Source organism: Nicotiana tabacum, chromosome 6 (assembly GCF_000715075.1).
Source record: "Nicotiana tabacum cultivar K326 chromosome 6, ASM71507v2, whole genome shotgun sequence".
Classification (NCBI taxonomy): Eukaryota; Viridiplantae; Streptophyta; class Magnoliopsida; order Solanales; family Solanaceae; genus Nicotiana; species Nicotiana tabacum.
This window is the reverse complement of record NC_134085.1, coordinates 112,619,827-112,691,915: the sequence shown is the minus strand read 5'-3', so window position 1 is coordinate 112,691,915 and position 72,089 is coordinate 112,619,827. Positions and strand designations below refer to the sequence as shown.

The 72,089-nt window shown below is 38.5% G+C and overlaps 2 protein-coding genes across 5 annotated transcripts; one reads left to right on the top strand and one right to left on the bottom strand.

Annotated features, from left to right (window-relative positions):
* Positions 1-44,129: 44,129 nt before the first annotated feature.
* On the top strand, positions 44,130-48,086 carry LOC107807219 (peptide methionine sulfoxide reductase A1-like). Its single transcript, NM_001325803.1, is given in 2 exon segments — positions 44,130-44,651; positions 47,835-48,086. Coding segments are annotated over 2 exon segments (774 nt in total).
* A 1,228-nt stretch (positions 48,087-49,314) lies between these two features.
* LOC107807216 (histone-lysine N-methyltransferase, H3 lysine-9 specific SUVH5-like) lies at positions 49,315-63,841 on the bottom strand. 4 transcript variants are annotated; one of them, XM_075255167.1, is made up of 4 exons: positions 63,685-63,841; positions 61,685-61,776; positions 52,136-54,226; positions 49,315-50,625 (listed from the first exon to the last, which is right to left on the bottom strand). In XM_075255167.1, exon 3 carries the CDS (start codon positions 54,224-54,226, stop codon positions 52,148-52,150), a length of 2,079 nt encoding a protein of 692 aa, XP_075111268.1. In that variant the 5' UTR covers positions 61,685-61,776; positions 63,685-63,841; the 3' UTR covers positions 49,315-50,625; positions 52,136-52,147. The 4 variants fall into 4 exon arrangements, with proteins under 4 accessions (XP_075111268.1, XP_075111269.1, XP_016487041.2 ...); XM_075255168.1 differs by lacking the exons at positions 61,685-61,776; positions 63,685-63,841 and adding an exon at positions 54,643-55,586; XM_016631555.2 differs by lacking the exons at positions 61,685-61,776; positions 63,685-63,841 and adding an exon at positions 55,595-55,915 and having other exon boundaries at positions 49,316-50,625.
* Positions 63,842-72,089: the final 8,248 nt, after the last annotated feature.

Genomic DNA, 72,089 nt, shown 5'->3' with positions numbered 1-72,089 from the left:
TAGTCACGAGTTTGAAAATTAGTCAGAGAAGGAGACTCAACATATAAATAGGGTGCATAAACATTATACATGTGAGGCTAGGCCTGTTGGCAAGAAGAAATAGCACACAACAGTAGCACAAAGATTCAGTAGATAGCAACGTTCGAAGCATGATAGTCCAGTAGGTCAAGTAGTGAAGAAAACATAGAATATCAAAAGCATGCCAAGGTCTCACAGTAGCAGGTGAGGAAAACCCCTTTAGAAAAATTAGGCTTTCGAGCATATTTGAGTTTTAGAGAAGATAGAAACCTAGCAATCAGAAGAATCACACAAAGGGAGTAAAATATTTCGAAATAAAGAACTTCAAATCGAGTCATGCACTTAAACGAATAGTCTCAGACCCAAAACCCTCAGATTTTCAACAATATGAAAGTTTTAAAAGAGAATAAGCAAACAAATCAGACAAAATTCAGGCAAACAAACATTCATTTAGTAAACAGTTAAAAGAAACTAGGGGTTTTAACATGCAAACTCAGGTAGAAGAACGATATAAGCAAACATAGCCAAACATGTCAAAGAATCTGAGAAACATTTTGAAATAACTTAACAGAAACCCTAATCGAAAAGATAAGGGGTTTTGAAAGCAGAGTTTTAAAAGAAAATTTGAGAAAACACTTAGAAGTTCAGAGCAAGCATAGATCTGAAACAGATCTAAAAAGAAATCGAAGAAACCTTAAAGGCTAAGGTTTCAGAAGAACCCCAAGTGGTGAGAAAGGCTTTGAAAACCAACGATCTAAGCATGAGAGTCAAGAGTCTGACTCGAATAGCCATGGCTGGCCGCAGAAAAAGTCAGAGACGACTGGAGAACAGTCATGAAGTGCAATCGAACAAGCCCGGACCAAGCTCTTTCGATAGCCTCGAGACCATAATAATCGAGCACGTAGAAGCCATGGGAGGTGGATATAGGTCTCCGATGATTTTGAGACCATAATAATCGAGCACGTAGAAACCCAATATTTATAGCACATAATTAACTATTTAAAAATACCAGACCTAATATTTATGAATATAAACGTAATTAATCTTAAAAGAGGCTAATGTTGTAATTATATACAATTTAACTTTAAAAATACTAAATGACTTTGTAAAAATATGCAAAAATTATATTACCTATATTTTAGCATAAATATGAGAATCCAATAAATGAATCACCAAAATGATAATTTTGGGAATAATTATTGGGTTTTATGGATGAAATAGGGCAATAAATCGATGTAAAAATATTAAAAATTAAGGAAAAATAATAAAACATTTGGAAATACTTATATATGCATACATATGCTATTTTGAAAGTATTTTGCATAATAAAATATACAAAAAAATTGGGTATCAATAGCTGTCTCTCTTTACCCGGGAAGGATGAAAGAGTTATCGGGTAAAGATATGATGGTCAATTTTGATCGAACGCAACGGTTCGAGGAGGTTTAGGCCGCGCCCTAGCTTCGAGCTGCCTACATATCCCTGGTCTTACAGGAATCATGCCATATGTAGTTCCGCATCCATCGGCGGAGTATGCCGATGGAGATTTTTCAAGAACGGACGCAATATCTAGGGTCAGGTGTGTGGTAGGTTTTTGGAAATGTTTAGGTTTGATATGGCTGCGGGAACTGGAGCGGGACCACTCCTGCTGAGATGGCCATTGCTTGCCGGTTTACCTGCGAATAAGCAATACAAGCATATATTGTGCATAAATTTAAACATGATGCAATTTTCCGTCGGACCGTGAGGATTGTCTTCGAACGATTAGAATGACGTCCTTAGACCATGATGTCCTGGGCCATGAAGCGTGTAATAAAGGATTCGCGGGCCATTAAATGATGTTCTCGGGCTATGAGGATAATGCCTCCGAACCATAATGCCTTTGAATAATGATATGCAAAAGATTAAAAGGGGTCCTCAGGCCATGACATGTCGTTCTCGGGCTATGAAAATGGTGCCTCCGAACAATGATGCCTTTGGATAATTTGGCAATCTTTCAGCCTATGAGATGCAGTAGGTGGCGATCTTTCAGCCATGCAAATGTAGAGGTGACGATCTTTCAGCCATGTGAATGTAGAGGTGGTGATCTTTTAGCCATGCGAATGTAGAGGTGGCGATCTTTCAGCCATGCGAATGTAGAGGTGGCGATCTTTCAGCCATGAAAATGTAGAGGTGGCGATCTTTCAGCCATGCAAATGTAGAGGTGGCGATCTTTCAGCCATGCCAAATGTAGAGGTGGCAATCTTTCAGCCATGCAAATGTAGAGGTGGCGATCTTTCAGCCATGCAAATATAGAGGTGGTAATCTTTCAGCCATGTAAAATGAAAAGGTGGCGATCTTTCAGCCATGCAAAATGAAGATAAGGAGGCAATCTTTTAGCCATGCAAATGTAGAGGTGGCGATCTTTCAGCCATGCAAATGTAGAGGTGATGATTTTTCAGCCATGCAAATGTAGAGGTGGCGATCTTTCAGCCATGCAAATGTAGAGGTGATGATATTTCAGCCATGCAGAATAAAGAGGTGGCGATTCTTCAGCCATGCAGAATGAAGATAAGGAGGCTATCTTTCAGCCATGCAAATGTAGATGGAGACAGTGTTTAGTCTCAGAAGGCAGAATGGTAGCCTTATCCAATGCAGATGGAGACGACATTTAGTCTCGGAAGGCAGAATGGTAGCCTTATGCGAGAAATAAGGTAGCAAATGGTAACAGAGCTTTCTTAGCTGATAGTAGGTTGCCATATTGTGACTACTGGGGACATTGTGCCACACGGAATATCACCGGCGTGCGTGGATAGCAAATGGTGGTAAGTGCAATAATTTTGAGAATTGTATTCCTGAACAGTGTTTGTCTCGTGAGTGTATAGCATGTCTGATGCTTTCGTAATCTAAGTGCCTTCATCCAAAGAAAAATCGTGAGTTTTGTAAAGGGGGAAGTTTAGTTCGTATCCTTGTAAAGGGGAAAAATCTTGACGTGGTTCAAGACATTGCAACCTCTCTTGCTACGGAATTTTGAGGGTCCTCCTCAAAATTCTGCCCCAGTTTAATGGGTTGATGTTTCTGACTGTTGCTTGCGATGATTGGCTGAAATCACTTCGGAATTTTGAGGGTCCTTCTCAAAATTCTGCCCCAGTTTCCAATTGCGGGGGGAAATGAAAATTTTATTGAATTGTGACCGAACCCATAGGGCTACCTACGTATCCCCTCTTAAACGGGAATAAGGTCAGGCGTAGTTCAATTTACATTATATAGGAAAGCATAAAGATTACACATAGTAACTCTTAACTGCATCTGAGTTGATAGGCTGTCACGACCCGAATCAGAGGGCCGCGCGGGCAGCCGGTGCCTTACTCAACCGAGTACCAACGTAACATATCTTTCTTAATGAGTAAATGAGCTAGAAAACCCGTCATGAGATAACAAGAATAAAACATAAGGGAATACTCAACATATGAAGACCCAACATGATATACAAACTAATATATGTGACATACGGGCCTATAAGGCCGACATGACCATTAGTAAACTCGAAATATAGGCCGACAAGGCCATATGATTATCCATACACCTGGCATCTGTCTACAAGCCTCTAAGAGTACATAAAATCATAAAGGTCGGGACAGGGCCCCGCCATACCAATCAATACATATCCAAAGCATACTGACCAAATAGGCAACTCCGGAGCAAGTGGAGTGAACCAACACCTTCGCTGAGCTGATAGCCTACTAGGAGGACTGTCAACCTATCAATCGGGACCTGCGGGAATGAAACGCAGTGTCCCCAGGAAAAAGGGACGTCAGTACGAATAAAGTACCGAATATGTTAGGCAGGAAAACATAAACAAGAACAGTAATGTAAAGAGAGAGATAGAGGAGATACAACCTGTAACATTTGAGTGCCTCTAGGGGCTATGATATGAAATGCATAATACATATATATACATAAAAATTTTAAAAGCATTCGCCTCTGTGGGCATCATCATCATCATATCGTACCCGACCTCAAAGAGGACTCGGTAAAAGCGTACCCGACCATCATAAGGTTTGGTAAAATCATACCCGGCCACGTGGAGCTCGGTAAAATCCAACTGATTAGTGGTTGCACAATATGTGCCGTACCCGGCCGACTATAGCGCGACTCGGTAGAGTAAAATAGATACATATACATAATGCATGCTCGACTCATGGAATCACATTCTAAACCTTTTGGAGTGACTTAAGAACATTATAGACATCCCTACCATCAATATGAACCTTAGTAGGATTTAAGGATCATAAACACTTGTTTAGAATAATTTTATAAGGAAAGAACAACATGGACAACCTTAGTTGCTAGGAGTAGAGTCATTATGAAATAGCGTATCGTTTATGTTCATTTCATTTTAGATCATGCCAAAAGAAAGAAGAAAGTGCCTTAACATACCTTAAACCCGTTGAGTCCTTAATCACTTCCAAGCCACTCTTCAAACAAGTCAACTCAATCTATCATAGTACAAGGAGATTCAAAATCAGTGCTGAGCAAAGGCTAAGTCTATAACTTAAGCTAGTAGCTCGTTTACGTAAATTTTGGCAGCATCTCCCTTGTAACAAGGGCCTCCTCCAATACCATATACAAACAAAAATGACCAGAGCAATCCATCAATATATAATTATCAATATCAAGACACCATATAACAACAACAAGTCACAACTACATTACGACGAGCGGCAAGCTCCGATTGGAATCCGTATACCCCTTATCAATCCTTATAGACTTCTTACTTCAACATACAAGTATAATTAACTTGATAATGAAGTCAGTAATCAATGATTCCAGCCTTATACCATATATTTATAACAACGAAAATAATCCACAACTTCAACTATCCCCAACTAGCAACTTTATTCACTAGTTCATGTCTAGCCCATCCATTTAACTTAATCAATATCAAGATAACCTTAGGCACAATAAAGAACACAATATACATACCTCCTACAGTAACTTCAAGTCAAAATCCAAGTTATATTCATTTTACAACAACCCTTAATAGCAATACAACACCATACAAGTGACTTAAGCTAATCCAAGTATTATCTTGTAGTTTATCATCCTAAAAACTTAACCAACATACAAGCAAGATTAAGCACAATTAGTAGGCTGTTATACTCACCTTAGAAAGCAGCAACAACTTGGAATTTCATCCAAATACAGCCCACAACAATCCTCAATGACAACACAACCTCAAAGAGGTGTTGTTCTTCACTAGAACTAAGTTTTGATGTTGAAATATGGTGTAATCACTTTGGAATCACTTCAAACCCTTGTGGTATATGTTTAGGAGGGTTAGGAGAAGTTTGGAGACGAATATTAGTTGAAAAATGAGCAAAAATAGGCGTCCAAATCGTTTATAAATTGAAGTAGGTCAACCACCGCCTAAGTGGGTCCCATTGGGAGCTGCTTGCGCGGTCTCGCGAAAACACGAATATCTCTCTACTACGATGTCGTATTGACGAACGGTTTAATGAGTTAGAAACTAGACTCGTAGATATTCAATTTGGTAGGTAGAAAACCCCATGATTCCAAGTATATTTGGAGAAATTCTCAAATACATTTGACCTAAATTTCAGCAAATTTATGAATGTAACTTGTGATGACCTTTGCCAACTCTTGTTCCACAACTTGCTTGCCTTCAAAATGTAGAAAATGAATATCATACGACTAAAATAACTCATAGAATAACCTCCTTATCATGTAAGAACCCTAGTCTCACCCCAAAGTACATGTTATAACATTCCAAATTTGTCGACTTTTGACGAAACCTATTTTCTTCAATTGGTTTAGCTTCTAAGATTTCCAACCCTCTTGGTACTCGTTATTCATGATCTTAAATATTTGTAACCTCCAAGGTAACATGATTAACTTACTTTATTTTCCTCCAAATATAATCTCATTTCCGAGCTTACATCAATGACTTACGACGTACTCTCACGTATGAAAACTTGGGGTGTAACATCATTCCCCCCTTTGGAACATTCGTCCTCGAATGTTGACTGATGCGCTTATTAGTTTCATAAACTATGGCTCTTACGAATACTTTAATGCTCATCTTTCCATCTAAGCAACTGTTTTGTGAATAAATCCAAATGCTTGGGCATTCCCCCCTTTTAGGCCTCTTTGTCACACCATGACATATGGTTGGAATTCTTCCAACATCTTAACATTTGATACCTTATGTCATGCAGTATGTACGACTGTGTCCTTGTATGAGCGCCTAGCGACTCGTCTTCTCTTTTTCCTCCATCTTTTAGCCAATCTCTAAGCCTCACTTTATGAACATATACAGAATTATGACAAGCTGTCCCTCTAGGCATCTATAGGTGTACTGATGTCTTTCGCTTGGTACTTTATCAAACTTAAGACTATTTCTATCTCTTGTTTCATAGCCTTGTATATCTATCCTTATGAATTTACTACATCTAAGTAGGTTATACTATACCATAAAACTTACTTCGATTTATTATTACCGAGGTTGGCTACCCAACTCCAGGTTACTCTCTCGCTGCTTATCCTATATGTATAAATCTAAGTCCTTTAGTGCTTCCTCATTATTATTCATCTAAGAATAACAAACAAATCTCATCTCAAACTTTGGAACTTGTACCCATCTATTGTTTATTCACCTTAATGTTGATCTATAATCTATCACTGATAACTTGCAACCTCTTACGTAATATACTGTCACTAGGGCTCACATCTTATCGGGGAACATATGAAGTGATTTTCCTGATCCACCTAGGGATAATACTATACTTCAATAACCGTATTTCATTGCATCCCAACGCGATTCATCTTATGGGGGTATTCTAATCCCGTGCAATTAATGAAATCCCTTTCTCGTTAAATCGTTACTCAATCAAAGGCCTAAGCATCATCCTTTTATCTATCACAATTAGATCCTTATTCTACTGCTAGGGCAGCATTCCATCTCTTCCAAATTCACCTAGTCTCAGACTCCTCTGTGTTCATTCAGGTTGTACCGAGCTTTTTATTACATATGGAAATCATCAGCTCCCTTGTTTTGATGGGTTTAATCCCGAGGACATACATATTCTCGTCACCTTCTCAGTCACCTTTTCATATCCTTACTCCTATCAACCTAAAACCTTGTTGCTCTACAATACTTTACCTTAGGACCTACACCGATCTATTTATACTACTCACAACCTTCCTTTAACTTGCTAGCACCATAAATTTCCTTTCGTACCTTCTCAGTTGTCCTTAAATGTAAGCAATTACTTTTGTTGGTCGTTCTATCACTTGTTGCATGAATACTTGGCTTGTCATTTTGCCCACGAATACTATAATTTCCTGTACCTCATATGATCTCAAACATCACCTTTGATGGCCTTTTTTACCATTCATTAGCCATTATAGGTGCCACTTTCTTATGGAGTGTATACAATATTGTAGTGAGACTGTTGTTACATGATAATTTACTCTTTAGCTCACTATGCTTAGGTGGAAACCTTCTTCCTTATTTCCTCAGCTAGTCTTTCATTGTAGTACTTAGGGAGACCTTCTGGCTCTTGTAAAGTTGCGAGCTTGATATATCGTACACCCGAAGGTAATTTTCGTTATTCTTACTCGCCTATAATAATCCTTAGTTACATAAATTTATGCCTTTGTGCTCGTAGGGTTACTTCTAAGCTCAAATTTTTATTGTCTCCTTAGTGGCACTCTCTCTTATTTTCATAAACCTTAAAAATGGTACCTTTAACTGCCTCAACTCCTATCTGAATTTTTTTTCAAATGATTGTGATCTCGTATCTGCGAGACTGAATTCACTATGCTGCGATTCACTACATTTATCTTGCATGATCTATTGATTTATCTGTGACCTCTTGTCTAGCCATAACTGGGCTCTTCCTGAATCAACTACTAATTACTCGTTGGTCCATTCTCATATATATATTCTGCATATATGTCCATTCTCATATATATATATATATATATATATTCTGCATAATCCCTCTTGGGATATATCCTTTGTCTTAACTTATCTCTCGCCACTAGCTCCTGATGTATCAAGTGTCCATTCACACTTATTTATCAATAACATCCTGGCCGGAAACTTTTACTGCCTCTCTCCGGTGTCGTGCTTGTATAATATTCTGGAGTCGCAACATATCTGCAGGAACTGAATAAATGCAACATCATCCCTTTCTCCTTTTTACCACATTCTTTCTTTACCATTCCATAGTTAACTGAACCGCTTAACTCCGACTTAATATCATATCACACCATATTCCCCCCTTTAGTGGAATACTAAGATTTAGTACTACGACGATCTACCTATAGTTGTTTTAACTTTTCATATTTGGCATCTTTTCACATTATCAATGAACCCTAATCACCTTATGGTAACCTTCTGTACCAGGGATAACTAAATTTCTTATGCACGAAGGTGACACCTACTGTAACTGGCACACTTAGTCCCTTAAGATTAACTCTGCTCAGAGTGCTTACTTTAGGTAAGCGACTTCCTAAATGACCTTTAAAGGTTATTCGTATGTTGTCTATTCTATTATTGTTGGAGCATGATATTTGAAATTCTCACGATGTCGACCATTATCAAATCCTCCGGTCCCTAATTCATGTTCGGTTTTATCTTGTTCACCAGCCCATACTGATTTTTATTACTCTGGGGTCTAACCTTTCCTCCTGGTAATCACGTTGAAGTCACCGTCTCATTTCTCGAAATAAGAATATGACTTTATGTCTTATACTCTTTTATTGCCTTAAGGCTTGTCACCTCTTGTATTTTCCTTCACTTTGACTATAGACTCTGTCATCGTGTCATATTTTGATTTACTGTTATCACCCCTATATCACATCTTACTCATGATGCTTTATTTATTTTCTTCTTATTCTCCGGATAATACTCTTTTTGTCTATCACTTTATTCTGAAAACTTCAATAAAACGTTCTTTCCCTATAAGCTCCCCTAGCTTCATCTCACTGGCTCTTGGGAATGCCTAACATTCTTTTTTTTTACTCGGGGCTAGAGTCATACTAAGGTAAATATTTGTCCCTTCTAGGATCCCACTGCCTATCTTCTGAAATTTCTGAATATTCCAGTATTCGTATCTGATTGTACTACTCTAGAGTTCACCATCTGGGTGTCTTAGAAGGAGATCTATTACCACATTTGCACCATCTTTCGGAAACGTTAGTTAATTATAACAACCTATCCACAATTTTTGGGTTACTCTAACTCCAACTAGATCCTGATATCCCATCTTTCTCTTAAATAATATTTGTTAGCTCCCATAGAACATAACTGAGATGGGTGTGGCCAATTGTACTTACCTCTGTCATTGATGAAGGTACCAAAATGCTTATATTTCTCTGCCTGATTTGAAAATATTGATAATCTTCATTATCTGGGTACCTCGTACCCCTCTTCACCTTACTTCTTTTACTTGTTAAAACTTGTATCTAGCTTCTGAATTCCTCATAGATTTTCACCATATTCGTGAATAGATATCCGTGCCTTAAGGCTCCTTATTAAGAAGCATACACATCTTAGTACACACATGATCTGTTGAAGACCTCACATTTACTAATCATAAGCATGATGTGAAATCGAGTTCCTCTGACTCAACTCTTCCACATCCACATGCAATCTCTTACCAACAGTCTTTGTGGATGTAGTTATCGTTGTATTACGACTAAAGTCGAATTTAGGAGTTTGAATTCTTACAACTGAGCTCTACTACACGATCTAGAGTAAGAAGAAAGAGTGACAGACCTAAATGCCCCGTAGCATCCTTCTTATAAGTGTGGTGCACTACACACGCATAAACAAGACTCTACTAGACACGGCTTGTAGAATCCCTAGGACAGAACTGCTCTGATACCACTTCTGTCACGACCCGAATCAGAGGGCCGTGACGGGCACTCGGTGCCTTACTCAACCGAGTACCAACGTAACATATCTTTCTTAACATGTTATCATGAGTAAATGAGCCAGAAAACCCGTCATGAGATAACAAGAATAAAACATAAGGTAATACTCAACATATGAAGACCCAACATGATATACAAACTAATATATGTGACATACGGGCCTATAAGGCCGACATGACCATTAGTAAACTCGAAATATAGGCCGACAAGGCCATATGATTATCCATACACCTGGCATCTGTCTACAAGCCTCTAAGAGTACATAAAATCATAAAGGTCGGGACAGGGCCCCGCCATACCAATCAATACATATCCAAAGCATACTGACCAAATAGGCAACTCCGGAGCAAGTGGAGTGAACCAACACCTTCGCTGAGCTGATAGCCTACTAGGAGGACTGTCAACTTATCAATCGGGACTTGCGAGAATGAAATGCAGTGTCCCCAGGCAAAAGGGACGTTAGTACGAATAAAGTACCGAGTATATTAGGCAGGAAAGCATAAACAAGAACAGTAATGTAAAGAGAGAGATAGAGGAGATACAACCTGTAACATCTGAGTGCCTCTAGGGGCTATGATATGAAATGCATAATACATATATATACATAAATTTTTTTAAAACATTCGCCTCTATGGGCATCATCATCATCATATTGTACCCGGCCTCAAAGAGGACTCGATAAAAGCGTACCCGACCATCATAAGGTTCGGTAGAATCGTACCCGGCCACGTGGAGCTCGGTAAAACCCAACTGATCAGTGGTTGCACAATATGTGCCGTACCCGGCCGACTATAGCGCGGCTCGGTAGAGTAAAATAGATACATATACATAATGCATGCTCGACTCATACACACTTGTGGACATTATGGACATCCCTACCATCAATATGAACCTTAGTAGGATTTAAGGATCATACACACTTGTTTAGAATAATTTTATAAGGAAAGAACAACATGGACAACCTTAGTTGCTAGGAGTAGAGTCATTATGAAATAGCGTATCGTTTATGTTCATTTCATTTTAGATCATGCCAAAAGAAAGAAGAAAGTGCCTTAACATACCTTAAACCCGTTGAGTCCTTAATCACTTCCAAGCCACTCTTCAAACAAGTCAACTCAATCTATCATAGTATAAGGAGATTCAAAATCAGTGCTGAGCAAAGGCTAAGTCTATAACTTAAGCTAGTAGCTCGTTTACGTAAATTTTGGCAGCATTTCCCTTGTAACAAGGGCATCCTCCAATACCATATACAAACAACAATGACCAGATCAATCCATCAATACATAATTATCAATATCAAGACACCATATAATAACAACAATTCACAATTACATTACGATGAGCGGCAAGCTCCGATTGGAATCCGTATACCCCTTATCAATCCTTATAGACTTCTTACTTCAACATAAAAGTATCATTAACTTGATAATGAAGTCATTAATCAATGATTCCAGCCTTATACCATATATTTATAACAACGAAAATAATCCACAACTTCAACTATCCCCAACTAGCAACTTTATTCACTAGTTCATGTCTAGCCCATCCATTTAACTTAATCAATATCAAGATATTTTCATGAATTAAACAAAATTAAACATGCACAGACAAATGCAAACAATTAGTGAAAAAAAATGCTACAAAAATCCACGAAATTGCAAACACTGGGAAAAAATATTTGTTTGAATTTATGGGAGTAATTCATACAGGGAAAAAATCACGTGCTCACAGCTGCCCCTTTTTGCTCGGAAACACGAAGAGTTTTCGTGCAAAGATAAAGTGAGAGGATAGGAGCGATTTTTGCCCGTTTGAATACTTCGTGGGAAGCATTTTTGAAAAATTTGACCGCACTCTGCTTTCGAGGTTGCCTACATATCCTTGGCTATGAAGGAATCAGGTCAGTGTAGTTCGGGAAGTTTTGGTAGCTGGGACTACCATGAAGCTGTGATTTCACTGTCGCCGCTGCTGCTGCTACTGCTTACTAACCTCCTTATTACACCATGACAAAATGAAAGAAACTAGACTAAACTATGATCTACGAATTACAAGAATCCTAACTATATCTTCAAACTTGATATTGCGGTTCTTGTTGCCTTGTTGACATGTATTCTCCCGGTGAAGTCCCTTTGTTGCCGACTTGAATTGTAATCTGAGATGCTTTCCCTTTTCTCCAGGTGGATGCCTGATTGCTGAACTTTGAACTGTATTCCCGTGCTCTCTAGGTGGGCGCCTGATTGCTGAACTTGAAATATATTCTCGTGCTCTCCAGGCGGGCTCCTGATTGCTGAACTTGAATTGTATTCCCGTGCTCTCCAGGTGGGCTCCTGATTGCTGAACTTGAATTGTATTCCCGTGCTCTCCAGGCGGGCTCCTGACTGTTGAACTTGAATTGTATTCCCGTGCTCTCCAAGTGGGCTCCTGATTGCTGAACTTGAATTGTATTCCCGTGCTCTCCAGGTGGGCGCCTGACTGCTGAACTTGAATCATATTCCCGTGCTCTCCAGTTGGGCGCCTGACTGCTGAACTTGAACTTCTTCTCCCTGTTCTCCAAGTGGGTACCTGATTTTAACAAAAATAGACAAAACAAAGAAAATTTTTCTGCCCCAGTTTGGTAGCTGGGCACATATGTGAGTGTTAAACTGACTCATATTACCAAATATTACTAAGAATTTGAAAGCTAGGTCCCGTTATCCAGGAGGGTCCTGACAGCTCCTAGTTAAACGACAGTTTTAAATCTAAATTATATCTCCTAAAGGTATTACTTTTGCTACATCTTGTTATCTAAGCCCATCTTTAAACTACACCCCATTATCTAGGAGGGTCCTGACAACTCTTAATTAAACGACAATTTTAAATCTAATTTATATCTTTTGAAGATAAGAAAGTATTAAAGCTACATCCCATTATCCAGGAGGGTCCAGAAAATCAAAAGTCAAGTTTTATTTGAAGAGTGACTATTTTACGGCTAAATTATATTACCCTACACCAGAACTTACGCTAAATTTTGATACCCAATGGAAATTTTAAAGCTAGGTCCCATTATTCAGGAGGGTCCTGACAGCTCTTAATTGAATACTATCTCAAACATGCAAACTTTGAAGCCAATTTATATTCCTTAGGGTTACATTTATGCTAGATTATGCTACTCATGATTGTTTTGAATTTTAAACTAGGTCCCATTTTCCAGGAGGGGCCTGAAAATCAAAATCAAACCTGTCTGGTGCTTGCTTTTCCCTTAAGGATGGTTTCCCCGAATAATCGAAAACTTTCTGCCCCTGTTTCAATCAAAGAAAAATCTTGTCAGTTTAAAATGTGGTGGTTAGTTTGTGGCATTCTTGCTGAAAGTGGCCTCCCCACTGTCGTGCTTTGTTTTGACTGACTTCCCCTGAACTGGCCAAGAACTGTTTGACTTTTTGACTGACTTTCAAACCCCCATGACCTTGGATGACCCGAGTGTTCTATACCCAAGCCGTTGTGTTACATCTCTGACCCATCTGTTTGAACCTCTGCATTTCCCACAAAATTACTAAACCGTTTAACCGATGGAACTTCCACTGACCTTTTATAACCCATTTCACATCGTACTATTTCTAGCAATGCCTTGACCGCCATGTGCCTTGTGCAACTTCGAAAGTTGGAAGTAAGCTTTGAAATCCCTTTTTATTTGCTTAAACAAAACTGACATTGGAACATCTTAGAGAAATAAACCCAAAAGAAATGAAATGCAATGACTTTGAGAGTGAAGGGTAAGAAAAATCCAAAACTGGAAGACTATCTAAAGGGAAAAAAGAAAAGAGATTTATCTGAGTGGAGCAGCTGGCACCAATGATCATGACATGTATTTCGGATTAGTCGGCCCAGTCTGTCCAACCAACCAACTTTCAGTTGTCGTACTTTGTGCCCCGAGACCTTCGAAACCTAATTTCTTTGCCAGAACCTTGACCTTGTTCGGCCTGCGGTGCCCTGAAGGGTTTTCACCAACAAGCCTCTCTCATTTGTTTATCTCTCAACTCACTTTTTCCTTACGGTGCCCGTGAGGGTTTTCACTAATAAGACTCTCTCATTTTTGATTTCTCTCAGCTCCTGTCGCCTTATGGTGCCCGTGAGGGTTTTCACCAATAAGACTTTCTCATTTTTTCATTTTCTTGCTTGGGCCAGAGTGTTGCCCCTGATATGAATCACTTCTACTTGCTCAACTTGGCATTTCTCGAAGACTGATCAGAAGGTCTTTATTTGGACCATAATGTGGGTTTTGGATAGGGTTAGGAAGAAAGGGTATCAAGGCTCAAAACAATTCAAATGGGTTCCAAATTACAACTTTCGGAATCAGGTTTCTTACATCAACCACAACTTCTGCCCCGATTTCTTTGCTTGGGGACTTTTGGGATTTTTATTTTGATAGGACCGAACTGTGAGGCTGCCTACGTATCCTTAAAAGGAATCAGGTCGAACGTAGTTCATTCCATAGAAATTACTTTGTTGTTGTGATTCTTCTTTTCTGTTCTTCCTCTCTCTCTTCTTTCTTTTCTTTCTTCCTTTTTCCCTTTTTGTTGTTTTGTTGTTGTTTTTTTTCTTTTTCTTTTCTTTTTTCTTTCTTTTTCTTTCCTTTTTTTTCACTCTTTTTCTTTTCTCTTTTTCCTTTACTTATCTTTCGCACTTGCGCTTCTGATCTTTGCTACTGATTCCGAAAGAGGGATATGAAAGGAAATAAATAAGGCTCAAAGGGGTAACATAGGATAAAGTGTTTAGATAGCAGAACAAAATGCCTTCGTCATTCCAATCTTCAAAATATGCCAAGTACAAACAAATACAATTTAACCCAAAGAAAATCATACATAATATCTCTTGACCGCATATTGATAGCCATTTCTACACACTTGCCTTCTATATCTGTTAAATAGAAAACACCATTTGACAACACTCTAGTTACGATGAATGGCCCCTGCCAGTTTGGAGCGAACTTGCCTTTGGCCTCAGCCTGATGTGGAAGGATACGTCTCAACACTTGCTGACCCACTTCAAACTTCCGTGGACGCACCTTCTTATTATATGCTCTTGCCGTTCTCTGTTGATACAATTGGCCATGACACACAGCTGCCAATCTTTTCTCATCAATCAAACTCAATTGTTCCAGGCGGGTTTTGACCCACTCATCATCATCGATATCAGCCTCCGCGACAATTCGAAAGGATGGGATTTCCACTTCTACGAGTATCACTGCTTCGGTGCCGTACACCAGCAAATAAGGAGTTGCCCCTACTGAAGTACGAACAGTAGTGCGGTAACCCAGAAATGCAAAAGGCAGCTTTTCATGCCACTATCTAGAACCTTCCACCATTTTTCGAAGTATCTTCTTTACATTCTTGTTGGCCGCTTCAACTGCTCCGTTTGCCTTGGGGCGGTAAGGGGTGGAATTGCGATGTGTAATCTTGAACTGCTGACATACCTCTTTCATCAGATGACTATTGAGATTAGCCTCATTGTCTGTAATGATCACCTTTGGTATCCCAAAGCAATAAATGATTTTTGAGTGCACAAAATCAACCACCGCTTTCTTGGTTACAGACTTGAACGTTTTAGCCTCCACCCACTTGGTGAAATAGTCGATGGCCACTAGAATGAACCTGTGCCCATTTGATGTTGCCGGCTCAATTGGCCCAATGACATCCATGCCCCACGCGACAAAAGGCCACGATGCAGACATTGTGTGCAATTTCGATGGTGGAGAATGGATCAAATCTCCATGCACTTGGCACTGATGACATTTGCGCACGAAACTGATACAATCTTGCTCCATAGTGAGCCAATAATAACCTGCTCGGAGAATCTTCTTTGCCAGCACGTACCCACTCATGTGTGGTCCACAGACTCCAGAATGTACTTCGGTCATGATAGTTGTGGCCTGTACAGCATCTATGCATCTCAGCAATCCAAGATCTGGAGTCCTTTTGTATAAAACCCCTCCGCTGAAGAAAAAACCGCTTGCCAACCGCCTAATTGTTCTCTTTTGATCACTTGTGGCTTGTACTGGATAAACCCCCATCCTGATATATTCCTTGATATCATGAAACCAAGGCTCACCATCAAACTCTTCTGCTACCACATTACAGTAAGCATGCTGATCATGGACTTAAATATGTAACGGGTCAACATAAGCCTTATCCGGCTGATGTAACATTGACGCCAAGGTAGCCAAAGCATCAGCAACCTCATTATGGATCCTTGGAATATGCCTGAACTCTACTGATCGAAATCGTTGACAAATATCATGCAAACATTGCCGGTACGGTATGAGTTTCAAATCTCGAGTTTCCCATTCCCCTTGAATCTGGTGCACCAAAAGGTCCGAGTCCCTCAAGACCAAAACTGCCTGGACACCCATGTCTATAGCTAACCTCAAGCCCAAAATGCATGCCTCGTACTCAGCCATGTTGTTAGTACAGTAGAAACGAAGCTGAGCCGTAACAGGGTAGTGATGCCCCATTTCAGAAATAAGTACAGCCCCTATCCCGATGCCTTTCATGTTAGCAGCTCCATCGAAGAAAAGTTTCCAACCTCGCTCTCCAACTTGTTCCAGCTCATCAATGTGTATTACCTCTTCATCAGGGAAGTAAGTCTTCAAAGGCTCATATTCTTCATCCATTAGGTTCTCAGCCAAATGGTCGGCCAATGCCTGGGCTTTCATCGCAGTCCGGTTCACATAGACGATGTCAAATTCCGTGAGCAAAATCTACCACTTTGCGAGCCTCCCTGTGGGCATAGGCTTCTAAAAAATATACTTTAATGGATCCAAATGAGAGATAAGGTAAGTAGTGTAAGATGACAAATAGTGCTTCAACTTCTGTGCTACCCAAATTAGGGCACAACATGTCCTCTCAAGGTGAGTGTACTTAACCTCGTAAGATGTGAACTTCTTGCTGAGATAATAGATGGCCTGCTCCTTCCTGCCGGTGATGTCATGCTGACCCATCACACAACCAAACGAGTTGTCCAAAACCATTAAATATAGAATCAAAGGTCTCCCTGGTTCAGATGGCACCAACACAGGTGGGTTCGACAAGTACCCCTTTATCTTATCAAATGCTTCTTGACACTCATCTGTCCACTTGACCGCAGCATCCTTCTTTAATAGTTTGAAGATAGGCTCACAAGTTGTCGTAAGTTGAGCAATAAACCTGCTGATGTAATTCAACCTCCCTAGTAAATTCATCACCTCAGTTTTGTTCCTTGGGGGTGACAATTCTTGGATAGATTTAATCTTTGACGGGTCCAATTTAATACCTCGACGACTGACTACGAATCCTAACAATTTTCCAGATGGCACACCAAATGCGCATTTTGCAGGATTGAGCTTAAGATTGTACCTGCGAAGCCTTTGGAAGAATTTTCTCAAATCTCTGACATGATCAAACTGCTTTCTAGACTTTATGATCACATCATCCACATAGAACTCGATCTCTCCGTGTATCATGTCGTGGAATATGGTCGTCATTACCCTCATGTAAGTTGCCCCAACATTTTTCAAACCAAAAGGCATGAACCTGTAGCAGTATGTTCCCCATAGTGTGATGAATGTCGTCTTCTCCGCATCTTCCTCATCCATTAAGATCTGATGATAGCCCGCATAGCAGTCCACAAAAGACCCAAGCTCATGTTTGGCGCAATTGTCAATCAGAATATGGATATTTTGCAATGGAAAGTTGTCCTTGGGACTCTCCTTGTTGAGATCACGGTAATCGACACACACCCTGGTCTTGCCATCCTTCTTTGGCACAGGTACTACATTGGCTAACCAAGTGGGATACCGAGTGACCCGAATGACTTTTGCATCGAACTGCTTGGTGACCTCTTCTTTGATCTTCACACTCATATCAGTTTTAAATTTCCTCAGCTTCTACTTGACAGGAGGGAATGCCGGGTTAGTGGGAAATTTGTGAACCACCAAGTCAGTACTTAGACCCGGCATGTCGTCATATGACCATGCGAAAATATCTTTGTACTCAAAAAATGCTTTGATTATCTTTTCCCTCATTTGCGGTTCAAGATGGACACTTATCTTGGTTTCTCTAATATTATCTGGGTCCCCTAAATTGATTGCTTATGTATCACTCAGGTTAGGCTTGGGTTTTCCTTCAAAGTGACTTAATTCTTTACTAATCTCTTCAAAGGCCTCATCCTCATCATATTCTGATTCATCATCACATTCTATTTCTTGAATTATTATCCCAAAATTGGATTGACTTTTAAGACTGGGTTGAAGATTCCTCATGCATGTCAGTCATTGAAACCAACATAAAAAGAACTATACAAGGAAGAAAGGAAAAACAAAAATAAAACCATCAGGAAAAAAGAAAAAGGGAAATTGCATTTCATTGAAATTAACGATAACAAGGTTTATACATCCAAATGGATGGAACATAGAATCTGAATTACAACCCTGGAATAATCCAGATAAACTGAAAGAAAATCAAAGCAAACTACCAAAACTCCTTCCTGGTGGGGAGAGGAGTAGCTTCCCAATTGTTAATGTTTGCACTGGGCCCAACAAATTGCATATCCGCCTTGCTAGAACCCTCTCCAACTTCCACCATGTTCACATCAGTGAATAACCTCTCGAACCTTTCAATCAACTCTTTATCAAGACCACCCACAAAACTGGGAACTGTTGCTACTGGGCGTTTCTTGGTGCCAGGCCTAACAAATGATCTGGAGAGACGTGGGATGGGCTTTGGGAGGACCCAGGCTCTCTGTTTCAACTTTCTAGCTCTTTTCACGTCCGCAACTGTGGGCTTGAACCCCAAACCAAATGTATCCAAGTTTTTGGGGAGGGACACCGGCTGTACGATACCTTGCAGAGATGCACCCAAACCTTTGCCCAGTATAAAACCATTTTTCAACATTTCAACGACTACCATGACTGATGCAGCAGCTACCCTCGGAGTTGGAACGCACTTCCCTTCTGGAATTTTCTCTACCGATACCATGTCAAAAACCTGATAAATCCATGGCCCCTTGTCGTCTTCAAACACTATGAACGAAACAATGGAATCACTGTGGGCACACAAATTATCCTCACCGTTCACAACAATTTCCTATCTATCCCATTCAAACTTGACCATTTGATGCAGAGTAGATGGGACCGCTTTTACAGCATGAATCCAGGGTCGACCTGACAGCAGATTGTAAGAAACAGCCACATCGAGAACCTGAAACTCCATGGTAAATTCAACTGGACCTATTGTAAGCTTAAGCACTATGTCCCCGACTGAATCTTTCCCTCCACCGTCGAATCCCCGAATGCAGATACTGTTCTTGTGAATTCTTTCATCATCCACCTTCAATTTGTTCAGAGGGGAGAGAGGGCAAATGTTTGCATTGGAACCATTTTCGACCAGTACTCGGGTAACCACTAAATCTTCGCATTTCACCGTAAGATAGAGGGCTCTATTGTGCTCAGTACTCTCCACGGGCAACTCATCATCAGAAAAAGTGGCTCTGTTTACCTCAAATATCTTGTTAACTATCTTTTCCAAGTGGTTTACTAAAATTTTGTCAGGAACGTGGGCCTCATTCAGGATCTTCATCAAAGCCCGACGGTGCTCGTCTAAATGGATTAATAATGGCAATAGTGAAATCTGAGCCGGTGTCTTCCTCAGCTGCTCCACAATGGAATAGTCCTGCACTTCCATCTTTCTCAAAAACTCTTCTGCCTCTTCTTCGGTCACAGCTTTCTTCACTAGCACTGGGTTCTCTTTGGAGGTTTTAGCTTTTCTTAACTCTTCGGGGGCAAAGCATCTCCCCGACCGAGTCAATCCATGGGTATCATAGACTTCTTCTTTGATTTCTTTGCCTTTGTAAGTCACTATCACCTGTTTATAATTCCACGTGATGGCCTTGCTGTTGACTATCGGTAATTGAGTTACCGGCTTGATAATGACAGGATCTGTGCGGGTACCCTCCACAATTACAACAGGCTTGTTCGCCACTCCTGGCACAACCACTTTTGCTCTTTCTTGTTTTACTGCTACATCACTTGGGGTCCCTTTCTTGACCACCGCAGATGGTTCGCTATTTGCTCTGCTCAACCTGATCACTGATTTCTCACTTGTCAACTTTTCAACCGGCCTGGCTTCACAGGACCGAATCATCATGATGGTCTGCGAAGGCTTCTTGGGCTCCCCTCCCTTATGCACTATCTCGATTATATTTTTCTTACGATGGGCCAGTAACGAATTGTGGTTGATATTGTGCACCTCCGAATCTTGGACCTCAATTTGATTAGTATCAATGAGCTCTTGAATAAATGTTTTCAATTGTCAACACTTCTCTGTGTCGTGCCCCGGAGCACAAGAACAATATTCGCAACTCACAGAGTGACCAAGATTCCTCGGGGGAGGGTTTGGTAGTTTTGGCTCGATCGGACTCAGCATACCCAATTGTTTCAACCTGTGGAACAAACTGGTATAGGATTCTCCCAATGGAGTGAATGTTTTCTTCTTTTGCATCCTCTCATTCTTAAATGCTTGGTTGGGCCGGAAACCTGATCTAGGAGGGTTTCGGTAGGCTCTTGGGGGTGGATAGGCATTTTGTGGAGCTGGGTATGTATTTTGTGGGACTGGAGCACGCCATTGTGCGTGGGCCGGAGGTTGGATGTATGTTTGGGCATGGTGGACAGAAAAATGGGGGTCTGGTGGTGGGTAGTAGTGTTGGGGTGGATTATACGGGGTATGGGGATAGGTTTCGTGGTAGGGAAGAGGCTGATGATAGTGGTGAGGTGAACGTCTGGGTCTGAACCAAGCTCCTGAATCGATCGTTGCTACATCCTCTTTCTTCTTCTTTCCAATTACCCCCAGTTCCGCTTTGAATGGCCTGGGTGGTTGCCTTAATAGCCGAATAGCTCATGATTTTGCTTTGTCTTGAGCCCTTCTTCTACTATACCACCCATCTTTACCACTTCATTGAAGGACTTGCCTATAGCTGATACCAGATGACCGTAATAAGTAGGTTCTAAGGCCTGCAGAAAGTAATCCACCATTTCACTTTCTTTCATTGGAGGGTCAACCCTTGCTGCCTGCTCTCTCCACCTAAAACCATACTCCCTGAAACTTTCATTGTGCTTTTTCTCAAGTTTCATCAAAGACAGACGATCCAGAATAATTTTGAGATTGTACTGGAAGTGACAAGCAAATGCCTGGGCTAGATCATCCCATGTGTACCATCTTCCGTGATCCTGCCGAGTATACCATTCTAGCGCTGATCCACTCAGACTCTGACTGAAATATGCCATTAGTAACTCGTCTTTCCCGCCAGCTCCCCTCATTTTGCTACAAAAACCTCTCAAATGCGCCATTGGATCATCGTGCCCATCATACAAATCAAACTTGGGCATCTTAAACCCTGCCGACAATTGCACATCTAGAAACAGACATAGGTCTTTGTAGGCCACACTTACTTGACCTCCTAACCCTTGCATGTCTCTCAATGACTGTTCCAGACTTTTAACTTTCCTGAACATCTCCTCATGTTCAGGATTTTTAGAAGGTTTTTCGATTTCTGCAGGGAGGTCAAAATGAGGAGTGTAGGAATAAGGTTCGGGAACCTTGAAAGTGGGCTCTGGGGGGTAATACTGGTTGTCATGAGTCTGGAACAGAGTCTCACTAGAGGATCAGTGTAATGCAGCAGGTGGGGGTGCCACAAAAACAGGAGTGACTGGTGGAGGAGAGTACTCGACTTATTTGGGTGGTGGAGCTTATGATGTATGTGAAGTGGTGCTATGGCATTGATGGTATAGGGAAAAGGTCGGAGATGAGTTCACAGTGGGAGGTTCCTGGGGCTGAACCAATGGCAGGATAAAAGCAGGGTTGGCGGGGTAAACTAGCGGTGGGTGCCCTTTTGCCCACGCTTGGTACATTTCAGCCATCTGTTGCTTCAGCTTATACAACTCATCTTTCAGATTGACCTCCGATTCTTCCATCTCTTTTGACGGATCGACAATACTTGTCTCAAGTTCCTGGTTGGCCATGTTCAACTTGTTTTTGGACCGGGTGTTGTAGGAGTGAGTTGCCAGAATGCCACACAAACTAACCACCTACCTGTTACTCGACGACAACAACAAACTTGTTAACGATCAGGGTTTAACAGATAGGCAACCACACATTTGGGAATTAAATGCACCTAAGCAGTTAACCGTTTCTATTATACATTTGATCGGTTGCTTGCGTCATCCCGGCTTTTCCTTATTTCCATTTGCAACTTCTCTTTTCTCTCCTTTTTTTCTTTTTTTTTTCTTTTTCATTCTTGCCTTTCCTTGCTTGATCTCTCTTTGTTTTTATTCTCTCATGACTCTTTCTTGCTTTGCCATTGTTTCCTTTTCATTGTTTCTTATTTTCTCTCTCTTTCCTTTTTCTTTTCTCTCTTATTCTTCCTCTCTTCTTTTTTTTATCACTCATTTTCTTTATTTTGGTTATGGTTGAATCCTATGGAGATTGCCTGCATATCATGACTCCGCATGAATCAAACCAAGCGTAGTTCTTGGAGATAAGTGCAAAAAATAAATAACAAAACGTTTTTGGGATTTCAATTTTTTTCATAAAATAAAACAGTTTTGATTACAACCACTCATTCTACCAAATTATAAAATTAACAAACTCGAAAAGGGAAATTAACAGACTCTGACTCAAAACAAGACCAACAGACTCTGACAGAAAGGTGAAAACAACAGACTCGAAAACCAACTAACAGACTCCAATAAAAGAAACTACAGACTCGCAAACAAACTAATAGACTCCAACGAAAATCATGAATACATTAATGCCTCAAATGCTCCTGGGGCCTGCGGGACATCATTCAGTCTCGCCACGGGCCTATATGCAAGATCCCCTTGAAGCCTCTCCAAATTACTCATTATCTGGCAGACAAATGTCATCACTGCAGAAAAGAAAGTGGTACGAGTCATGTCCTCACATGCTTGGCATTTCACGACAATGTAGTCGGTAATGGCTCTGACCCGCTCTCGGATTCTACCCTTTTTCTGAAGCAGACGCCCGACATGTTGATTTCGGGCTTCTAACACCTGAGTGTCATGGAGATGTTGATTTTGTAACTATTGCATTTCTTCCTCCATTCGATCCATCAAATCATAACAGTGTTCCCTATCAGCTTTAAAGTCCTTGGCCTGCTTGGCTGCCTCATTCTCGAGGGTAGTCATTTTTCTCTTCAGGCTGGTGATTGCCCCTTCATACTTTCTTTTCATTTGCCGCACAAACTGTGCCCGCCCTTTTGCATTTTCCGCCAATTGAGCCCGGACTTTCGCCAGACTGGCCTCAGACTTTTTTAGGTCATCCTGACACTCAAGGGCTTTCTTTTTGAGACTGCTTATGAGCCTTTCGTCCGCTCGGCTTCTTTCCGGGGTTTCTAGTAGCTATTTTCAACTTCCGGATTTGAGTTTTGAGGACTTCATTTTCCTGAGTTAACTTCTTCTTCTCTCCTTCATATACGGCGGCTTGAAACCCATTCTCAAACTGAAGGTCCATGACTTGCTTTTCCAGCCTGCTTATGGTGGCTCGGTACTCATTTTCTTTGGTCAACCAGTCCCATTGCACCTGTGCTTCGTCGGTAAATTGTTGGACATGGGGTTTCTTTGCGGGCCTTTCAGGATCCTAATGAACTCGGGATCTTTTACCATACCACGCAGTGTAACCAGGCTCCACCTCGCCTCTGGATAGATCTCGTACTTGAGTTCTAGGCTCTAAGAATCTGCACTAGTGCCAAATCCGACGCATTTTTTCTTCCGTAAAAGCGGCTTTTGGTTCCAACTCAATAACTTGCCGACTCAAATCCTCATCATGCGGGATGGTCTGGTATCGGCCTAACTGACGTAGAACTCAGTGCGGAGCATAAGGCTGGATACTCCGAAGACCCATCAACAGCAGAAAGCATACCTCAGCCGACATATAAATTACTTCACTTTCTGAGAGCCACCCGAATGTCCATTCGATCTTATTCGCAATCAAAGATCTCAAATGAGCATGCCATGCTTCCGTACCATCCGGGAACTCATAACCCTCTACCCGCTTTTCATGTTTTTTAATGCACTTGAGGCTAGTCATACCACAATTCAAGTATCTAGGATGGTGGCAAAGGTGTTCCTCCATCCATAATTGTAACATCATATTGCACCCTTCAAAGAACTTTCCCCTTCTCGACAAAGGGTTAGAGCTCGGTAAATTTCTGCCAAAATCATCGGCACTATGGTCCCATTTGCCTTTTTCATCATAAAGTCGGCTATCCCCACGAGTCCCAACTCTATGTTCCCGTCTTTTCTAGGGCAAATCAAAGTACCCAGGAACGCCATTATAAAAGCTAATCCTCTCCGAGCTTCCCATTTGTTTGGTTTCCCGCGTGAGTAAGACCAATATCTGGCATCTCAAAGCCACGGGGATTCCCGTAACGTCGGTACAAAAAGTAGAAGGTACAGAATCCTTTGGCCAAATTTCCGTCTCGGATGTCCCGACTGATGCTTAACAAGTCCAAATATTTGTGAGGGGTTACTGTTCTCGGTGCTACCGGGTATTGATTTCTAAGATTCCCCTCGAAACTAGCGTAGCCGGCTATCTCTTCCAGTGTAGGATTAACTCGAAATCGGCAAAGTGGAATACATTATGTGCTGGGTCCCAAAATGGTATCAAGGCCTCAATTATGTCCTTTCTTGGCTTAACCTTCAAGAGCCCGACAAGTCCACCCAACGCTTTTGTCACAACTTTTCTGCTATTGTCCCCCAAATCATGCCACCACATATGTAGCTCCAACGAGATCTCTTCACGGACTGAGAAAGGTTCATTTTGAATTGTGCTCATCCTGCACATTTATTAAGGTGATTTTAATTAAAAAAAAACTATGACTCATTTTGGCCCAAGAAAAATGACCATTTTTTCAAACTTTTCACAAAAATATTCGACTTTTCCAATACGACCTTTCAGCACTCCGAAAATGATGATTTTAAGGCTGTGTTCGCTAAGCGGCAAAAACCTTGAAAAATGACCAAAGGTGGCTATTCTTGCAAAAATGGCCTTCCGACGCCCTTTTGGGGACATTCGACTATTTTAGACAAGAATGACATCACCTTACTTATTTGCAATAAAATTAAAATTTTTGTTCTTTTTGGGCTATTTTTGCAAGAAGAAAGTTGGACCCGATGGGGGTTGCCTATGTATCTCACACCCTGTGAGAATCAAACTGGCGTAGTTCAGACAAATAAAATAAAACCAACTATTTTTCAAAACAAAACCCTTTCTTTCTTTTTTTTCATTTTTTCAAAAAAATTCGGCAGAGTTTCAGTACCAGTTGGACATTGGTTTTTCCAAAACAGGTGATTTAACTCACTTAACCCTCACATTGCTATTTTCTTTTTTCCAAATTTCTCCCATAAAATGGGGAGTCAGTCAGCATGCAAATCCAAATCAAATAAATGCACAAGTAGCAAGTAAGATGCATCAAGATGGTCTTTTCATTTTTGGTACACCTGTCCTAGACAGATCCAACCCCTGTGTTGAGTCTCCAAAGTCAAATGCACATGATGCAGATAAGCGTTCCTACTAGGGATCCGGCATGAGGCTTTGTTATACTAGGTTTAAAACCTGAGTTTATTGTTCTAGACCTGGCTTACCCGAGCGGACAACTCGAGCCGAGGGAGGGGGGGCAGCGTACCAGGAATACAGAAGCTTCACTGGCTTTGCAACTTGTCCGAACCTCGTTCTAAAATTTGGGATATGACTCTAACAAAAGAGAAGTCACACGAAGTGCACACTTCTCTATGATTTAGAAGACTCAGAGAGAGGAAGGGTTTCGTAGCAGTTTATATACAGTTCACAGAATATCAAAGCGGTAAAAGCAACAATTAGCCCATTAGGCCCAAACATGTAACAAAATCAGATAATGGATAAAGCCAACTATAACAATTCATCTAAGCTCGAATTCTTGAACCATGAACCAGAGATTCTAGGTTATGATCCCCAGCAGAGTCGCCAGAGTTATAACACCTCCTTTTTTTCCTACACCCCCCGAAAGGGAGGTATATAAGGGAGTTTTTTCCAACTTAAAGTGACAATCGAAACGGGATCATTTTTAATTATTCAGAGTCGCCACTTGGGATAATTTATGGTGTCCCAAGTCACCGGTTTTAAATCCCGAATCGAGGAAAGATTGACTCTGTATTACAGTCCGCGAACATAGAAATACGGGTTAGGAATTCTGTTAACCCAGGAGAAGGTGTTAGTCATTACCGAGTTTCGTGGTTCTAGCACGGTCGCTCCACTGTTATAATTGGCTTATTTATCTGATTTTAACACGTATTTTAACCTATGGTAGATTTTGATTTATTAACCGCTTTTGATCATTTTTAAGAAGATTCAACGCTATTTAAAACACGCCTTGGACCACGCCACATGAAATGCACCCGCGATCCGCAACATATTTTATCTAACGTTGTTGAGATTTGGATTTGGGTCACATGAAATGCACACTCGAGTTTAAGGAAGTTAATTTAAAATTACGCGCCTAAAGCAACTACGCGTTTTCAAGTTGGCGAGGGCCATGGAAGATTCACCAGTGGCACACCTCGATTTATAATTGTGAAGGGAAATATTTAACTAACTAAAAAGAGGTCCAAAAGTTGGGTTTACTCTAAATTAATGTTCAAATTGCCCTTACCAGTTATAAGCCCGTGTTTGATAACACTAAGCACCTTCAATCACATAAAAGGATTTGGGCCAGCAACGATCCCACTACATTTGCTCAAACGTTAACCTCATAATTCAGCATCCAACATTTAAGTACGTTTGCCAACACTAACTTTCAAAATTCAGCATTAAGTTGCAAAATTAACTTAACAATCTCATCGCACACCAATCTAAGGAAACATTAAGACCTCAAATCATGCAAAACTACTGTCAAGTCCATAAACAAAGAACATGGTCAAATGTCCTAGACTAACTGACCACAACATAACTTTCAGGAGTAAAGCTAAAATTCACTCAGCGAAAGAATTAAGAGGTTTGTGACTCCATATGTAATTTGACTTTAACTTATAATGAAACTTCCACATATTCAACCAAGAAAACTTGTTTTTAACCAAAGACACATACCAATATTTCCACCAGATGTCAACAAACTTGTACTACTAAGATAACAGACACAGAACTTCAGTTTTAGGAGAAAGGTATTCAGCTCACTTAGTCAAACACACTTCAATTCTTTAAGAACTAAAATAACAAGCTGATAGATGGAGAAAACATAGCTTAAGCCAAATTTGCAAAGTAGCAACATAAAGGAATACATATTATACTAAGCATGGAGCAGCTTTTAAACCAAATGCATTTAAATAAACCCCGGCAAGAGGTGTTCTTCTTGCAAGCCATCCAACATGAAACTATAAATGAATTCATAGTAAATCTTAATGACATGAATGAACATAATGGACCGTAGATGAACTGAATTAATACAGAACTTTTAAGAAAATACAGCTAATATTCAATGTCAGGAGACTAATGTGCATCTTGGGCTTCCAGTCAATTACATGGCTTCAAGCTCACATTTCATACATTCATGGGGGTCTGCGAAGTACCTGGGGACAGAAATTAAAGCAAGAGAAGATGAGGAATCAGCAGCAGTGTAGTAGTGCAAATTAGCAGATCAACAACAACCAATCCCACTTCCTTAAACCATTTCGTGCCCAGAATGCATCAGAAATTACTTCAAAATTTGAAAACCACCAAGAATTACAGAAAAAAACTTCAATGTAACATTAATTTTGTGATTTGTCTTTGTATTTTCTTCTGATTATTCAAACTCCTTCAGTATTTTTGTTTTCAGCCGTTTCTAATCTTTCCAAGTCTGATCCCCCTCAAAAATTCAGGAAATGGGGACTTTTTAGAGGGGTTTTAGGGCAACAGTAATAGCTTTGTTAATTATCATTCACCTTTTTCCCCAATTTCATTATTTCAGTTCAGACCCTAATTCAAATCAGTTTTTGCAAGCCAATCCCTTCCTCCACTTTCCTAGAAGTTTTCCAATGCAGTTATAAAAGATTCCCCTGCCCAATTTCCCTGAACTACCCCTTAAACAACTACTATATACCCCTAAACTACTGATAATTACCCTTACCCATATCTGAAACTTGGAACCCATTAAACGACTAGCAGACCCAAAACTTCCCCCACAACCTTTTGGGCCTCATCTAATGGGCCCGTCTGCATGTAATGAAGGCCCAAGCCAAACAAAGACCAACACACAACGAGTTTGTAAGAAGAAGAAAGCAGCCACAATCTGACTTACTGAAATTAAAACAAACCTAATAGACCAAAACAAACTAAACCATAGAATTGTAACAAAGATTAATTAGAGGAATTTAGAAATGACCAATGCAAAACCATACGGATTCAAAGGCCTATCATGCAAACACATTTGAATAAGGAAGAAAGAGAAAAGAAGAACACCGGAGAGGACAAATATGGACAACGCAATCAAAAGAAAAGAAAGAAAATGAAATGACTAACCACAACAGATAAAAATAGAAGCGAATCTACTGGCCAACTCGAACTGCTCTTCAAGGGTGAGAAACTCGCCTTAACGAACTCCCTCAAACAAGAATGCCTTGTCAAGGCGAGCTTCGAACCCTGACAAGCAAAGGACTTCAACTCGACTCCAGTTTTGAAATCAAATTTAGCCCTAGATCCCAAACTCGGTAAAATCTAGGTTCATTCGAGCAAATAATCTTGAGTTTTGGGTTTGGAGAGATGTAGTGACTGTGGGGGTGCAAATTTGAGTGGATTTGAGTAGTTTAAGGTTCAAGTGCCCGACCTTCGATCTCAAATTCGAAGGGTTTAAGGGAGTTTTGAAGGGAACGGGTTATGGATTTGGCATGAGGGGACGACAAAGATTCTATGATGTGATTTTGAGGCGGGTAAGGGTGGTGCAAGGCTGCGCCGCCACCAGCGATGAAGGTGAGCTTTTAGGGCGGCAGATTAGGGCTCCTGGAGATAAAGTTAAGGGTGTTTGGGAATTGACCGTCTTTGAGGAATTTTGGACAGTCTTAAACGATAATAGAGAATTGTTTTAGGCCGTTAGATGAAAGGAGATGAAAGGCCAGGATTTATTAAAGCTTATGAACTCAAAATGACATAGTTACACTCCTGTACTATGTCTTTTCTATGGTCTTGGGAAATGAAGTCTTTGGGCCGGGTATAGGCATGGTTCAGACGAGTTTCAATGGGATTGTATGGGTTGTAACAATGATTTTGGCCCAATTTTCACAAGACAAGTATTTCTCCACTTCTTTCTTTTATCTTTCCAATTTCTTTTCAATTTCAAATATTTTTTTTCTTTTTCAAATTAAAAATAAAACCTAGATTAATTCTGAACCCAAATTAGTTTAATTGCTAAAAAAGATATTTACAACAACTAATTAGTTGTCAAATTAAAAGAAATACAAAATTTGAAGCTAAATGCAAAAAATGAGTTATTTTTGTGATTTTTTCTATTTTGTCAAACAAATTAATTTACCAATTTATATAAAATGTAAAATTAAGTTCTACATGCAAATGCAACGCATTTTTTTTGTATTTTCATGAATTAAACAAAATTAAACATGCGCAAACAAATGCAACCAATTAGCGAAAAAATGCTACAAAAATCCACGAAATTGCAAACACCGGGAAAAAATTATTTGTTTGAATTTATGGGAGTAATTCATATAGGGAAAAAATCACGTGCTCACAGTATCTAGCAGCGATGGCATTTTCGGACATACTGGATGCAGTCCGTCTCCATAGTCATCCAAAAGTAACTAGCTCGGAGTATCTTCTTTGCTAAGACAAAACCGTTCTTATGCGAACCACAAGTCCCAACGTGAATTTCTTCTAGTAGCCTGGATGCTTCCTTTGCGTCGACACACCTTAATAGTACCAAATCAGGAGTCTTCCTATACAGGATTCCTCCGTTGTGAAAGAAATTATTGGACAACCTCCGAAGTGTGCGTTTCTGAGTAGGAATTGCAAGTTCTGGGTATTCGCCTTTTGCCAAATATTCTTTGATATCATGAAACCAAGGTTTTCCATCTGCTTCTTCTTCAATATGGGCGCAATAAGTTGGCTGATCATGGATCTTTACTGGAATGAGATCAATGAAGATTTTGTCTGGATGTTGTATCATGGATGATAGGGTAGCCAATGCATCAACGAACTCATTCTTGACTCTGGGAACATGTTGGAACTCCTTTTCACGAACCTCTTTCTCAATTCTTGTATGTGATGTAGATACGGGAGTATCTTGGAGTTCTTGGTTGCCCATTCTTCTCATACCTGGTGTATAAGCAAGTCTGAATCTCCAATCACTAGCAACTCTTGAATGTTCATGTCAATAGCCGTCTTGAGCCCTAGGATGCAGGCTTCATACTCAGCCATGTTGTTGGTGCACGAGAATCTGAGTTTGGCGGACACCGGATAATGCTGACTGGTTTCCGATACGAGGACTGCTCCTATACCAACTCCCTTTGAAGTTTGCTGCTCCGTCAAAAAACATTCTCCAACCGTCATAGGATTCTGCACTATCTTCTCCTATGAATGATACCTCTTCGTTAGGAAAATACGTTTTCAGGGGTTCGTATTCTCCATCCACGGGGCTCTCAGCAAGGTGATCTGCTAGTGCCTGTCCCTTGATTGTCTTCTGAGTTACGTAGACAATATCAAATTCACTCAACGAGATTTGCCACTTGGCTAGCTTTCCAGTGGGCATGTGCTTCTGAAAGATGTACTTCAGAGGATCCATCATTGATATGAGATATGTAGTATAGGTACAGAAGTAGTGCCTCAGCTTCTAAGCTACCCAAGTCAAAGCACAACATGTGCGTTCTAATAGAGAATACCGGGCTTCGTATGGGGTGAACTTCTTGCTGAGATAATAGATGGCCTGCTCCTTCCTCCCCGTTTCATCATACTGCCCTAGAACGCAACCGAAAGCTCCATCCAATACTGCAAGGTAGAGTAATAAGGGTCTACCTGGTTCAGGCGGGACTAAGACTAGTAGTGTTGACAGGTATTCCTTGATTCTGTCGAAGGCTTTTTGGCAGTCATCAGTCCATTTGGTAGCGACGTTCTTCTTTAACATCTTAAAGATTAGCTCACAGATAACTGTAGACTGTGTTATGAACCGGCTGATATAGTTAAGTCTCCCCAAGAAACTCATTACGTCCTTCTTGTTCTTTGGCAGTGGCAACTCTTGAATAGCTTTGACCTTTGATGGATCCAGTTCTATTCCGCGACGACTCATAATAAACCTGAGTAGTTTTTCGGTAGGAACCCCAAATGTACACTTTGCGGGATTCAGTTTCAGGTTGTACCTTCGCAATCTATTGAAAAACTTCCTCAAATCTTCCATGTGATCAGTAGCCTTCTTGGACTTGATGATAACATCATCTACGTGCACCTCAATCTCCTTGTGTATCATATCATGGAAAATGGTGGTCATGGCCCTCATGTAGGTGGCCCCTGCATTCTTTAACCCAAACAGCATCATCTTGTAACAATACATTCCCCACGGCATAATGAAAGCCATTTTCTCAGCATCTTCTTTATCCATACAGATTTGATGATAACCAAGCGAAACAATCTACAAATGACTGCAACTCATGCTTGGCGCAATTGTCGATCAAGATATGTATATTTGGCAAAGGGAAGTCATCTTTCGGACTGGCCCGGTTGAGGTCCCTGTAGTCGACACAGACTCGGACCTTCCAGTCCTTCTTTGGTACTGGCACGATGTTGGCTAACCATGTTGGGTATTCTACTACCCTGAGAACCTTATCTTTGACCTACTTGGTAACTTCTTCCTTGATTTTTAGACTCATATCAGGCTTGAATTTCCCGAGCTTTTGCTTTACCAGCAGATATGTCGGATCGGTTGGCAATTTGTAAGCCACAATAGACGTACTTAGGCCAGTCATGTCATCATACGACCAGGTGAATATGTCCTCATATTCTTTTAGAAATTCTGTGTATTCCTTCTTTTCTGATGGTGATTAGTGGACGTTGATTTGTGTTTCCTTGACATTTTCTGCATCTCCCAAGTTAACAATTTTGGTCTCGTCTAGGTTGGACTTGGGTCTGTTCTCAAAGTTCTCAACTTCTCTAACAATTTCGTTAGGTATGTCATACTTCTCTAAATCAATGTCCGTTTGTTGCATTGCCTCATTGCATGTCACAGTCATTGGTTCATCAAGATAAGTAATAGTAATATTGTATAGGTAAAGTAATGAGAGAAAATGATAGCAATAAGTATTGATTCTTAAGAAAAATCAAAAATGCTTTTGATGAATTGAATAACTATTTAGAACATCGAAGATCTTATTACGGGAATTGAAAATGCGAAAAGAAAATTATTTAGTAAATAAACTAGTGAATGATGCTTGATTTAGCCTTGCTACCCCGAAGCTCGTTGGGATTTAGAGATTCCTTGAAGGTTCTTGCCGAGCCCTTTGTTCTTGCCTTTAATGGGACTAAGAGGAGGAGTGGGTGGAGGGCCCTTGGATCTCGTGGAATAGGATGATATTGCCAGAGTGCACGAACTAACCTTTGGGGAGCGGAATAATAAAAACAAAAACAAAGAATAAAACAAAAGGTAACCAAGTTAGTGAGGATCATAAAAATGTATTGCAGTATTTAAACACATAGTGCAGGAATTTAAATCGTGTCCTAATTTGGGGACCTCTTTGTGCCCAAGGTGGGCCTAGCGACAAATTGATTTGGAGAACTTAGAATGCTAAATGCCTCATTTTATTGATAAAAAGTAGAGGAACCCCAAATCGACACTAAATAACAGGAAATAAAAGTCACTAATGGCCATTGGCCTTATTACATTTCATAAAAAGAAAAACTCCTATCTACTTGGTCCCAAAAGGAGCTTCCCCAGATTCGGCATCCTTGGCTCCGTCAATGTCCCCGAAGCGGAATATGGACCTCGCACAATCCCAGAACAGAGTAGCAACTTCTATGATCTTGTTGTTAGGTTGGATTTCCAGGAGAGAGGGTAGGTTTCCCAAATATTTTTGGACAAGAGTTTGATCACTAGAGTGAAGATCCTTCCACTGGCTTAGCAATTTTGGGTGGATGTTGGTGACCATGCCGAATCTGGGGATTTTGTGCCTCATATTTCTACAAGACAAATAAGGTTAGTCCCTTACCCCCACCAGACTCGGCTATTTAATATCAACAATTGGCATAAAGCATTTAGTTCTCTAAATAAATGCACAGAACGTGGTAATGTCCGTTTGGGTTTAGGGAAACCCAGTGGTCTTTGGACAAGGCTATCTTAAAGAGTCATTATGCGGACAACATAACTGACTCGGCTCGGTTTGACCATGATGCATGAACAGTTTAAACAGAGTAAGGTTTCTATGGGGTTTTAGACTGGTACCCTTGAGCGGACAACTTAAGGGGGAAAGGCACGGAACCGTCGACTACACCGTTGATCGACTGGTTTTACCGCAACTACGCCTTTTGCGAATTTAGGGGGTGATAGTATCGGAAGAGCGCAACCACTCATTATAAGCGTTGCTATGGGATTTGTTTGGCACGAGTGGAATATGATGTTGAGCATGATTATGCAATAATTAAAAACATGTTGTCACGTATTTGCACGTTTAAGAAAGCAGTAAACAATTTCATAATTTTAAAGCAGTAGTAAAGGAAAGAAACAAAAAGACAAGTCAGTTTTGCAATCGAAAAGGGGAATTGAATGCTTAAAGGAATTAAACAAGTAATTTCACATAAATTCACAATAACGGTCTGAAATGGTAAAAGCCTAAAAGTCCCCAGCAGAGTCGCCATGCTGTCGCGCACCCTTTTTCTCGCGAAATTGGGTTTATGACATTTGGAAGGACAACTCGTTCCTTTTGGGAACTGGGTTTTTGCATTTGAAGAGTCGCTACCTAATGATTAAGGTGCATTAGGACACCAATAGAGATTTAGTTCTAAGTTTGTTTGGGTAAGGGAGAAGGTGTTAGGCACCCCTCAGGATCGACTAGTGTGGTTCCCGGCCAGACAGTTATTGTGAATTTGGGGTGCAATTAACATATAAGCAGATAAGGCTCAAATAAGAGGGGATTTCAATGCACAATAGTTTGAAAGTAAACAAAGTTTGAAAGAGCAATTAAAAAAGCTGATTTTAGATAAGAAATTACAATGCTTAAAAAAGGGGGGGAAATAAAGAAAGGGGGTCCTAAGTTTACAAAAATATGGATCACGTTAATGCAATACTCGGTAATCACTCCTCAAAAGAGGGGTTACACGTGGCATTAGCGCACCGGTCATCATATACATATCTACCCTTCCCACCCCGTTAAAGTATTACAGCACGGATTGGTCTCGATTACTATTGCATGCTATTACCCATCCCATTCCTCAGTCCCGGAGGCACTTAGGACTACTATTGCTAAAGGGATGAGATATTAGGCTGATTGGTTTCAAAGGATAAAAAATCTAAGGTGACATACAAAAACAGATAATATGGCATATAAAGGGGAAACATATAAACAGACAAAAGGCTCATGTATACCTCATGTATACCTCATCTAAACAAAAGCACATACCTAGCATGACTTGCACATACTTTTTAGGTCTGATTTAAAGCACATAAAGATGAGGGAAGTTAATTGTTGAGGCAGATTAGTTTATTACATAACTTAGATAAGAAATCTGAATCAGGCATGCCTGCTGGTTGTAACAATTAGCAAAGGCGGATTCAATTTTACAGTTATTACTCTAAATCTTGCCTAAGTGTTTAGACGGGGTCCTATATACTTAGGCATGGGTTAATTTTGGGCATGCACAACAATATGGAGTGCTGGCATGATTGTAAATCAACTAGAATACACAACATATAAGGGTAACATGGAGGTTATGATCCTAGGAGGATCAAGTTTGGGTCATGCTCAGCAATATTCAATGTTGTCATGCCCTAAACTAACCACAAGTATTAATCACATTGGGGTAGGGGTTTGGGATTCATAATACATTGATTCAGAATAGGAGAAAGGAAATTATAGCATGCTAAATAATGGTATTGAATTAAATACAAGCAGCAGGCAGACAAGAATGCAAAATCAGTAAGTAAGCATGTTGTTGTTGGTGCTGAAAAACTTAATTAGAACATAGCAGTCAAAGAAGCAAAGTGCAGTAAAGAAAAGTAGCAGGACTTCGAAATATAGCCTTGGCTTTCAGCCGGCTAAACAGGCAATAGCACAAGTAATAGTAAGGCAAGAGAGAGTGTTTGAGTGTAAGTGTGAGTTCAAAACTAAAAGTGTTCGTGTTTTTTAAAGAGAAGAAGTAACGGGTATTTATAGTTTTTGAAAACGAGTAAGAAAGAGGTAATAAGCTACAAACATGGAAACAATCATGATTCAGAATCAATTATACAAGTGATTGCCCTTAATTAAGGGGTCACTTGCTTAACGGGCAGTGAGAGGTTCGAAATAAGGAAAGCAATCAATTAAAAACCAGGCTGAAAGTTGCCATAAAAGAAGTAGTAAAATAACAAGTAAGCAATTCGAGTCTAGGTACAGAGATACTCTAATTTTAGAAAGGATTCAGTATGGCAAAACAGGAAAGAAATCAATTAACCTTAATAGGCGAGTGAAATCAGAATCTCATAAAGGAAAAGTTTAAACTTAGTCACGAGCTTAAAAATTAGTCAGAGAAGGAGACTCAGCATATAAATAGGGTGCATAAACATTATACATGCGAGGCTAGGCCTGTTGGCAAGAAGAAATAGCACACAACAGTAGCACAAAGATTCAGTAGATAGCAACGTTCGAAGCATGACAGTCCAGTAGGTCAAGTAGTGAAGAAAACATAGAATATCAAAGGCATGCGAAGGTCTCACAGTAGAAAGTGAGGAAAACCCCTTTAGAAAAATTAGGGTTTCGAGCGTATTTGAGTTTTAGAGAAGATAGAAACCCAGCAATCAGAATAATCACACAAAGGGAGCAAAAGATTTTGAAATAAAGAACTTCAAATCGAGTCATGCCCTTAAATGAACAGTCTCAGACCCAAAACCCTGGGACTTTCAACAATAGGAGAGTTTTAAAAGAGAATAAGCAAACAAATCGGACAAAACTCAGGCAAACAAACATTCGTTTAGTAAACAGTTAAAAGAAATTAGGGGTTTTAACATGCAAACTCAGGTAGAAGAACGATATAAGCAAACATAGCCAAACATGTCAAAGAATCAGAGAAACATTTTGAAATAACTTAACAGAAACCCTAATCGAAAAGATAAGGGGTTTTGAAAGCAGAGTTTTAAAAGAAAATTTGAGAAAAACACATAGAAGTTCAGAGCAAACATAGATCTGAAACAGATCTAAAAAGAAATCGAAGGAACCTTAAAGGCTAAGGTTTCAGAAGAACCCCAAGTGGTGAGAAAGGCTTTGAAAACCAACGATCTAAGCAGGAGAGTCAAGAGTCTGACTCGAATAGCCATGGCTGGCCGGAGAAAAAGTCGGAGACGACCGGAGAACAGCCATGAACTGCAATCGAACAAGCCTGGACCAAGCTCTTTCGAGATCTAGCCTCGAGACCATAATAATCGAGCACGTAGAAGCCATGAGAGGTGGATATAGGTCTCCGATGACTTTGGGAACCATAGATTTGGGGAGGTATTAGGGTTGTAGTTGATGGCGGCGGCTAGGGTTTGAGAGGATTTGAGAGAGAGTTGAGAGAGAAGGGTATTCAGAGGCGGCGGAGTTTGGAAATGAGGCTAGGATTAGGGGTCGTTTGAATTAAAAAAAGGAAAGGATGGTTGTTGGCCGTTGATCTGAATGATCAACGACTTGGATCAAAATGGGCGAGTGGGCGGGTTATGAAGATGGGTTTGGGTCGGATTAAATCAGAATTGGGTCGGGGGTTCAAATGGTTTCAATTGGGGTCAGAATTGGGCTATAATCAAAATGAAATTGGGCTAACATTTAAATAGTCTATTTTCCCTATTTAATTTATAAAAAATAATAAATTAATTTCTGGAAATAAATTAAAGGTACAAAAATAATTTATAGCACATAATTAACTATTTAAAAATACCAGACCTAATTTTTATGAATATAAACGTAATTAATCTTAAAAGAGGCTAATGATGCAATTATCTACAATTTAACTTTAAAAATACTAAATGACTTTGTAAAAATATGCAAAAATTATAGTACCTATATTTTAACATAAATATGAGAATATAATAAATGAATCACCAAAATGATAATTTTGGGAATAATTATTGGGTTTTATGTATAAAATAGGGCAATAAATTGATTTAAAAATCTTTAAAAATTAAGGAAAAATAATAAAACATTTGGATATACTTATATATGCATACATATGCTATTTTTAAAGTATTTTGCATATTAAAATATACAGAGAAAAATTGGGTATCAACATCTACAACTTTCATATATTATTTCTACTCAATTATATATAACTACAATATCATACAACTTAAATATAATTTTTATACAATATTTTTCAACTTCATACAATATTTAAATAGAATATATATAAACACCAGAATACAATTTTACTACAACTTTACTTCGAGTTTAAATCTGAAATTTAGCTAATATCAAGTCTAATCTTCACCAAAACATCCTCAAAATTGATATATAAACTCCAAACAATATTCTCAATTATTTGCAACATTTGCAACAATACCCAATCCAAACGAATAATGATTTTTGAAAACCCAAATTCGAATTCAAAGCTTTTTAATGGCTGTCAATGGTGAAATTGACGTTCTATTTTCCTTTGCTCTACGTTACTGGAATTAGGGATTGAGAGAGAGAGAGACATAGAGAGAGAGAGAGAGAGAGAGAGAGAGAGAGAGAGAGAGAGAGAGAGAGAGAGAGAGAGAGCAGGTTTTTCTACATTAAGATGAGAAATAATTGATTCTTAATATAAATGGATACTCATTTAATTCCTAAAGTGTATATAATTGGTAAATTTTTATATAAGATGTAACTAAATTGAAACTTGAGTAGGGAGGATAATAATGTTTCAAATAGTGTATAGGAATGCAAAAATTCCAATAAAAAATGACTGTTGGGCAACAGCCATTTTTTGCACTTTTAGCCATTTCGGCCTATCTCCTTACTAAATTAGCCCCTTCATCCCCTAATAATTGATAAATTACATTCTTGGCCTTTTAATAACTATAAATAGCCCCCCTCTTCTTTATTTTTTCCCCATAACTTGCTCTCTTTTTCTACACTAATTCTCTCTCAATTCCATTTTGATTATTGAATTGCTTATTGCTCTCAAGTGATCTCAATTAATTAAATATTTCAAGTTTATCAATTATTTACAGTAGCCACTATAATATTATAATTATCAAGTAAAGTGTGGTTACCATTTTTATTAGGTTCAAGTTAAATCACGCCCCGTGCTTCTAGAGTGCGCTCACATGTTTGGGAACACTTTGAGGTGGTAGAGGAAAATGAAGAAGTTCGCAAAGTTCAGTGCAAGAACTGTGGTCTAGTCATTAATGTTCGTCGAAAGAGGGAAGGCACAACTGGTTTAAGGAGGCATATCAAGAGTTGTCTCGAGTGTCCTCCATAAATTCGTATTTTAAGTTGATTTGAGACAATTTGTGTTATTTTGAATTTGTTAGACTTATTTAAGCTTAATGTGTTAGTGTATTAGATAAGTTAATTTGAAGTATTATTATGGAATGAAAATATAAAATGAAAGCCTTTGAAGTTTGATCCTTACATATTGGTTTTATTAAATAATTTTATGTAGTCACTTAATTTCAAATTTCAAATTTAAAACTTTAAATTTTAAAGTTTAAAAGTTTAATTTTAAGCCTTAAAAGTTTGAAAACACTTAAGTATCAATAGCATTGAATATGAAAATAAAATATACTAAAAAAAAAATAAGTAACCCGGCCCGGTTCGGCCCCGTTAAGCCCGAACCCGGACGGGCCCACCATAACCCGAAAAATCCCAGCCACTACCCGCCCCGAACCCCCAGCCCACTAACAGCCCGGAACAATAACCGGAAGGGCTATTTTTTTCGTGTCCAGCCTGGGCCAGCCCGTCCGGTTAACACCTATAGTGTGAATGCAGACCTTATCCCTATCTTATAGAGATAAATAAGCTGTTTTAGATAGACCATCGGCTCAAGGATGGTGAAAATAAAGTAACAAACAATAGTAACAATAATATAATAGGGTAGTGGAAGCGAATGACACAACCAGTAATAATGAAGTATTAGGAATAAGAAAATACAAGAATAGTACTAGTACTACCGGTAAACCTAGGAGAAACTCACGACTACCTGTCAACCTTCAAACCTAATCCTCGACCTACGCACCTTCTTATCGTGGGTCACGTCCTCGATAAGCTGAAGTAATGACATGTCCTACTTAATCACCTTTTCCCAGTACTTCTTTGCCCTGCCTCTGCCCTTTTTTAGATCCGCCAGGGTCAACCTCTCACACCTCTTGGGCGGAAATCTATATATCTCCTCTTCACATGCCCGAACCATCTCAGTCTCGATTCCCGTAACTTGTCCTCCATATAATCCAATCTCATCTTATCCTTAATAACTTCATTCTTAATCTTGTCTTTCATGGTACGCTCGCACATCTATCTCAATATCATCATTTCAATTAGCTCCAATACGATGAGTAACATCATCATAAATCTCCCCGTTGCTTTGGATTACAGATCCAAGATACTTAAAACTATCTTTTTTAGGGATGATTTGGGTATCGATATTCACTTTCACTTCTGCGTCATGCATCACATCACTGAACTTGCACTCTAAGCACTCTATTTTTGACCTACTCAACTTGAAACCTTTAGACTTCTGTCTCCAAACTTCCAACCTAGTGTAAGCTCCGCCTCGCGTCTCGTCAATCAATAGTCTGTCATCAGCAAATAACATAGAACATAGCACCTCCTCTTGTATGTGTCACGTCAGCATGTTCAACACTAGGACAAACAAAACGGGCTAAGTGCAGATCACTGATGTAACCCCATCTCTACTGAAAAATGTTTTGAGTCTCGTTCCGCAGTCCTCACCCGAGTCATAGCTCCCCCCTACATGTCCTTAATCGTTCTAGTGTACGCTATTGAAATACCGCTAACCTCTAAACATCTAGGACCTCTCTCGGGACTTTGTCATAGGCTTTCTTTAGGTCAATGAATACCATATGCAAGTCCTTTTTCCGTTCTCTATACTGCTCCACCAATCTTCTCACAAGGTGAATGACTTTCATAGTTGACCATCCCAACATAAATCCGAATTGGTTCTCAAAAATATACACCCTCCTTTTTACCACCCTCTCCTAATTTTTCATAGTGTGACTCAGCAGCTTGATACCTATATAGTTGTTGCAATTCTGGATATCAACTTTGGTTTTGTACAACTGGATCGTCAAACTGCACCGCCAATCTTCAAGCATCTTCTTCGCCCTGAAAATGACATTAAACAAACCAGTAAGCCACTCCAAGCCTGAGCGACCTACATCCTTCCAAAATTACACCGGATCTTGTTAGGCCCAGTCGCCTTACCCTGCTAATCTTCCGCATTGCCGTCTCAGCCTCTTCAATATTAATACACCTACAAAATCCAAATGCACCCTGACTCTCAAAATTCTCCAACTCACCAAGCACAATATTCTTGTCCCCTTCCTAGTTCAAGAGTTTATGGAAGTACTTCTGCTATCTAGGCGTGATATATGCCTCTTCCAACAATACTTTGCCATCCTCGTCTTTGATGCATCTCACTTCCAAGTATCGAGCCTTCCTCTCCCTAATCTTGGCTAACATGTACAACTTCCTGTCACCTCCTTTGTCTCCAAGTTCCTCATAAAATCGTTCAAATGCTACGGTCTTAACCGCTGCCACCGCTAATTTTGCCTCTTTCCTTGCTTTCTTATCGCACTCCCTATACGACCTCTTTTCCTTCTCATCCGTGCTCCCCACCAGCTTCAGATATGCCGCTTTTTTGATTCGACTTTTCCTTGGACCTCCCCATTCCACCACCAGTCTCCTTTGTGGCTTAAAATAACATCTGAAAACCATGAGTAATACAAGATTGCCTGGGTATGCAACTATCAATATAGATGATATAAATATTCATATTATTCTTTTGTTAATTCATATTTTATCCGTATTAAATATGAACGAATCCAATATTTTATCAGTTTTTGCATAACCCATTTTTGACATGCTCATATCCACCCCACTCGCCCATTCGCCACTCCTATCTTTGAGTTTTGGTCTCCCGTAGGGCTGTTCACGGTTTGACGGAAAATCGATCCAAACCGAAAATCAAACCAAACCGATTAAGTAAACTGATATTTTTTTTGTTTTGGATTGGTTTTGGTTTTAAATTTTAAAAACCGATAATATTTGGTTTGGTTTTGGTTCTATTATAAAAACCTGAACATTAAACCGAACCAAACCGATTAATTATATACAAAATTTAATAATTATTTATATACAATATAATATCTTTTTCTAAATAAATTTAAATATTTTATGCAATTTAATTGTTATTTTGAATTTTGGTTTATCCTATTTATATCTTAAAAGATTGCCTAAGCCCAAAACAATAGGAATCAACCAATTTTCTTTTCCTTAAGAGACTTTAATTCTCTAACCCTCCGCACATACTTTTGCCTAACAGAAGAGTTAAAAAAAGCCTACCATAAGAGTAAAAAAAGCAAACTCAAATTGCAGGACTACAGTGGCCAAAGCTTGAGAAAGCAAACTTTTAGTTATTTTTTTGTTCATTCTTTTCATATAAAGAGATAAATAAACTTTCAGTTCTGAAAGAAATATATAAAAATGTATAAATTTAGTAACTTATTTTTCAGATTATTGTCTAGTATTGTTTTACTATTATCGACTTATTATTAGCTTACTAAGAACCGAAAAATCGAACCAAACTAATGATAACCAAACCGATGGTTTGTATTTAATTTGGTTTGGTTTTGATTTTAAAATTTTAAAAACCGATTAAATTAGTTTGATTTTAGTTTTAATAAAAAATCGATCAAACCGAACCGTGAACCCTAGCTCCCGTATTGCTATTCTTTTGCCATGAGCGCCATGATAACAAATGGACGTGGCGTGAGAGGTTGTTTTCTTGAACATTTGCTCGGCCTCGGCTCAAAATCTTGTAATTGTCTATTCACTAACATCCGTTTTGGTGCCTTTGCTATTGCCTTCCAGTTCCAGATGCTTCTAGCCATTTTGTAGCATTTTCTCATCAGACACCTAGAAAACTCTAGGAAAAGATACAAAATAACTAAAAATCAATTTGTATAGCCTAAAGGTCAACGAAATTAAAAAGAGAGATTGATTTCAAATTCAAGCAGAGGCAATATATTTCAGATGATTTTTTTTATTTTTTATTTGAGCTTTAGTAGACAGAGTCATTTAGTATTTGTTGTTCAATTTCTTTACAGAAAAAGTGAATAAAAATCAAAAGAGCCAGGTTTCTCTGGCCCTTGTTCGTTGTCTACGAGTGGTAGAGCAAATTCCGCGTAAGCATCGTACTTCCGCGTACTCTGTCCATTTCATATTATTATAATTATAACATAACATCTCATATTTTGTTAGATAGAAAAGAAAGTATAAGTAAATTTCAACCCCTTTAGAAACAGAAATAAAATTTGATTTCTTCTACTTAAAAGATCACTGTGCCGCGTCTTCTTAATTATAACACATATTCACATCAATTAACTTATAAAAGATATAAATTCCTAGATTGACCGAAAAATCTTTAAAAACAGTAGTGAAATACGAAAAACTTAAACTTAAACTTAATCGGAAACTCTAACACGTGAGGAAAAAGAACCATTTACTATGTCTATGTTTATCCTATCGTCGTATAAATCAACTTATATTTACGTCCAAAATTGTGGTGACATTGTTTGGGCAAAGAAAGTACAAGAGCACGAGAGATGGGAACACGCAGGGGCGGATCTATTAAGGGAGTACGGGGTGCCACGCCACCCGCAATCCTCGGCCGAAACTTATATAATTCTGTGTATATATAGAAGAAATCTGATATATACCAATCAATGGCACCCGAATTAGCGAACATGTGTTTGGTGCCACTAGTGAAGTACTTGATTTTGTATCTAAATGCTCGTGTTCGAATCCATTCAACATTTACTCTTAAAAGTTATATCGCTTCAGTTTTAGGCTTTACATCCTTAGATACTTAAATTTTTTGAACTTCAATTTTAGGCTTTCAGCCTCATATATTTTCATCATCTAAATTTCCTTATTTTTCTTTACCTTTTTAAATATAACAATATCCTTTTCATTTTTAAACTAAAGAAAGCAACTCCTTTAATAAAATAACAACCAAAATTTCAAAATTAAAGCTCATAGACAAAAACTTTTTCTCCACGTCTGCTTTTTCGAGTCCTCTATATGTACTATGTACATATTTGCATTGTGTTAATTATTTCTATTTTAATTTTTCCTAACTTTTTTTGGTTGCTCAGTTAATTGAAGAAAAAGAAAAGGAAAAGAATCAGTCAAATGTATTGGTGTAAATGTCCCTAATGTATTGGCATTGTTTACAATTTGCTAAATATACAGGATTAAACTAGTTTCAATTTCTAGGGTCATTAAATTGGTAAGTCTTTTCTTATCTTCTCAAGAATGTTAAAGTTATTAATTTTAGTTCAAACTATTTTCTCCTATTTTTTGTGATGTAATAATATCCTGAAAGTTTGTACTTTGCTCTAGATTGTCATAACTATTAATACCAATTCTTTTCGCGTGTTCGGTTTGTCTATATAACTCGAAAAAATGAATAGCCCTAATCGAAACTCAACATGGATCAAACCGATCAAATGAAAACCTTACTTTGATCATATAAATAGCAATATATCTATGTTCGTAAAATAGTATGGCACCCGCAACCTCTAAATCCTAAATCCGCCTCTGGGAACACGATTTCAGATTTTATAGGTATAGGAATATCGTAAAATAAATAAATAAATAAATATTCTATAGAATAAAGTATTTGAATAAGGAAATTCTCACGTCATTTCTCCAATAGTCTCCAGATACTTATCCAAACAAAACTTACAATAGATCAAAAATGCTCCTCAAGACTTGCATCCCTTCCTCCGCCATAACCACAACATCTCCACTCCTTTCCCTCACCAAATCTTCTTTACCTTTCTCCCAAAATCTCCTTAAAGTTTCAACCTTTCCTCGTACTTCCAAAACCCCATCTCTTTATTCTTCCCCCAAAATGAGTTGGCTCAACAAATTGGGTTTTGGTGCAAAAACTGATAGTACACCAATGGACTCATCTTCCTCTGCAATTGCACAAGGTCCTGATGATGATATCCCTGCACCAGGACAACAATTTGCTCAATTCGGAGCTGGCTGTTTTTGGGGCGTTGAATTGGCTTTTCAAAGAGTGCCTGGTGTTACCAAAACCGAAGTTGGGTATACTCAGGGGTATTTACATAATCCTTCCTATGAAGATATTTGCTCGGGAACTACTTTCCATTCTGAGGTTGTTAGAGTTCAGTATGATCCTAAGGAGTGTAATTTTGACACCTTGCTTGATGTTTTTTGGGATCGTCATGACCCCACTACCCTTAATCGTCAGGTAGGTTTTTGAAAACTTTCATCGGTTTTATTTAATGGTTATTGGTTGAATTATTGTTTTGTGGACTCTGTGTTTTAAATTATCTTCTTATGTTTGGGAATATTTGGGGTTGAATTTTAGTGGAGAGGAAGTTTATGTTAAATCTTGGGCTTCCATGGTCTTCAATTTTATCGATTTGTTCTAGTTAAGGGCTTGTTTGATGTAAATTGGGAAGCTGTATATGGTCACTTTTTCCTTATTTTTTTTTGTGCTCTCTTTTATACCACGGTGGTGTCGAGCCATCTTTGGGCGCACCTCGACTATTCTATGGATAACTTTGCCAACTAAGGCTTAGGCAGATGGAAAGAAATCGCTTAGTGTTGTAGCTTTGCACACTAAGGCTTAGGACTTGAAAGAATTTTCCTGCCTTTAGCTGAGCTTATTGTTCTTTCTTTTCCCACTAAGCTTGTTACCTAACACGAGTCTTGGTGGGCATTGAATGGTATGCATATTTGGGTGCTAATAACCAAAGTCAGGTCTTTATTGGCTGCAAAGTACTAGAAACCTGTTTAACATAGTTTTATAGTCAATGGGAGTACCTACTTACTCAACTACCTTGTCTTAACAAGTAAAATGTCATCAAAATGTTGTGTTTGCTTAAAGATTATGCCTTTTGAGTATCTTTAAAGATCATTCTTTTGAAGATCTCTAAAGATCATGCCTTTTGAAGATGTTTAAAGATAATGCTCCTTATATGAAAAAAAATCTTTAAAGATCATGCTTTGCTTAAAGATTATGCCTTGTGATTCATAGTTGATGGTTGGGTACCCAGTTCCTTTTGTGGGGCAAATGCCTTGGTTTTTGTGTTATTTTCAAATCTTCTAAGAGGAGTGTCGTAAGATATGGAGTTTGTTCTTATTGAGATTCACTATGCCATGAAATATATCAGAACGGTTACAGTGTCTCTTGTGACATTAAGTACCTAAATGGCTAAATAAGTGGCCAACTCTGCTTAAGTTTCTGTGTTAAGCGCTTACTTAGTGGACTTCCTTGCTTAGGTTCTTTTAATAGAGATGAGTGCTAATAGCTATTTGGACACTCCTTGTTAGCTTTCTTTTTCTAGACGACTTATAGTCTGTTTGTCCAAATATCTAGGAAACTGGCCTGGTGACTTAAGCTTCTTGAATTGAACTCCTACAAATTGATCATTGTTCCTGACATATTGTTACTAACATTAGCATTCACAAATACTGTTCACACTTAACAAGATACAAGGAAGTAGTGGCGGAGCCAAGAATTTTAGTAAGGGGGTTCAAAATATAAAGAATTAAACATACGAAGAAATCAAGGGGATTTAACATCTACTATATATACATAAAAGAATAATTTTGACCTAGTATATATAGTGTAATTTTCTGGCGAAGGATGAACCCCCTTTCGTCCCCTTGCTCTGCCTGTGCCAGGAACACGATCAAATTGTAGCAATCTGGGTTACATATATCTCCACGTTTGATATTTCTGGTCACTGTTAAGTGGGTCAAAAACCTTACTGCAAATAAATCCTTATTCATGGCATATCATCAAAGCTACAGCCTACAACGTAAGATCTACGTAGTTTGCACATTTGAAGAAGCATTGATGAGATGCCATGAATATGATCTATTTGGAGGGGTTCTGAATTCTGATGGATGTATATAGTGTTCCTTAAGTGTCTTTATATAGGTGGTTTGAAAGGCTTATCAAGAAATTACAATTAATTTGGTCTGACCCAATTGGGTATCTTATTTATATTTTGGATTGATTGAATGAAATAGCGGATTCAGTTTGTTGGCATAATGCACATGGAAATTAATGCATCTCCAATCCATTTATTTTCAAAATCTACTCCGTAGATTGCAAAATAAATTACTACTAATACCTTATTTTCTTCCATAAAAATGTTACTACTAATTGATGCATAATCGAGTAATAGAAGAGTTGAGGTATTTGGCTAAGCTTTTGGAGAAAAAAGAAAAGAGTGATTTTGAGTAGTAGCAAAAACTTCTTTTCTACTATAGGTAAGAAGTGAACTTTGTAGCTTCTCCTAAGAAGCAGAAGTGGAAAATTAATTCTTTCGCTACAAAATATGCTTAGCAAACATTTATATTTACCAAAATATTGCTCATATATTTAACCCGTTTATCTCTCAGCTATAAATACAATTATATGAGATGTATATATTTGCCATACTATCCCTCCTTAAAAAATAATTATATATTGAATGATATACTTTGATATATTTAAGTCACCTGTAATTTTATAAAATTTTCACTAATATTACTGTGATTAAATTATGTTTATATTGATTAAAAATGTTAACATACGTTTTTATTGAGATTTTAACATTTTAATGGAATAAAATTGAAAATCTTAAAGCCTTTTATACTGAACATTTAAAATTTATTTATTTATTAAAATAATACTACTAATTGTAAAGTGAATCTTTGTATGTCTTTTTTCGTAATTGGGCACTGGAAGCACTTTCTTGAAATGTTGATCAAACACAAATTGCTTATGTAATATTGATAAAGTACTTCTTGAATGGATTGACGGAACACAAACTACTGCTTGTTCAAAACACTTATCTGAAAATCTATTTTTAAAGAAGTCGCCTCTCAAAATAAGCAGATTTGGGAAGCTTGACCAAATAGACCTTTAACCTTCTATGTTTCTCCATTGACAAATGACAAGTTTGCTCAATACTATTCTGGGACTAGCTCCTGCGGTCTTTAGTACCTCACTATTCAGTATAAATCTCCATATATCTGTTTTCGACGGTAACCTCATACTTCTGCAAGCCTTTGCGTCTGAAGTACATCTAGCCCGGGAGTTTCTCAGTTTTTAGGCACTCTTAGTTGCTAGGTCTGAGATCTGGTCAAAGAATGTCTTTTCCTGTGAACAGAAAATTTCTCTTTAATTGCTTTCAAGATGCCATGTAGAACTGCTGTGACCTTATTCAAAAAGAGATGCCAGGAAAAACTGAAGAAGACCTAGATATATATATGTGTGTGTGTGTGGTAATTTTATCATAGAGCTTTACCATTACAGCAACTGCCACTTTGTTAGTACTGATGAACTATGTAGTTCCAAGCACTGCTTTTCGCCAGATAGGTTGTGTTCAGCAGTGTTGTAACTTATCTAAGAGTTTACTTATGCTGTTTGTAGGGTAATGATGTGGGCACCCAATACAGATCCGGGATTTACTTCTATACACCTGAGCAAGAGAAAGCAGCACTTGAATCCCGGGACAAACAGCAAAAGATATTGAACAGGAATATTGTTACGGAGATCTTGCCTGCTAAGAAGTTTTACAGAGCTGAGGAGTATCATCAGCAGTACCTTGCAAAGGGCGGTCGTTTTGGTTTCAGGCAGTCTACTGAGAAAGGTTGCAATGATCCCATCCGATGCTATGGTTAAGGCAGTTCTATTTGCAGGAGAAAATAAATGGATTTCCTGTTTGTTCTTGTAAGCTGCTATGGTTGTTTATAGGCTTGAAATTGTGCTTCTGAAGTAGTGTATTTAATCTACACCTTATTTATTTTACAGGAAATAGCAAACGGTATATTATTGCAGTTGCAGATTGTTTCATCTTTGCTAGTATGATTTCGAGTGAAAGCTCTAAATACAATCTTACATGACATAAACATTGTACATATTTGAAAGGCCATGGGCTGTTTCTGTGGATAGAAAAGACATTATAAAAAATAGTTCTGGAGTTGCTAAGATTTGACACACTTCTGTACTGGAGTTTGAGTTGTGACAAAAACTTAGATAGTAACAACTCTTGAAACCTGGGGAGATGAGAAGCAGAGTAACAGAAAGCAGACCAAGAGTACAACTCTAGCAACAACAATTGCCTAAACCACACATTGGAATACACGCCTTATTTAATCCATAAATCCCCTAGTCCCTTCCGCGCACAGTAAATTTGCCCCTTCTTAGCCGGGGTCCCAAACGTAATTTGCTAACTCACCAAATGTGTCCTTCATTGGGGCCACATTCATTAGGATCCCATCAATAAGAACCTCGTTCTCAAGGTTCGAGTAGAGCAACACTAAGATCTTAGCATTGTCCTGTTCATCTTTGCATGTGTTAACAACCCAGATGAATTCTTGGCTGGAAGCTTCAATTCCAAAGTAAGTTCTCCGTTCATTTGATTTATTATCCAATCAAATAAGTTTACGTTCATTGCATCCCCTGCAACATTGCCTGCTCCATATTTAATTCTCGGCAACCTTATCCTTACCAACTTGAGTATTGCATTTTGATAAAACTATCGCAACAGGGGGATATGCATAAATACTCGATTTTTGGGGCTTTTGTTTAAATTGTACTCTAAGTTTAAAATTCTCTGCAATTGTACTGTTTAACAATTTAAGACACAACTTCAGACGTACGTGACTGAAGTAGCACTATCCACGTCTAAAGTTACAAATTTTGTCTGAAGTTGGGGACTTCAGAAGAAAACATCTTAAGTACATCAAAAAATTAGTGCACTTCAGACGCAAACGTCTTAAGAGCATCTTAATTGAAATTTTTACAATTAAGACGAAAACGTCTTAAATATTTTCGTCTGAAGTGCAGAAACAGAAATTTGTTCTTCGAATTTCAACAATCCAACACACGATTCAACGCCCAAATCTACTCCAGATAAGCTCGAATTTGAAACATAAGTTCCAAATATCATAAAGAACAAACTCAAATCGTCAATTTGCCAAAACAACAAATGTAACAAACCCATTTTGCAACTAAGAAGAAGAAGAAGAAACCCTAAGCAGTAGCAAGGAAAAGAGTGTTGTAGCAACCCACTATAGTAAAACATCATAAATCACCTTAAAACCTACTCACAAATAACATATAAACCCGTCGTAACCTCTATTGTCACAGCAACTAAGAAGGAGGAGGAAAAGCTGAGAAGAAGCATGTTGTTTGAAGTTACCTGTACTTTGGGTAGCTGTTAACCTTTTTTAAAAAGTGGGTACATGTAAGATGGGAGGCGACCAAATGGGGCGCCCTGTGAAATTTTTATATGGTAACAACTTCACAAGGCCATTTTGTATGCCTTCAATATATGAAGTTTTCTGCTTCAACATAGCACCAGCACAAGGAACTAGTTTAGGAATCTTGGTGATAATCCTAACAACCGACATTGCATCTTGTAGGTTTCCTTCTACTTCATTCAGTAGATCATTACTGGCACCCCTTAGGAGTACTGCAAATGCTATTGGATCCTCTCAATCAACAATGAAAGTGAGAACACAACCCCAGTTTTCTCCAACAAGCAGAGCAACATTGTTGCACAAAAGCACTTCAATTTTTGGTCAAACAACTCAAATCTCAAAAAAGGGTGCCTTTTGACTTTCCGAAGTTTGGCCCAACATGGCATTAAACCACTATAGCACAATTGATAATTGCAGATAAAAGGAGTGGTAAATCTCCTAAACAGTAGTGACAAGCCCAAAAATAAAAATTAAGACATTGAAATGGCAACACATTATTAATCCTTGAAAGATCAAGAATAGTATCCTAACAGTGCCGGCAGTGGCGGAGCTACAATACCGAATGCGGGTTCGACCGAACCCAGTAACTTTTGTCATACTTTATATTTTTCTTAAAAAATTCATTGAATATGTATAAATATATAATTTAGAACCCAGTAACTTAAAAAGATTGCGAAGCCGAACCCATAAACTTCAAATTCTGGCTCCGTCTCTGAGTGCCAGTATTTCTTGACCAGGACATTCATTAATAAAAATAGAATAATTGTGCCTCAACCCCAAACAAATTTGAGATCAGCTATAGCTATATGAATTTACTGTTAGCCACCAAAAATTTTCTCTATATCTCGCACTTAACCTACAAGAAATAAGATGATTCACCTTAGTTCAACTACTTCTACGCTGCCTTCAACCTTCCGCAATCCTTCTCCTTTATTTGAACTTGAGATTGGTTACGCCTATTGAAAATAAGTTTGGTTGATCAGAACATTTATACACCAAAAAAGGGAAAAAAGAATTACAGGAACTAAAAGAAGTTGTAAACAAATCAGTTTAATAATCAACACCAAGAACAGTCTCAACGTCAGAGGCAAGAGCTAAGTTGAAATCCATGAAAGCCGGACTAGATGAAGCTCATGCTATAAGTGCACTAAAAATTGTAATATTCAAAGTTCAGTTTCCTTAAACATCCATGTGATATGCTGGTATTGGTCACACTGTTTTGAATCGAAGAGATTGTTCAGCAAAAGGCAGTGAATAGCAGCATATTTCACCTTACAGCTGAAATACAACAATAAAATTCACATTTCTACGTGGAAAAAAGAAATCAGGAAACTTAGTCCACCATTTGCATCAGATAACTAACTAAAGCAAGCATCTTGCATGGAAAATATGCTACGTGAATTGGAGCAACTTCAATTTGCAACAACAACAACAACAACAAAAAACCCAGTGCAATCCCAACTTCATTTTGCATTCCTTCTAAAGGAATCAGAAGGTGGGCATGTTCTTTCATTCAATAAGAAGTTAAAGCCCATCCACTGATCAGTAGTTTGGAATATCAAGCTGTAGATATCTACTTGGACTCGGGTGGAGTGTCCAATACGAGTGTGAATCTAAAGGTCAGATCCTTCATGATCTAAATTTTAAGATTCGTGGTTACAGATCCAGGTGGAAGGATTAAGCTAAAATAATTCAAATATCTAAAAATAGTTATAAAGTATGCCTTAATTATGAGATATTATGTGGAAGACTTACACGGTGCCTATATCCGAGAAGGAGATAAAAGGAAAATGATCGACATAAAAATTTCGAAAATGATCGACATAAAAATTTCTACATACAAGGTATTCCATTTTCTTCAGTTTCACCCTACCTTTTGTGTTGATTTTAGATATCATTGTATCTGTCCCGATTGTCTATGTAATTTGGCCAAAGTACCCAAAATCGATTGACCAGATCAGGTATGGATCCCTCACCCACACCCATCAGTATACATGACAGGAACTAAAGAGAATCAGCAAAACACATAAATTAAACAATCATTTCGTGTTAACTCAATGAAGAATTTTACCTGTGAGTTGCAATGGCAAAAGAATGTAATGGAGCAATCGGTATAAGTTCACTACTTGATAGAAAAATAGACATTTGCAGTTCAGATAAATGTTTCCTTTAAGGATGGTCAAGGGTGGTAAGCCTTAATTCAGCAAGTCTAAAAGTAAGACGATGAATAAGTGTTAATTCCGTCATGTGGTTATACAACCATCTAAGTTATTCTACTATAGCATTCAAGACCAAACAAAAGCTATAGAAGATCGGAAATTAAGCATAATGCAGGTTACAAGATATCAACGTTCACATAGTAGATGTAAATGGAATAGCAAGGAATCGAAAAGTTGACATGACATGGAAGTGCACACAAATATAAAATCGTACTTGAAATATCAAAGTACAAACGAATAGACTTACACGAGTACCTCTTTAATACATTCTACCCGAGCACTTACGAGAACCACATTTACAATTCTTTTTCTTCAGATTGCCATTTGCATCATAAACCTGATCAATCTGGTAGTTATAGTCATAAGTAAGCTCCTCTATTGGAGCAATACTCTTGGAAGCGAAAAACATTATGTGAGGTACTCTCCTATCACCGTGGTCATACATGACATTTTGAGCATAAAGGTTTGGTGAGCAGCTATGGTTGATAAATCTTCCAACGTTCCCATATCTTGCTGCATCAAGGGTAAAGCCATCTTCATCCTTCCTCTGAAAAGAATTTGACTCAACTTCGAACTTTTTATTCCTTTTGGGGGTTTCTTCATCATAGTTGCCAACATCAAACAAGTACTCATCATGATCTATTCTTTTTTCGGCTTCTTTTTCATCAAGTAACTCCCCAACATATTCACAAATAAAACTTCCAGATGATACATAGTCCCTCGACCTCAAGCCCCATCCTCTTGATTCGGTCTTGAAAACCTCCAAGTGGTACCGTGGACCATGTTGGCTAACTCTATTTTTGCAAGAAGGAGGGCATTTGCAAGATGGACCACACTCGTAAACAAGATGCTTTGCTCTAATAATAGAGCCTCTTGTGTTGAATTGAATCTCACCTCCGTTCCTAGAAGCACAAGAGCATTGCTCAGAATCCGAGCATCCACTTGTGCAACTGCAACCTTGAGGCATAGAGATGTAATACCAATCTGGATACTGCATTTTGGTAATGTAAGTGAATGGTGGGGGTCTCTCATCATCGATTGCATTGACAGCAGGGATCGGTATCTTCTCCTTTCCTTGCGAGATATCATAGTCCACAACAATCTCCCGCTGCACAAACTGCATAACTGATTTTGTTGCCTTATTAACATTTTGACGTAAGTGATTTACCTTGCCTAAATTTGCTGGCTGTGACACTAGTTCACAAGTAAGTTTTGATTGGGCAGAATTTCTTTTCAGTTCAAACTTGAAAATAAATTTTCCAGTTGGACCTCTTTCTTGCGAACACTTTGTCACAGTGTAAAGCCCTTCGTAAATGTATCTTATATCACTCTTTTGATCCTTTACTCTTTGTCGACTACCAATAACCCTCACCGGATATCCCAAGTCCATGGAGTTCTTCAAGGCAAGATTACCCCCTTCAAGCTTTTGATCTTCTACTTTCGAAGCAGAAACTTTTGGATTTCCACCTTGACCTACATAAATGAATGTTTGAGAAGATATGGCCTCATTATCGTACCGACCAGAATCAACAACAGCAGTTGCAACATCTTTTCCGTTAATATTCACATAATCGATACCCTTAATATAGTGGCGATGTAGTCCTATCACAACAAGTTCTGCCCTAAACCGGAATTGATCCCCAATTTCAACTCCGGGAACATGTCCAAAGGTCCACTCACAATTCACCCACTTATTCTGTTTCTTCAAACTCACTGCTGCCTCTATAATGATATTTCTTTTAGGCTGTCCTTCACGTTTCTCTGCTTTATCTTCTCGCAAAAGTTTAGAGTATAGGTCATCAAAAAGTTTCAGGGCCTCTCTAACTTCGTTTGCAGGCTTGCCATTCAAAATATTTGGCACAAAAACTCTTAAAGGCTTGGCTGACTCAATCACATTCAGGGACTCTCTAACTTCGTTTGCAGGCTTGTCATTCAAAGTATTTGGCACAAAAACTCTTAAAGGCTTGGCTGACTCAATCACATTCATAGCAACTCCAGAACTACTTTTGATCTCAGCATCAGCAGGGCATTGAGTACCATGTCCATTCGTTTGAGGAATACGCATGCCAGAAATTTCAGTATAATTCCATGTGTCCTCAACTTTTACACTCTTAGAAGTGGATGGAAATTCCGGGTAGATCTCTGCATCAGTGTAGCACTGAATTCTGCTTCCTTTCGTTTGACCAACAAACAGACCACAATTTTCAGGAAACTTACGGGTTGTATCAACTTTTAGGCGCTTAAATGTGGATGGAGATCTAGGATACTCATTGCCGACGCTCTGATGTAATCCCTCCCCAAACATCTTTGAGGGACTTGTTTCCGCTAACACAGACATCTACAAAGCACGTAGAACTTAGAGCTCGTTTGGGTTAACTAATGATAAATAACTGATAAGTATTAAGTGCCGATAAGCATAAAGTGCTTATAAGCACGTTTAAGTAAAATAAACAGTTATGTGTTTGGGTAGAAATGCGAAAACTAATAATAAACAGTTGATGTGTTTGGCACAAAAAATTCTGATAAGCTATTCTTTTGGTAAAATGTCTAAAAAACCAAGAATAAATTTCAAAGCATCTTTGTAAGTAAAGAATAAAATAATAAAAATCTTAGTCAAACCAAAAGTGTTTATAAGCTAAAAAATTATAAGTTGGGAGTGACCAACTTATGACTATTGGAAGACCTTGGCTTATAAGTTTTTGTATGTTTACTAAATGTGTAAATAAGCCAAAAGGCGCTTTTAAGTCAGCTGACCTCGACTATTCCATTGGGTACCTGCTACCTCCATTAACATCGGTATTGATTAACTCCGTCCACCAAGGCTTGGACAAATGAGAAGAAATGACCTAATATTTTTTGCCTCTACTTGGATTAGAATCTGAGACATCATGGTTTACCTCCCATTGACCACTAGGACGGTGATGCTTTGACCAGTATAGGGGTGGAAAACGGGCAGGTCAGGTTGGATATGGGCGGGTCGAGAACGGGTAATACAAAACGGATAAGTTATCCGACCCCCGCATATTAAATACAGATAAAAAACGGGTTAACCAACATATAATATGGATATCCATATTATCCATGACTTCTTGAATATAATCACTTTTGGGAGAATTCCTAATCTCCTAAACTTCAGGATCCTCCAATTTGAGGCTTTACAAATATAAAAGTTAAACCCATTAGATTCTTATCTATATTTGACCCGTGTTTTAAAAGTTCATTATCCAACCCATTTCTTAATGGATAATATGAGTAGATAATTGTTTTCTTTTAACCATCTTGCCACCACTAGACCAGTCTATAAGCTTACCCAAACACAGAGGCGGGTTCAACTGAACCCATAACTTTCGATGCGGAGTAAAAGTTAGTATGTAAAAATTCATTAAAATTGCAAAAATAATAGATATGAACCCATAACTTTAAAAATATAATGGGTTCAATGTTAAAAACATTAAAATTGAACCCATAGGGTGTTTGGGCAGAGGCGGATCCAAAGTATATTGCAGGAAATCGAAGAACACGATTATTAACAACTAACAAGACATGGCATTATTAATGTTAAACATCGACCAACAAGATGTTACAGCAAAAGAAAAATAGCAAAATTCTTGAAGACAAAGAAGATAATTACACGAACAGCACATTACAAGCAACGAGGTAGAGTAACGAAATTCAAATTAGGGCTAAAGGGTATTGAAAGTGAAACCTGAATCCAGAACAGAATTTAGAAGTCCTTGAAAATGGCAGTTGAAAACTTGGATTTGGGAGGGAAACGGTCTTTTAGTAATAAATGCTAAAAAAGAGGTGAAATAGAAGCATCTACTAGAAAATTGGTTATAGTTAGCTGATTGACACAAAATACTCTTAATCAAACTATAAATTGGTTAAACTAAGCTTTTTCTGCAGAAAATAGTGTAGGATAATCGAGTAATCGACAAGTTAACAATTTTTCCTAAGGGAAAGAACAAAAAGCAGTTTGGGGTCGTCTGGTTGGTGGGATAATAATAATTTCGGAATTAGATGTGAGTTTATTTTATTCCGTATTTGGTTGAATTTTTAAATTTGAATTAACAATTTCGGGATTAATCTATATCACTAATTCTAGTATTATTCTATCTCACATTGAGGGTGGCATAAAAATCCAAGACTACTTATTTTGGAATAAAACACTACAATGACAAAAATGTCATTCTCCAAGACTCTTCCCCAAAGTTTATATCTTTTTATCTAGTATAGACCAAATACATATTTTATATTGGTATATTCTATTTTTAGTCCGATGATCCAAATATCTACCAATAAAAATATATTCACTAAATAATCTCGTCTCTATTTAATTCTCATATTATAATCTCATCATTGAACACACACTCTCTCTCCTTCTCTCTCTCATCTCAAATTGTAACGTCTCTTTCTCTTACAAACTTCCCAACCGCCGACGGCTTTATCACCGAAAAACCAGGTAAGTCCGCTCCCTCATCTTTCTCTCTCTCTCCCCCTGGTCCTCGTTGTTTTCTTCTGCTCTCCCGTTTCTATCTCTTCCCGACTCTCTCGCTCCTCCCTTTCCCTATCTCTCCTTATATTCCCTTATTCTTCCCAACTTATTTCATCTTCTTTCTCTCCCTAAACCAGCGCCTGTCATAGCAGCAGAGGCCACCCATTCTTTTTTCTCCCTTTTTTTTCTTGTGACCAACTGTATCGCCGAAAACCTACCGAAAACTGACCCAGATATGAGGTTGCGTACCATCTACCCCTCTCCTTCCTTTCCTGTTTTTTCCCTTTTCGGCCCCTCTTTTTGTTTTACAGGTACCTACTTTGCCAGCATCACTGGAATAGAGTGTGAGATGTACGCACCGGCGAGAAGTCAGATTAGGTTGGAGGCAGCAACTTCGCGTGGAGCACGTGAACTGCTGGAAATTGACTAAGGTTATTGCTGCAGCGCCCCATTTGGCATTCACGACAATCCATCCAGGTTCTACATTGTCGGGAATTGGTGCCTCATTTCATCGATCAATATCTCTATCTTCCATGTGCTAAATTGATAATTTGCGATAGTTATAGCATAATTCTTGATTGCCTACCCGTACTAGTTCTCTTGCTAGTAATTGGTTAGTGCTTTCTAGTTCGAGCCCCGTGCTAATAATTGCATGATTGTCTTTAATTTCGACTACTGTTTTCAGTTCGGTTGGCCTGCTTTTGTCTTTACGTAGTTTATCTCTTGCTTGTCTGTTTTGCTTATTTGTATTCCATAAGTAGTGAATAGAGTTTAAGTGTTAGACCTTATTCTTTTAATTTAATAGTACTAGCTTAGTTTGCCTTGGATTATAGAGGCTGAGGTGAGTGATGGTAGAATACGGTCATGTCCTCGGGTTGGGGAAGTGGGGCGGGGGGCGGGAGGCAAGGGAACTTCTAGACTGAGAGTTGGGTCCTGGAATATTGGTACTTTGACGGGAAATTCGATAGAGTTAGTGAGCCGTGGTACATAGGAGGCGAGAGGGGTAAGAACGAGGTAGGTATTTTGGTTGATTGAGAAATTAAGGATCTAGTGGTAAAAGTTAGGAGAGTGAATGACAGGCTAATGGCTATTAAGCTGGTTGTTGGAAGGTCTACTTTAAGCGTAGTTAGCGCTTACGCGCCTCAAGTGAGTTTGGGCGAGGTGGTAAAGAGGCATTTCTAGGAAGAGTTTAACGGGTTAGTATGTGGCATCCCGCTCACCTATAAGCTTATCATAGAAGGAGATTTCAATGGCTACATCGGGATGACCTCTGGGGCTATGACGGTGTGCAAGTGGCTTCAATTTTGGAGATAAAACGAAGGAGGAACTTCTTTGTTAAATTGTGCTAAAATCTTAGATTTGGTGATTACTAACTCGTGTTTCCCGACGAGGAAGGAACACTTGGTCACTTTTCAGAGTACGTTGGTCAAGACCCAAATTGATTATCTACTCCTCCGAAAGTGCGATAGAGGACTATGCAAGGGTGCAAGGTTATCCCGAGTGAGAAACTCACGACTCATCATAGGCGATTGGTGATGGACTTAGAGATCGTGAGGAAGAGGAACATGAGGGCTGAGTATGGTCAACATAGGATAAGGTACGGTTCCTTTTGACTAGTGATAAAGCTCAAGAGTTGGGGGAGAAGTTGCTGGTTATAGGGGCCTGAAGGAGCAGTTGGGACTCGAGTTGTATGTCGACCACGACAACGAATGTATTAGAGTGGCTGCGAGAGAGGTGTTGGGGGTCTCGAAGGTTTCTCTGGCGGTCACAATGGGTATTGGTAGTGTGAGGAGGTACAGGAAAAAGTGAAAGCTAAGAAATCGACGTATGTGAAGCTAGTAGAGAGCATTGACGAGGAGAAGATGACGAACATGGAAGGGTATATGAAGGCTAAGAAGGAGGCGAAGTTAGCAGTCACTACGGCTAAATATGTGGAGTTTGGACGTTTGAATGAAAAACTTGGGCTAAAGGCGGGAACAAGAAGTTGTACAGGCTAAGCCAAGGTGAGAGAAAGGAAGGCACGTGATCTAGATCAAGTTAAGTGCATCAAAGATGAGGAAAACAAATTGTTAATGGAAAAGGTTCAGATTAGGCGAAGATGGCAGACGTACTCCTATAAATTCTTGAATGAAGAGGGTGAAAGGAACATTGTAGTGGGTGATTTGGAACACTCCGAGATTCATCAAGATTTTGGGTATTGTAGGCGCATTATAGTGGAGGAGGTCATGGGGGATATGCGTAAGATGCATAAGGGTAGAGCGACCGAGCTAGACAAAATCCCTATAGAATTTTGGAAGAATGCGGGTAGGGCAGGTTTGGAGTGGCTAACTAGGTTTTTATCATCATTTTTAGGATGAAGAAGATGTCCGAAGAATGGAGGTGGAGTACGATGATTCCATTGTACAAGAACAAGAGTGATATCTAAATTTATAATAATTATCGGGGTATCAAACTGCTAAGTCAAATAATAAAAGTGTAGGAGAGGGTGGTAGAAGTGAGGGTGTGGAGGAGCGCGTCTATTTTTGAGAATCAGTTCGGTTTTATGCCGGGTCGTTCGACTACGGAAGCTATTCACCTTGTGAAGAGATTGGTGGAGCAGTATAGGGGAACAAAGAAGGACTTGAATATGATGTTCATTGACTTAGAAAAAGCTTATGATAAAATCCCAAGAGAGGTGCTATGGAGATGCTTGGAGGCTAAAGAGATCCCGATAGCCTACATTAGGGTGACTAAGAAAATGTATGATGATGCTAAGACCCGGACGAGGACAGTGGGAGAACACTCGAAACGCTTTTTATTTGTGATGAGGTAGCACCAGGGATCAACTCTTAGCCTGTTTTATTTTCCTTGGTGATGGACGCACTGATGCGACACATTTAAGGAGAGGTTCCATGCTATATGCTATTTGCTAATGACCTAGTTCTAATTGATGAGATGCAGGGTGGTATTAACGAGAGGCTAGAGGTTTGGAAGTAGACCCTAGAGTCTAAAGGTTTCAAGTTGAGAAGGACCAAGACAAAATACTTGGAGTGCTAGTTCAACGATGTAAACCTAAAAGAGGACATAGAGGTGAGGTTTGATACACAAGTCATTCCCAAGAGAGGAAGTTTTAGGTACCTTAGGTCAGTAATATAAGGAAATAGGGAGATTGATGAGGATGTTACACATCATATCGGAGTAGGATGGATGAAATAAAGACTCGCTTCCCGTGTCCTGTGTGGTAAGAATGTGCCACTTAAACTTAAAGGTAAGTTCTATAAAATGATGGTTAGACCGACTATATTGTATGGGGCAGCGTGTTAGCCAGTCAAGAGCTCTCATATCCAAAAGATAAAAGTAGTTGAAATGAGAATATTGAGATGGATGTGCGGGCATACCAGCTTTGATAAGATTAGGAATGAAGTTACTCGAAAAAAGGTGGGAGTGGCCCCCACGGAGGATAATTTGCAAGAGGTGAGGCTGAGATGGTTCGGGCATGTGAAGAAGAGAAGCACTGATGGCCCAGTTCGGTGGCCATAGAGGGTATGAGGAGAGGTAGAGGTAGACCAAAAAAGTATTGGGAGAGGTGATTAGGCAAGGCATGGCGCAACTGGAGATTACCGAGGACATGTCCCTTGATAGAAGGTTGTGGAGGTCGAGAATTATTGTAAAAGGCTAGTAGGTAGTCCAGTATTTTGCTCTTTCTTTCTCAAACCGGTAGCATTAGTATTGATATGGTATCCTTTTTACTCGTAGATTGCTATCTTTACCTACTGTTTGATTGATATCTTTCGCTTTGATTTTCTTAATTTCCTTTTGTTGTTGTTACTGCTTGTGGCCTATGCTTCTTTTCATTTGCTCTCTAGCCGAGGGTCTATCGAAAACAGTCTCTCTGCCCTCCTAAGATAGAGATAAGATCCAAGTACACATTACCCTCCCCAGACCCCACTCGTGGGAATTTACTGAGTTTGTTGTTGTTGTATTATAATAATATCATCATAATTCCGGGATAACTTATTCCCCAGCTAAACAATCCCTTAGGGTCGTTTGGTTAAGTTTGTGATAGCTAAGGATATCACGTAAGGTTAGCTATCCCACCTTCTATATGGGATAGCTAATAATATCATTTTGGTATAAACTTGTACCGAAATTAGCTAATACCCATAATTAAATATGAGATAAATACAATTTCAAATTATATTCGGGATTATTATCCTTAAGCCACTCAATTGCAATATATGTATATGTGTTGTACTTATATGCAATTCTCTCGTTATTGATTTCTTGATTAGTATTATACATGCCATATGGGGTCTAAACATCAAGCTATTCCTCTAGAAATAAAAGTAACATTGAATATAAAAGAATTTTTTTTTATCTTTAACAGCCAAATAAGATTTGAATGTCAAATTGTTATTGGTGTATAACAACCAATACTATAAAAAGTAAAAAAAGAAACAAATGAGGTTGTTATAGAGATGTTTGACTCTCTCTATATATAAACAACATGGTAAAATATTAATTTATATAAAATACTAGTATAAGTCTATACGATATTAAAAGCACGAAGACCCTTAGCGAAATGTCGTTCGCCTTTTTTTATACTTTAAAACTAGATTCACATTGGATAAAAATGTAATTTAAATATTTCCTGCTCCTAAAATTTAGGATTTAAAATCAACTAAAATTTTACATATAATAATTTCCTTATTTGAACTACTATTTAAAAAGGTCCTAATATTTAGAATTTGCCTTATAGAGCTACATGGTAAAATAGGAGTAGTAATTAAGTAATATATAAACCTAACCTACGAAACTTCATAAAACATATACGTTCTTGAAGGTTAGGAAACAAAAGAGCTTGTCTTTTGTCATTTAACTGACCCTGTTTGTATCTTCTCAATGAACTTGAGAATAGCTTTCTAATTTTTTCTTTTTAAAAAGCTCTTAAACTTTTATAGGCTGTGCTCTTGATAAACACTAAAAAAAATCATGATAATGGGTGAATTTTAAGTGATGAAATTATAAAACTGGAACAAATTTTAAGTTGAATGAATGCATAGTTTTGACCTTGCTTTTTTCTTGAGTTAGCTATATAGGATCAATATTCATCAATTTCAGGAGTTTACATTTTTATTTATAATTCAAATACAATCTTTAATGTACTATTATATATTGCTTAAAAAAATACTCATGGATACGGAATACAATGTGCAATTGTTATTGCTTTGCAAAAATTAATTATGGAGGTGGGGTAAACGCGCAACACACATATCCTAAGACTAATTTATTAAATGATGAAAACGAGGACACAAGACATACCTCTAAAATTAAACTATCAGTTGATAATGCTCTAGACTTTATGCTTTTGCCCAATTGAGAGAACTCCAAAGTTTATGACTTCGCCTGGTTGACTGATAATGATATGAAAAAAGAAAAATACATTACAAATAGAAAATATAAATCAAATTTATAAGATTAAACTATATCTTCCATACTAATATAAGCAATAAATAATAAAATAGTATTAAAATTATTATGGGACACAAATTCACTATAACATTTGAATAATCCAAACAATAAATGAAAGAGCATCACATTTTGTTAAAATTGACACAACGGGTTCAATCAAATCTAATATTTTCAATACGAAATATAGATAGTAAAAATCATTACAAATTTTTTTTAAAAAAGTTGCATTTTGATACATTCTAAAGTATAATTGGGTTCAACAATAAAAAAGCCTCCGTACGTGGCGTTTCTCAAGGGCCTCACCCTAGAGCGAGCCCTTTGGCGAGATTCTAAGAAAGACTTTTAAAATACTCATAAGAACTACTTATGAATGAAGTTAATGACAGTATTGCACATCTTTTTGTGAGTGTATGCTTAAGGGCGGATCCAGCTTAGCAAGTGTAGGCTCTCATAATCAGTAACTTTTGCACATATCTTATATATGAATTAAAAAATTTACTAATATTTATAAATATTTGATTGTGAACCCAGTTACCATGGACTATTTAATACATTGGGGGCTTAAAGCCAAACATTATTTAAAGGCCTCAAGTCTTTTCTTATATTTAAGAATTATATATTTGTTTGTCTATTTTACAAACTTTGAGATATAAAGTGGTTAATAATTTTTTGGTAATCAATTTCTTCTAATAATCTTTATCAGTTGACAATACAGTCAATCTATTAAATCTTTTTCTGAAACAGTATATCAAGGAGCTCCATGTTGATGTTGTATTAACGTTTCAATCTTGGTTTTTCTTTTTTGTGCGTGTGAGATTAAGTTATCTCATTGATATTTTCTAGGTGACATTTAAACTCTAAAGTGATAGATAATATAAAAACAGTACCTATATTAGGTAAAAATAACAAATGTCAAATTAAAAGAAAAAGATAATAGACATTGAAAACAATAAAGCATGATTCTAGAACCTGCATTACTTAATATCAAAATATACTTTCATTGCTCTGACGCTAAAAACTTGGAGAAAGAATAGAAAAGTATGTGCAATTTAATCTATTCAATATTCTTTGTGTTGTTTTTGAGAGAATAGACAGTTTAATATGGAAAAGAAAAGAATGTACAAAGTATTAATTTTAATATGAGACTGAAAAAAAGAGAGTATATTGATGATGAAATATACATTACTAAATGACATTATTTAATCATTTTTTATATAAAGATCTTATATTTTCTATCTTAAAACATTCATTACTTTTTCAAAAAATTAAATATAAAATTCACTATTAGAAAAATAAGGCCTCACTAATTTGGAGGCCTAAAGCCATTGACTTAATGACTTTGGCCTTGACCGATTCTATCAGTTGCTTATTATATGTTTACTTAAGATTGCTGCAATGGCAGAAATACTAGACTTTGCAAAATAAAATAGAGTAGACAGGATCTCAAATAAAGGGGAAGAGTGCCACACCTGAGATATACATAATGGCTATGGCTTATTGCATCTATTATATCTGGCAAGAGAGGAATTAAGTGTTCAAAGCAAGCAGAGTGCAGAGATGATAACAAGACAAGTGATCCAATATGTCTTGTAGTATTTTTTTTATATATATTTTTAAATCATAATAGTATATTTTTTATTATTTATCAGAATTCGGATATGTAAACTATAAAGTATGAATAATTTAAGTTTAAGGTATCTTATTAAAATTTAGCTCTAGGTGCTCAATGTTCTTGAAGTACCCTCATGATCATAAATTAACAAGGTTATGCCCACATATATTCTTACACGTGCATATAAACTCAAGGAAAACTAAAGAACTTCATAACATCAAGAAAATCAACAACTTACCTGAAGTAGAATTTCATGTTTTGGCTTCCAAAGTTCCATAATAAGATTTAAAACCTAAAACTACACAAACCTAAAAGGTTACCCATTAATGGCTGAGAGGAAGAGAGAACAAGGGTATGCCATTAGTAGGCTAGTACTATTTATATAAATTAAGTGAGGGGAAAAAATCTAGGTATTGGGTTGATTATACCAATTCAATAAATACATAACACGTGTGTTTATAATAGGGTTATGATAACTAAACCATAGTTAATTAATACATGGAGAACTAAACTATAGTTAATTAATACATGTAGTGTAGATAAGTTTCTACTGCATAAGCTTCCTATTCTAATTGGGTCTCTTAGGTTTCATAGTAGAGACAGAAGTCATATACCGAGTTGCCATAATTACCATCCTAGTTAGGTAAAATTACGCCTAAGTTGCCATAATTACCATCCCAGTTTGGTAAAACTGGCGTAATTTTAGTTTCTACTTTCCTTTTTTTTTTTCTTTTTGTCTTTTATTCTCCACCTTTCAAAATTCTTCCTATAAAATATTGGGCTCCACAAGTAACTAGATCTCTAAGCAGTATAAGCATCAATAATTTATACTTCTGCGATCTCTAAATTTTACATGGAAAATATTTGCAGTCAGATTTCTTTATAACAATATTCATATAATAATATTTTGCTATAAAAGCCAATTATTTTTGGAATTAATTTTCTATATATTTTACCTCTGTGTAACAACTTCTACCTGTAATAATAATATTCATCTTTATAACAATACACTCTTTGTAAAATTATCTTTCTATAACTACCAACAATAAGTCTAGAATTTTTTACCAAATATTTTGAAACTATAATGCACCAATTTTTCATAAAAATATTATGTTAGTAATTAAAGATTTCAATTAATTTTATTAAAAGATATGCAAGCAAACTTTCGTTCTAGTGCACAAAAATTTTCATTATGCATAATTTCTAATATTTGAAGATCTGCACATATCTTTTCTGTTCTCATCGTGCATAAGTTTATGATTTCAAGAAATACTCACTAAAATTTAAGTCTTTTGTTGGATGCAATATTTCTTGCAGCATATTAAAGTATTTATGTAAGGGATTTGATTCCTTGATTAGAATAATTCATATCATACGGGATCTAAACATCAAGTTATTCCTTAAAAAATAAAGATAGCATCATGTCAAACACAGATGATTTTGTCTTTTATATGTAAAATTTAAATAGGAAAAAAATAATTTTTATGATAATTTTGTCTATAACAATCAAATACTATTTAAAAAAGTCAAATGATATTATAGATGTATAACAACTATTTATAAAAGCTAGAAATCGAAGCAAACAAAGCAGTTATAGAGAGGTTTGACTGTATTTGAATTTACATTAATTCAAACAAATTAATCTAATGAACTATAAATTAAATCGAGAATACATCTATCTATCATCTATATTTATCGATATTTTATAATTATTATAAAAGCACGAATATTAGAACGCTGAATATCTAACAACAAACATATCATTAAAAGGTTAATCAATTTTTATACCCTTGATTATTTGCATTAATTTTCACAAGAAATCATAAAGAAGAGGACACAAGTGAAAATACTACACCTTAATTTAAGTTCTACATTAACACTAATATTTAGATACGTGAAAACTAAAGTTTGGGACATCGAAATCAAGTAGATCACTTAATTTGATTTGCATAAGGCTTGATATTGCAAGACGAAAGGTGCCTTTATTACCTCAGCACAAGGTGTTGCTCGCTGCCTCCATTAATGTTTACAATTGGCATTCATGCTATAACTTATCAAAGCCACCAATACTTGTATGTTGTTTATTTTGTTAGAGATATAGTTGATAATATTGACTGTTTACCCTAAAAAACGGATAATAATTAAATTTATATGCGATTTTAAGGATATGCGAATTAATTCAGTACAAATAATAAATTGCGTTAGATTAAGCAGATGCAAGACGTAATAAATTATCAACCGATAAGGAGAGTGATCCCGGACTCAATAACAACTTAATGAAGTGCCTACCTTCAACCTCGGGTTCGCACTAATAAAGAACTGATGAACCAAAGTAAAAAATTTGAATAACAGAAAGAATAAGAGTATATTGCCTTGATATGCATGTTACAATGTGTCCCATGAATAATAAGCTTTCCCCTTTATATAGTAGAGAATTTTATCCTATGTACAATTCTAAAAAAGGTAAAAATCTTCCGTTCCGCCAATGACTGATTTTATGCCGATACGAGCCGAGATTCACGCTGTAATATCCGGTTAGGCACGGACATCACGACCCTTTGTTAGTCGTGTGCAGCTGCTTGGTAATATTCTCCGAAATCTCAATCCTCAAATCAGACCTCGAGGATATGGTCCCCATATCCTCGAGGGCAGGTGTTTTGCCCGAGCCTTAATACGAGGGGTTCTTCGCTCCGACTTCGATACATTACGGTCATGTTCCTGCTTCATTTGGTTCACCGGGAAGTCGAGTCATGCAGCGAGCTCGGTTTTACCCGTATTAAGATAGTCCCCTCGTTTCTCAAAGAGTAGGCTTGCCGAAACGATGGGAACTGACAGATGACTCCGGTTCCTTCCTTCGCACGTTACAACGAGGAACCAAAACGTCCCACCAATCATATTGTTTTGGTTCAGGACACGTGTTGCTTACCGACAGGTAGCCTCCGAATGCGAAGCATCAGCTGTTTCCTTATAAAAGCCTCATTCCTTTGTCCTTTTTCTACTTTCTGATCAAACCGCTATCTTCAAACCTTCCAACCATTGTCAAAACCTTCCTCAAATCTTCATATCTTCATCCCCGTTCTTCAATCTTCATAGCAATCTCAAGATTTCTACCCAAAATTTCTTCAAATCTTCATACCCTGTTCTTCATCTTCAAAACCCATTTTTCCAAAACTTCGTGTTTATTTCTCAAATTTTCAAACATCCCCCAGATGACAATGGCAAAACATCGAAAGTCGTTCCTCAATAAGTTGCCTCTTCATCTTCTCAACCTTCTACTGATACTGAATCGGTAAACCATGAGGTAGTTGCCTTCGAAACAGCTTCGATGTGGCTGCTAACGAACCAACCTCCAAGCCTCCTTTGTCGACGTTTGTCCCCGGGGGATGCTCAATTGCAGATAACTTCAAGGTCGAGAAGTCTTCTTGCAAACAGGACCAGGGCAAAGGCGATTCAAGATATATATGCTCTGTGATCGAGGAAGTCCTTGATAACTAGGGATTTTAGCCTATCTTATGCTCCTTTTTGCTTAGGTTTTGGATAGAAAATGTGTAGAAGTATTCCCAAAAACAAACTTATTGTGCTTGTTTGCAGTGTTTGGTCAAAATGAGGCAAGAAAGTCCTAACAAGTTCATAAAGGAGTGAAACCTGCATAAGTCCAAAGCTGAGCTAAAAGCGCTGACAACAAAGAAATACTGCGGCCGCAGAAGTTGAACCGTTGAGGCGACCATATTTATGCTCTCACCGGTTTGAGGTTCAGAGAAAGCACTTTTGGGCTCAACAGACACCACTTCCCACGGTAAAATTGCACGACAGTGGAACTACTTGAAGCGGCCACGGTCCATATTTCGCTGATGGCGAAAGTTAGAATCAGAGGACTGGCGATTTGGGCTCAAATGAAAAGTGCAGTTCGCGAACGTAATTCGCGGCCACGGTTGAAGACTATGCTGAGGCGGTTAATTTTTTTCCCAACAGAATTAAGTCCAGATCAAGCTCAAAAGAGAAGAAATGCGGTCCGCGCTTGCTTTAACGCGGCCGCGGAAGTCCCAACGCTGAGGCACTCAATTTTACGCTGTCAGCGAAACTTCCATAATTTCAGCTGTGTATAAATAGATCTTTTTCAGATTTTTAGGGCATCTGTCGTTTGGTGGAGCCCGTGAACAACCAGTTTTTGCTTTTTTGAGTAATATTAGAACATCTTTAGTAATTAATCTTAGATTTTACTCTTGTAATTACTTTTTATGGCTTATATTTCATCTCCATCTTTGATTTCTTCCTTGATTATGAGTAGCTAAACCCATTAACTAGGGTTGTGACCCAACCCTAGTGTGAGTATTTTATGGGTCTTCTATTTTAGGGCTTATTTGTTTATGGGTTAGTGATATTTAGCTTGTTTCATGCTTTAATTGTAGAATTGGTGGTTGCAAACACTAATTCATGCCTTTGTGACTTAGGCTCCTCTTTAGAAAGAGGGCCTAAGTCTAGAAAATTCAGGCTAACAAGGAATTGGGGTGCACTCAAGAGATTGATACCCCCAATTAAAGGGTTAAACCTAGAGATAGTAATACCCGACTTGAGCCAATTTTTCTTGAATTGTTTGAATACCCAATTGGGCTTGAGAAAGCCAATTAGGGCAAAGTCACTCAAACTACCGAGAGGTATATAGTGAGTAGCTATGTGCAAAGGTTATATCGCGACCCCAAATATAACAAGCTTGTCCTAAATTTTAGATCCTATTAGATACTCGCCTAGGTGTAAGTTACTTCCCTAGTGCCTTTTATCACTACAGAAAACCCTTTCAAAAATATTGTACTTAGTTTATTTTCAGCAATTCTTAGCATTAAAATTAGAATAGAAACAACTCCAATCATGTTTAGAAGTGCAATTAAGAACAACACACATAGCTAGATTGGATAGAAACCCGATTCCAATCCAATATTAACTCTCTGTGGATTCGATCCAGACCTTTCGGGTAAAAGCTGTATCGACCACTCCTCGCCATTATATTGTGGTGTAGGGTTGGAGTCGATCATTCCTTCTCATAGTTCGTAAGGACTGCCATTGGGAAGGCAAGGATGTAGTAGTCCCCGAGCCCGAGGACGCCGTCACTACCTATGTGGATGGGTACTTAAGTGTTTATAATTATCCCTTCACATTGGGCCAGCTGGACCCGATCGTCCAAGATTTTTGCAAGAGGTACAAGGTGTGACTCGAGCAAATCCATCCATCACTATGGAGGATCGTGACCCTCCTTCGATATTTCGTGAACAAGATCGAATCTTGTCGATTCGCGATCGACCACCTGCTCCGATTATATAGTCCCCAGATGTTCCGAGGGGGACTAATCAAGCTTACACATCGGGCCAGCAAGGCCCCTTTCTCCAGTATCGATGAAGACCGAGACTAGGGCTGGCTGGCATGGACATTTTGTCCGAGTGATGACTGAGGATTTGATCCCCCCAAAATACATGCCATTCCATGAGAAATGGAATTCATCTCGTAAATACAACTCCTTCTTTCAACATCAAAATTTCTTCTTATTTCATTTCTATCTTCTCATTCATGTTTGTGGCTATGCAGCTGTTGCCCGGGTTCCGAATGCGGTCCCCCGGTTAAAGGAGTGGATTGTGGGCATCTGCACTCATATGTCCTACTTCAAGCGCACATGGCGCAGACTATCGAAGGGCCGATAGGAGGCCTGTTCTCATGGTAAAGCCTCTTTCTGAGTAGCCAACACTATACCTACACCCTTTATTTTGCTAACTCTTCTTCCTTCTTTGTTGTTGCGGGTTTGCCTAAGACCATTGAACTTAGGCCTTCGGAAGGGGATGAAGATGTGCCCCCGTCTGTTGATCCCTCTATTGCTGCCACAAAGGGAAAAGCGAAGAGAAAAAGAAAACCCTCGGGCTCCCCGAGTTCCAAGGTGAAAAAATGAAGAAGCGGGTGCTCCGCAAGCCCAGGAGGGGCTCCAGTTCCTGGGTGCTAGCCTCCGACTCCCTCCTCCGACTTAGGGACGAGACGGAGGATGACTCTATCTCCGCAGTCCATGAGATGATCTATACCAGGGACTGGGATGCATCCGAGGGGGAGACTCATGAGGCCGACCCCCCTCCAGCTCAGAAAGCCCATGCGGTTCCCCGGGTTGAAACTTCCCTAGATGCCAGCTCTACACCAAAGGAAGTGCCCGTCGTAATTGATATCTCAGGGACGCCCTCCCATACCGAGTCTATGCTCGAGGAGGCCCAAGAAATGAAGGAGAAATCTAACTAAGGGGCTCATGGCGTGGACGATCCCCTTCATTCCTTTTTTGATGGCATGGACTCGTCCTCCTTGGAGGACTTTTCCGGGATGGGTGACCTGGAAGTGCCGAGAAAAGATCTATCTTAAGAAGTTGTTGGGCTAACCTCAAACCCAAAGTTAATCAACCAGTTCTCCGCCCCAAGTGTGGATCCCGGCCGTAAGAGGTCGATAAGCATCAATGTCCCGGATAATGCCCGGTTTCTTTCTGCTCCCGTAGGAGTAGCGATCTACCTCCGACACCTAGTGATCGAAGAAGACCAGGCTAAAATGAATGAGGTGGACGTGCCGTGCCTATTCAACGAGATGCAGCAGGCGCTGAATCGGGTAAGGCATCATTACATTTTTCCGAACTTTGACTTAATTCTTGATATTTCTCATATCTTATTTATTTTACCCTTTTGCAGGCCTTGGTACTTCATCATGAAAGATTTCTTCAGTACTAGATTGAGGTTAACCAGCCCGAGCTTGAGGTCAAGGAGCTTTCTGAGAAAAAAGATATGTACAAGCTCCTTAGCGAGAACTACGAAAGGGCCATCAAGGGCATTCAAGCCGAGCTGGACGAGGCTCAGAGGGAGGATTCAAACCTGAGGCGGGAATATGTCGATCTGGTCGAAAAGGTAAAGGCTTTTGAGATTAGCAATGAAGACTTAGCCATGGAAACTAACGACCAAACCTCGCAGGTTCAGGAGAAGATTGACCAGATCAAACAACTCCGAGCTAAAATGAATGAGGTCCAACCCATGGCCGATGTTTGGAAGAGCAAAATGGATTGGCTGGCTTTAGAGAAGGAAACTGCCCAGGCACAGCTGGCATCGGTAGAGGTTCAATTTTGAGTGGTGAAAGAGAAAGTCGATAAGCAGTCCAGCTCAACGATGAACTTCGATCGCAATTGAGCTTGACTTTGGCAGAGCGAGATGCCCTCGGTAATAAATGTGATGCTATAAAGGCTCAAATGTGCACAACCTCTGCCCATGCTGAAGAGATGGTGGTCCAGTATAGGGCCGATGTCGAAGCAGCTGAGGCCCACCTGAAGACCACTACTGAGTACGTGAAGTGGTTATCTCGGAGGAAGACCCTCGAAGAGATCCATGCCCGAGGCTTCGACCTATCTGCCGAGATCGAGGAGGCAAAAAAACTTGAGGTCAAGGCCAAGAAGCTAGTTGATCCCGAAGATGAAGAGGGCTCTGAAGAATCTGAAGGCCCCGACGGTGCTGATGATGGGTCGGGATGAAGATCAGGCGTAGATGCCTTAGGGTTATTTTTGTTTTTGTTTTTGTTTTTTGTATCTTGTACATATATTTTGTCGAGGCCGTTTTTGGTAGGCCTTTGTAAGGATATTCCGGAATATGCATTTTTTTTCTTTTGGCAATTTTCAAGTCTATTATCTTCAGCATCTTTTTACAATTGCAAATTTTTCTAATGCCTTAGCACATAATTTGAACGTAGTAATAAGTCATTTTTTGAAGGTCCGAATAAGACTTGTCCTTGAAGCAATTTTTTCTTGAGCTTATTGAAGCTCGAAGTGACCATATGTTTTCCCTAAGATGCTTGTTTAAATATTTTTAGACTATATCTTTGCCGAGGGCAACCTTTGAACATGTTTAGAATTTTGTTGAAGGCCTTATGTTTTGATTACGGGCTTCGGACGTCTCCAAGCCATTTTTTAGGGTGGCCGTAGCCTTATATGTTTAGGCACAACCTCATAGGTTCTGTGCCTCCGGGTTTTGATAACCCGAGTCGTATGAACTTATCTTGGACGGTAGTCCCCGAGTGGGGGTAGCCCTTTGGGATGGGATAAGAGTGGACCTTGGGCTCGATACTTTTCGGGTAGGAATAGCCCTTAGGCTGGATACTTTTAAGAAGCAAAAATGCAAGGTAGAAACTTTATTTTATTTATTTACGTAACATATAAGATTGTGAGCGCAAAAAGGCTTGTATTAAGCTTGAGGTGGCTTACGCGGGCACGATTCACTTGACCGTTTGGCCCTTACAATAAATCCTAACCACCGAGCCTATACTATTCTAACAAAAAATTTCCTTCCTTGCTAAATATGACGACCCAAGGGTGATGACCCCCCAGTATTCGAGGTCGATCTTTGAGAGGACTTAGATACTGTTGATGCAACTATTGACTCTGATTTAAAATTGGTCTTTGATTCTAAGTTAGCACGATTTACTGTTGCCTCGTTAAAAACTTTGCCAGAAAACCCATTTGAGACAAAACCGATTCGATGGAAAAAGAGTGTAACGTGCACTTTTAGACCTAATTGCCATATTCTCCATTGGTTGTAGTCTGCAAGTGTTAGTCCAATTCATAATATTAAAGAAAAGTAAATGAGGTCATAC

What these genes read in the sequence shown, in the direction of transcription:
- LOC107807216 (XM_075255167.1), bottom strand. Translation starts at nt 54,226, where the DNA reads ATGTCTGTGTTAGCGGAAACAAGTCCCTCAAAGATGTTTGGGGAGGGA.